This window comes from Heteronotia binoei, chromosome 1, assembly GCF_032191835.1.
Source record: "Heteronotia binoei isolate CCM8104 ecotype False Entrance Well chromosome 1, APGP_CSIRO_Hbin_v1, whole genome shotgun sequence".
Taxonomy (NCBI): Eukaryota; Metazoa; Chordata; class Lepidosauria; order Squamata; family Gekkonidae; genus Heteronotia; species Heteronotia binoei.
Genome location: NC_083223.1, coordinates 154735026 through 154801386, shown reverse-complemented (window position 1 = coordinate 154801386; position 66361 = coordinate 154735026). Strand labels below are relative to the sequence as shown.

Sequence of the window (66361 nt, the reverse complement as noted above, 5' to 3'; positions counted from 1 at the left end):
TAAGGCAAATCATTTACAGGCTTACACCAAACCCTATTATGTACGTATGCCGAGCAATGCATCGCTTCCGCCCAATAACGAATTGGCAGCTTTGCATCCTCGAGCATGCTGTGCATTAATGTTTGTAACACGGCGCCTGTTCGCTCGGATAGCCCATGTTCTTGGGGCGTTGCTGGGTTCGTCAGACGGTGGGCAATGCCCTTGTTCTCCAGCCAACGTTTCATCTGGTTAGATAAGAATTCCCCCCCTCTGTCGGTTTGTACAGCCAGGAGATTAACCCCTAATTGTCTCTCCACTGCTTTGACCCACTTGGTGAATGTCTTATACACCTCAGACTTATGCACCATGGTGAAAACCCACGCGTACCTCGTGTGGTCGTCGGTGGCCACCAAGCAGTATCTCCTCCCCGACAGACTCTTTGGCAATGGGCCAATAACGTCTAAATGGACTAGTTCCAGGGCTCGTGTGCTTTCCCTTGAGCTTTCTTTAGCAACAGCACACGCCTTGCTTTTGGTCTTCTTGCAGACCTGGCAATCCAAGTAACATTTGCAAGGATTTACTTTCAAACTAGGCACAAGCTCCAGGGTTTTCTTTAACGCCCTAAATCCGCAGTGCCCAAGTCTCCTATGGAGCAAATGTATACAATTATTGTGCACAGGCTCATTCGACACCTGAGCCACCTGGGCACAATCACTCTGGACCACATACAGTTTACCTTCCCTCTTTCCTGTCACAAGCAACTTTCCCCCACCTCCCAGGATTTTGCAGCAGGTTTTCTCAAATCTCACCTGGTATCCCTGGTCAAACAGTGTGCTAACACTCAACAGGTTAGACTGCAGTGAGGGTACATACAACACATTTTGCAACATACATTTCAGTGCAGGAAATTCCACATTGCCTGAGCAAACAGAATTGGCAGTGGTCCCATCAGCCAATCTCACATACTTATGCTCAGGACTGTCAATGTTTTTCAACAACTCCTTCTCGCAGCAGAGATGGCTCGTTGCCCCGGAGTCTAAAATCCAAGCAGACCCTGTGCTCTCTACTGCAGACGTGACCAGCCGGGTTGCTTCCTCACACGGGCTGGCGGTCCTCCGCTCTCGCCGCACACGCCCCCGCCTCTTCTCCCTCTCAGGGCAAGCTCGGAGCAGGTGCTGCGACGACCCGCATCCATAGCAGCGACGGACTGCAAACGCAGTCGGCTCCACTTCCTCCACCTTCGGACGCCTGCCAGCAGCAAAAGCTGGCTCATTCTTGGCTGTCTTCCCGGACACACCGATAACAGCACGCTGCCCGGCCGACACCCCCGGACAGCTCACGGCCGCAATTCTCTCTTGGAAGTCAAGCAGGTGGGCACAGACGTATTCCATGGTCAGGGTCGCTACGTCCACCGTCTCCAGAGAAGTTATCAGGGGAGTGTACTCAGGTGGCAACGACGACAGCAAAATGTACACTCTGTCGTCTGGAGCTACAGTCTTGCCTCTTGCCTCCAGCTCAACGAAACAGTCCGTTAGCCGTTTGATGTGATCTTTCACACACCCTCCAGCCGGCATAACGGTGCGGAACATCCTCCTTGTCAAGGCCATGAGGGAACCAGCAGTGGTGCTAACATGCACCGCACTCAACGCGTCCCAGGCAGCCTTGGGAGTGTCCTTCCCTCGCACATAAACCAGCTGGTCATCTCCTATAGATAGCACTATGTTGGCCAGTGCCTTATCCGATAACACAGTCTCGGCAGGAGATAAGTCAGCAGGGGGGTTACTCACGAACGGCCATTGCCCTTCACGCTTGAGGTAGTGTTGCATTCTCAGGCTCCACACCGCGTAGTTGGCTGAGGTGAGCTTCTCAACGGCTACTCCAAGCTGTTGCTGAGCCATCGTGCCGACTCCTCCTCACAGCTGGCTGCCGACGTCCCTCTGGCTCTCAAACAGAGAACGGTGGTGCTTCTGTGTCCTTCACCGGCGTTCCTCGCCTCCGGCTCTTTCCAAACTCACAGTCAGCTCAACTCTCAACTCTCTCCTCCGCGCAGCGGAAGCGTGCTGGGCCCATAACCCTCACGGAGCGGGAGTAGCAGAGTGAGGGAGATGACTTGCCCGACACAGGGCTTCAGGAAAGAAAATCAGGCAGACACGTGCAACTAGTGCCAAAAGGTGTATTAACATATATACACAACAAGTGCTCTCTTGTGCAGTCTATACAATATCACCTCCACGGACAAAGTGCTTCGCCTAACCACCATCTCACAGGGAGAGACCTGTGTGATGCACACACAGATCATATATAGTCCAAGCAGCCAATCCTGGCCGTGCTGACTCAGCAGATTGCATCACTTGGCTTCTGCCGGCTCAAGCCGGTCTGCTGATCAGGTCACTGTGACCTAGCCTGGCAGCTAGATCACCAGCTGTCATACTGTAGCTGTCAGACTGGGTTTATGTAGATTCTTGCTCCAACAGATATTTAGCTTAACTATTACTCATGAGTTACTATTTTTCTTGACACTTTTTTTTTTACAGCATGCAGCCATGGGGACTGCGATTTAAACTGGGAAACAAGCATAATAAAGGAGGACCATTTAACTGTTTCTTCCTGTGCTGTTTTCCCACAAAAATTTCTACTCTCAAACCACTGTTACTTATGTTTTCCTCAAAACATTTTAATTAAATTTTCAGATTACAAATTATGAAAGAACATAACATTTTGTTATTATTTTCCTTATATCAATAGCAGGATTTTCCTTATGTCAATAGCATGAAAAGAGTTTAGCAGGCTCTTAGTGCAAGGCCTACTGAAAGCTCCAGGAGGATTGGCTGCATCAGGGTATGCAAAGGAGTTCATGCTACAAAAAAAAGCCCTGACAACAGCAGTAGTGATAACACAATCTTCCTAACTTTGTGAAATTAATCTAACACCTTCAGTGCATTTTGGCTTTATTGTGTATATGGTATTTTGTTTCTTTTTGTTTTTCCCCTTTCCCCTTCCTTTTCTGGTAAATAGATCCAAGTGGGCTGCTGTGTTGGTCTGAAGCAGCTGAACAAAGCAGGAGTCAAGTTGCACCTTTAAGACCAACAAAGTTTTATTCAGAATGTAAGCTTTCGTGTGCTAAAAACACACTTCTTCAAACGATGGAATAAAGTACAGTGGGCACTGTATCTTATTCCCTCGTCTGAAGAAGTGTGCTTTTAGCACACAAAAGCTTACGTTCTGAATAAAACTTTGTTGGGCTTAAAGGTGCCACTTGACTCCTGATTTGTTCAACTTTTCTGGTAAGTTAGTTCACCCTGTGCATTCTATGCATTCTATAAGCTGAGCTCTTTTGAACTCTGTCAGTGTGTATTCTCTGTGTAGGGAATTTATTATGCAGCTTTTTATTTTTATCATATTGTCTTGTATCTACCTCTTGAACGTCGCCTGGCTGAATCTGATCCTAGGATAATGGTATAGATAAGTTTTTGTCTGGGGGAGAGGAGGATTTAAAGGGTTAGGTATTTTGTGAATATTTGACTGCACCTGTTGCATATTGTTTTAAAAAGTTTAATTTTAAAAAAGAGAATGGAAAGGAAACCATTGTCTTGATTGAATTCTAAACAAATACCACCAAATTTGCTGGTAAATTCTAATTTAACAATGTCATGCTGGAATTCCGCTTTGAAGTTCTTTTACTTACTGGATGTCATTCCAGCTAGAACAATTCCAGATAAAACTCTCTCCATTTCCATTCCATTTATTAGCTTCTATGACCAAAGGTCTTAAACTCAATCAGGATGTATCAATCGTCGAAATATGCATTGGTATACAATAGAACTAAGCATATTCACAGAGTTCAAATGTTACAGTCAAAATATTCAAATCTAAAAGTGAATAAAATGTTAAAACAGGAATTTCTAATAAAACCTATCGTACAGTTAAGTAAACCTAAAATTGTCATGTTAACCACATATATGCCAGATTCCATTACCATCAGATCAATCCAGATTTCTGTCATTTTGCAGATAAGATTAACGTTAAAACTTTTATAACAAAATAGGTGGTTTCAGGATTAGTATCTGCCAGCAAATAAGAGACCACCCGAAGTTCAGTTAGTAGTTGGTGTTTAATAAGAACAGGAGTTATCCAAATTGATCTAGGAATCGACCACTGATGACAATGTAATAGAAGATGGCTAAGTGTTTCTACAGTTCCAGACCCACAATCACATAAGCAATCTGAGTACGGGACTCTAGAGAAACGACACGTCAACTCAGCAGTGGGAAGAGTTAAGCCTAGCAAGAGTGAAAGCACACCTATATGACTAGGTGTTTTTAGGGATCTAGTATATGAAGGAAGTGACTCCGGAAGAGAAAAACCTAGGGCAAGAGTGGAACATACACATCTTGCTCAATTTAAAGTACTAGCCCGGTCAAGATTGATCACTTTCATCTCTATATATGTGTTTGTGTGTGTAACAGTATTATATTCAATCTGAGCAATAATGCCTTGTAGATTGATGACTGCCATTAGCAACTGAGTGTTCTCCTGCTGGTTTCCATTGTTTATTTATTCTTCTGCCATTTGTCCTAGGCAGATAGGAGGCTGTATTGGTATGAAATTATAGAAGCAATCCTAAAGTGGGTTCACTCCCATTTTATTCAGTAGAATTTGTTCTCTGAAAAGTATTGCTAAGATGAGAGTCTGCTAAATCTTATTGGAAAATGAACATGTACAGACCTGAGTGTCATAACGTTGTCTAAGTGAATAAAGAAAATTGGTGTCTCGTCCTTGGACTTGCAACATAGCTACCTTTCTGGATTTTTAAAAAATTGTTTTTGAATAATTAAATGTCACTGTAATTCCTGCTTTAGGAGAGGCTGATCAGCTATGAGTAACTTATTTTCACAGGCAGATAAATCACATGATATAACAATATTCCTAGGACTATTTGTGAGTCTGCGTGCCTTATTGTTCTCCCTGGCCAAGAAAAATGTCAGGCAGAAGGGTAGAATAGGGCCTAAATTAAATGGGAACTTGCCCAAGGCAATGGCAAACTACCCCGTAAAAAGTCTGCCGTGAAAACTGTTGTGATGTGACATCACCCCAGAGTTGGAAATGACTGGTGCTTGCACAGGGGACTACCTTTACCTTTTTACATTATGAAAGATGGGAAAACTTATAGGCCAACATTTATATATTAAATAGTTGTGCTGCTTCAGTTCATGAGGTCCCAAACCATGCTGAGCCTGTGAATGCTTCTGGAATTCTGAGAACAAGGAGTCGGTGCCACCCAGGGGTTGTTTTGTAGAAAAATAGGTGGTGGCACTCATTAGCATATGCTGCCACCCTCCAGCCAAAAGCAACCTGATGCAAGAAAGGAGAACCCTGGGCGAACGAGGCCTGCTTGGGCTGGCTAGAGATCCAGCCAGCCCAAGCAGGGCTCACTCACCTGGAGCTCTCCTGGGCTGCCCCCCCCCCCCGCAAGTTAAAAGGCCAGCAAGCCACCTGCCATCTCAAATCACATAAGTGGAGAAAGGATGATGCAGGCTTCTCCAAGGGTTAATGAGGGCTGCTGGGGGTGTGAAAAAGCCTCTGGTGGCTGGTGGGCTGCCCACTCTCCTAATCCAGGGATTGTTATGCAGCTGCACCTACTATTCAATAGACAAGGTAGGTGGCGGTGAAGAGGGGGAACCCTCAGAAAGATTCAGGAGCTGTGCTCCCGTGAGCTCCTGCTGAATGAGGCCTGGTGCCACCAAAAAATGGCTTGCAGGAGGCAACCACAAACCACATCATCCTGGATGACAATCTGATGCAGAAATAAATTCCAAGCTGACTTTACCCTGAAGAAATGTGAACATCCTACTGTCTCTATTTTCGAGAATTTCAGAATTTATTTTCGTATCTAGCTGCCCCATACTCATCTGAACCTTATGCATTTGTACTGGGAAGTCTGGCTAAATTCAATAGGTTTGCACCAATAGGACCAACTTTAGTCACATATTACTTTTAAACACAGGTTCGAACAGCAAGGCTAGCCGCAATCAGTTCAATGGATATTCCCACTATATAAATACGGTAATCTGTTTGATGCAAACAATATAATTTGTATACTGAGCTACGAAAACGCATTTTGGCGCTTAAAAGCGGATGATCACCAAATGAATTGGTTGTGTAAATAGTAAACAAAATACACGAAGTGGGAAGGGGGGGTGGCAAGCCACATGCGGTATACTAAATGCCCTAATCTCGTTCTGTCCGGTGCGATGCTGGGATGGTGCTACTGGTGAAACGCACTTCCCCAAGTCAGTAAACCCGCTCAGCATACCAAGCAACAACCTTCCGTAAACTCCATCTCTAAACTACAAGCCATGCGGCCACCCTCTCTGCATGGGCAGCTTGAACACAAACCGCCGTTGCCGCGCGCGCCGTAACCCTCCTAAGCTCCGCCCTCAGTCCTACAGAAGCGACGGATCCTGCCTCCCGCCTCATCCGCTCCGCCCGCTAGCGCGCGCGCCCCTTCTCCCAGCTGGCTGCCTGGAAGTGGCGTACGTGCAAAGCGGAGCCGGAGAGTGGCGGCGCAAGCTCCACCCCCTCCAGCCTCGGTTTAGGCTGCGGTCGCTGCAGCAGAAGCGAGAGGGGAGGGGGCGGGAGAGGCTCGCCGGGTTGCGGCGAAGAAGGGAGGCTTTTCCTCCTCTCCGCTGGGTCGAATGAGGGGGGGGGGGTCTCACCGGGAGGCTCGTCCCCCCTCCTTCAGCTGGCTGCTATGAGGTGGCCGCCGCAGAAGTGAGCCTTGGAAGGGCTGACAAGAGGGCGGCAGCGTGAGGGCTGAGCGGCTGTCCTCCGCCCACCAAGACGAGGGCGGGAAGCGGGCGAGGCCCCGGGGCCGCAGCACAGCTCTGACGGGAGCGGCCATGATACAGTGAAAGGCTTGCCTCCTCCGGTTGCCGAAGGGGGCCGCAGAGCGACAAGGGCGCCTGAGAAGGGGGACGCGACAATATGGCCAATGACAGCGGTGGGAGTGGCGGGGCAGGACAAGGTGGCGGCGGCACCAGCAACGATGGCGGGAGCGGCAGTGGCACGAGCAGCGCCAGCAGCGAGCGGGACCGGCAATACTGCGAGCTGTGCGGGAAGATGGAGAACCTGCTACGCTGTGGGCGCTGCCGCAGCTCTTTCTACTGTAGCAAAGAGCATCAGCGCCAGGACTGGAAGAAGCACAAGCTCATCTGCCGGGGAAGCGACAGCGGCGCAGCAGGGGGCGCTGCAGAGCACCGAAGCGGTGGAGACCATGCCCACAACCACCCGCGGTGCCAGAGTCACGGCTACGCCGCGGCGGCAGCTGCAGCAGCAGGAGGAGGCGGCGGCGAAGGCGAAGTGGACTGTAAGGAAGGCGCGGCCGCAGCAGCGAAGGTGACTGCGCCGCCTGCCAAGCCGCGGCCGGACACCAACTCGGAAGAGAGCGCGGCAGCAATAACGAATAACCACGTTGGCCAGGCAGCACCAGAGGGTCGCGGACAGGAAGAGGACGACAGGGAAGTGGCAGCGACCGGGGAAACGGGGTTGCTGTTGTACGGCGGCGGTCCCAGCGTGGCTGGAGGGACGTCCTTGCGACCCAACGGGCAGATGAAGTCGTTGGTGCCTCAGCGGCTGGCGCTGGAGTACATCGTGCCCTGCATGAACAAGCATGGCATCTGCGTGGTGGACGAGTTTCTGGGCAAGGAGCTGGGCGGGCAGATTGCGCAGGAAGTGCGCGCGTTACACCATACCGGCCGCTTCACGGACGGGCAGCTGGTCAGCCAGAAGAGCGACTCCTCCAGGGACATTCGTGGAGACAAGATCACCTGGGTAGAGGGGAAGGAGCCCGGCTGCAAGACCATCGGGAAGCTCATGAACAGTATGGACGATCTCATTCGCCACTGCAATGGCAAGCTGGGCAACTACAAAATCAACGGCAGGACGAAAGTGAGTGATGCCCCCCTCCCCCACAATATAGGTTCGCTAAACACACCACCTGCAGGGCTCTTTGTGTATCAGTTGGCAAGTCCACGCCCCCTTCGCGCTCTTTCCGATGCTGTAAAGGCTAGGTTTCTACAGTTCTCTGTTAGGGCAGCGCGGTGGAAGGGCAAGCATCTCTCTCAAATTGCTAGGCGAATGAGTTGACGAAGGATTCAAAAATATAGTCATGCCTTTAATGCATGCATGGAAAGGAAGTCCGATTGAACGTAATGGGCGTGTTTCTGGGCAAGGGTTTATATCCGAATGAACCCTCCAAGTCCTAGGCAGAGCATTCAATAGTTATCCCTCACAAACTGATGTAGAATCATACTGGACTGTACAACGTGCTTCGAAGTCCAGATGGATGGAATGTTGAGCAACAACATCCCAGTAGTTGTCACTTAATTAGACCAATCAAGAAAGTCAAGATGGGTGTGGTCAGGGAGGAAGTAACCCAAACTCAAGGAGGCTCCACTTATTCTCTTGTAAAAAACCCCACACCCTTACAGTTGGATTAGAGTTAAGTAGGCATTTAGGACTGTACTTGAAGGCCTTTCGAGGGGTCTCCAATCCTGACTATTATGCTTTGGCAGAACTGGTAGAGACAGCGTTTTTATGTAACTCTCATCTCTGGAAATATCAGAGGAAAAATACTAATATTATTTACCTGTTTTCTCAAAAATTCCAAGTTTTCTTGGATATCATACAGTTACACAGAAGCTAATACTCAAAAATTACGTATAGTAAATGTTGATTGAATTCATTTGATGATATGGTGGCATGTGAGTTTAAGCCATTGTTAAATGTATGGTTTAGTTGAGTGTTGCAGCTTTGCTTCTGCCACACCCAAAATTAGCAGTGCTCATCTTCCTGTTTTAGCAGTGAAAGGAACCTTGTGGAATACTGTTGAAGGTTATTTGTTTAATTTATTGTTGGGATAAATGTCAGCATTTAAGGGGGTTGTGCTGTACATTTAATCAAATCTCTCGATGCTAGAAATACTGCAGGACTATATTCATCATACAAACCACTCATCCCCCCCCAAAACATAAGAACTTCAAGAGTTCAACCCATGCCTGATTATTTTCCTAAACCATAGTAATAAATTTACACATAAAAATGGATCTTACTGGATTTCATACTAGAGAGATCTTGAGCTTATTTATTTATATCATACTTTTTATTTACTTGCTAAAATATTTGCATGACTTTTCTTTTTTCTCAATTTCTCTTACACGTAATTAAAACATGAAAGATTATATCAGATAAAATTCCCAGGTATCTCCTGCCACCTGGACTGCAGCTGCATACTTCTAAACATGGCAATCTTTTAGCTAAAGCAATGTCTGTTTTTAGTATCATGGTAAAAGCACTGGGTGCAAGAACTGCCAGTACTATGACTGTTTTGGGGGGATATGTTTTCTTTCTCATCTGAACAATAGGAGGACTAATTTGAATGATTATGAATAGCGTGACTTTCTCATTACTTATGTTTGTATTCTGAACAGTTTGTACAAAGGCCTCATTAAAAGAAATTCTGAAAAGTAAAAGGAGGCTGTGAAAGTTTACACCCCCTAAGTCCATGCAAAGTCTACTCTGTTTAGGATTCCACTATTAGGCTGTAGCAGCAAAAAAAAAGTCTGATGGAATTATTGCAGTAGGAAGTGTTTGCTATCTTGTATTTAAGAAGACTTCCAATTTATAGTTATGTAGTCTCACAATAAAGCTACGAACATTACATCATTGACAGGTGTCAGTAAATGTTATTGTACTACATCATAGGCATGAAACCCATGAAGATCTGTTTGAAATGACAAGGTGTAAGGTATGTGGGGGTTGGTGAACACCTAAAGCTCTTGAACAAAGTTTGAATCCAGTGTCACCTTTAAGACCAACAAAGTTTTATTCAAGCTATAAACATTTGTGTGCTTGCACAGAAAAGCTTGTACTTTGAATAAAATGTTGGTCTTAAAGGTGCCACTGGGCTCAAACTCAGACCAACATGACTACCCAGCTGAAAGTACCTAAAGATCTTGTGATGTAAGTGTCCAGAAAAATGCACCTACAAACATACCATGGCAAGGGTCCCTAACCCAATCCTCTTGCTGACCTCTGCCAGCTCATAGAAAAGTAAGGCTTCTTTAAGCATGACCATATTTTAGCTATGCCAATTCAGTTAGCTTTAATAACCTTTGCTACCTGCCATATTTTCAGTATCCATGATTTTATATTTATATGCTTTGCACTTTTCTGATATTAGTTAATATTCTGGCTGCTAAGTCATTTATCATGTTCTTATTCATGAGCATAACAGCATCATCTAATATGTCCAATAATGAACATTGTGGGTAATCTATTTTATTTCCTGTCATCCACATTTTTTCTTCTATAACTTTAAGCCAGAAGTTTTTACAACTGAGAATAGCCAGTACATTTGTCTGAAGTTATCTCCCATTAAACCACATTTCCAGCAAATATGTTGGTCAGCATTATAGATCAGTGGTTTCCAACCCTTTTGAGCACAAGGATCCCTCTTTAATGTCAAAAACTATTGTAGACTTCCATGTGATAGTCGAACTGTTAGTATCCATTGCTTGAAAAAAATAATGTCAAAAAGCTACTATGAATTCAGTACACTTCTAAATGAATTTGTGTTTTATTAATCGCAGCAGCATTTACATACATTTGAAAAATAGAAATGCATATATGCCTATTTGGTCTGCAGAAGTTTTTTTACTTATTTATCATACTGAATCATTTAATAAGATGGCTGGTGTTGCCCATCAGGCTAGACAGTACAGACTGACTTGTTGTAGTTTAGGTAAGCTACATGTTTCTGTAAGGTCAGAGTTACTGTTGTAGCTGCCTGGAATGACCTCTTTGCTAACACAGTTAGCATTTACTGATGGGAATTTGCTTAGGTACTTATTTTAGTCCTTTTAGTGATTGATGGGACAACTGATGAATTCTTAGTTATTTTAACCCTGCTTTTCAGTAGTAAGTTAGCTTCCAGAGGAGCTCACAAGTTGCTGGATCCAACACAAACAATAATTAGAGTGCAATACAAAGTGTTTCTTGTAGAGATAATTCTCAGTTGTGCTGGATCCAGGCGTGATTAAGGGATGGATGGCTCCTCCACCCCCATGGCCTTAGCACATGTGTTGGAGGAGGGGGGACCTCGCCTCCAGACTTTTTTTCTGTCAGATCTATGCATGTATACAATTTAAACCAACATAACAAGTTAGGTTAGAAATTTACAAAAATCTCAGTTTTTGTTTATATTCTGGACTGCCAGAGTGTCATACAGGGGGCCAAGATAAAAGCTTACAAAGTGTTGGGAGTGGATGGGAAAGTGGTTGCAGTCAATGACAGACCGTTGCTGTCCATTGCAATGACAGTTTTAGAGAGTTCCACCAGGTTGGGGCCAGGACTGAAAAGGCCCTGGCCTTGGTTGAGGATAGTCAGACTTCCTTAGGTTCAGTAATACCATACTGCATCATAATCTAGTAATACCATTGGTGGCTCATTTCATTTTAGTAGTATCTGGGTCTGCAGAATTATGATATTGATACTATAACCCCATTTTTAGAGTGTCGTTGTTCGAATTAGATTTTTTTACACTTAAGAAATTATAGCATTATCCTAGATGCTACTGTACCCTAAAGCTGACCATGATAGGCTGTTGGACTGCAAGGATTGTATGGACTCTAAATTCATTTTTGCTGGAGAGAGGTACACATGATGAAGTTAGAGTCCAGTAGCATCTTTAAAACCAAACAAGTTTTATTGAAGGTATGATGTTCGTTTTGGAAAGCACTTTTAGGTTTGTTGATAGTACAGAAGTTGTGGAATATTCTTGTCATCTTCCACAAATTTTCATGAATTTTTTTACGACTCCCCAACACTTCTCAATTTTTTGGTGGAAAAATGGGGGGTAGGCCTTGCCAGGGGGGCTACTAACTTTTTGTCAGCTTTTTCAGGCCTCCACAATTTTTTATAGAAGTATTTTGTGTGTAAAAGGCATTCTGTGTAAGTTTTGAAAGTCAGTGCTGAACATAAATCTGACATGAGTGACTACTCTCTTCACAGCTGTGGTAGTCTGTTTATAGGAGCCCCTACTTCCTAGTATTATGTGTTCATCTAGTTGTATCCCTTTGTTTCCCTCGGTATCACTTTTCTCTGTAACATTTGTTTTTTCCATCATGTTATTCATTGTTCTCTAGATTTCTGTTGTACAGTTTCATGGACTTTTGCAACCCATCATAAAACAGCAGGCCACTTATATGTATGTTTCATTTGCTCAGGTGTTTGTCCTTAGTTACTGCTTTTCCATTATCTTGATTATTCCACTAATCTCCAACCTTTTTGAGTACTTTATCTTCTCAGATCTGGAATCCTTCTCATTAAACTATTCTGTGATCACATCGGGTCAAAATGGAGAGCGTCTTCTCTGCTCTCGTTCCTCCTGACCTGGCCATTTTTTTGTTGTTTTGGGTTCTTGACTTGCTGTTCTCTGTAAGCTTCCAGAATGATGTTTCTGGTTCTCTTCCTCCCTCTGAAAGCACTTTTACTCTGTCTTGTTCTATATTCTCCTCTGGGTTGCCTCATTGCTGCTGTCTCCAAGAAATTCCCTGTATTCTTTATCTGCAGTTTTTTATTTACTGATACTCCAGTATTTTTGAAATGATTATGGGAATGAGAGAATCTTCCAAACCATTTTTTCCTCTTTTCCAACCCTTTCAAATCACTATGGTTGGGTTGATAGTACTGTTGTGTCTCTGGGGCCTGCAACCCTTAATCTTTTATAACCTGGAGTCAATTTCTTGCTGTACCAAAGACTGCTAAATCTGGTTTGTAGCATTTTCCAGTTCTGTCCTTTTCAACTTATGCTGGCATTAAAAACCATATATGTTCTCCAGCCATTTCTTACATATTGTATCCTTGCTGATTTTCTTTCCTTCTCCTTGCTGGTCTTTTTTCACTGGAACACATCTGCTGTCTTTGTAACTATGATCTCTTTGCTTAGCTCCTTATACAAGTGCATATACATATATGTCCCTACACCTTGTTGCTTGTTCTTCCCACTCAAGCACCTCTCCTGTCTTTCATGCCCCTGTGTTCTGTCATACTGGTTCTGTGCTTAGAAAGTCATCTTCTGATTGCCAGGTACAATTTCTTTTTCGCTATCTGCTTCTTCCTACAGACCTTCTTACCAAAAGTCCTTCATGGAACTACCTCTGCATTACCTTTCATTGCTTCTGTCCCCGTTTCTTTCCATTCTTGATCCACTACCATAATCTTACTGATTGAATGTAATTTATAAGTCATTTGAGTATATCTGCATACCAGGGCTTTTTTTGTAGCAGGAACTTCTTTGCATATTAGGCCACACCTCCCTGAAGTAGTCAATCCTCCAAGAGCTTACAGGAGGATTGGCTACATCAGGGCGGTATGGCCTAATATGCAAAGGAGTTCCTGCTACAAAAAAGCCCTGCTGCATACCATTAGCAATAAATAAGCAATAGTGGTAATGATTAAGTTAATAATAAATAATACTGTGAATAGTATTGGTGTTCAGTCCTAAATTGCAAGATCTGATCCATACAGATAAAAAAGTTTGAGAGATACAGGAGTTTTGCTAACCATTCAGGAAGTGATAGTTAAGAATGTACAGAGTATATCTGGTACAAAACTGATGGTTTGCAATAATTATAGCATATTAAATAACTTCAGTGTGCTTCCCTTGAGGACATTCCAAGAGTTCAACGCTGTGTTTAAAGTTATTTGGCAGGTAGGATGATGATTCCATTAAAATGCTTCACTCTGCATTAACTTTTAGTGGAGGGGGGATTTAATTAACAGGTGCATCTTAAATACAGTAAAGCATGTTAAAGTTCACTGTTTTCGGGAGAATGTGTATTGGTAGTACATTAAGAGCAGTTCTAAGATGGTCTACTCTGGATTCTACTAAGGTCTGTTCAATGGAGCTTACTCCCAGGAAAGTGCATTGTTAGTGTGTTAAAGGAATTCAGGCTTAAGTTAGTGCATCCTATATATATAAAAGCCTTATGTGCTGGTAGTTTCTGGCTCTTCCATTGGCTGCAGTGCATACCACAACAGCCATTGGCCTGTGAACCACCAGTCAACAGAACTTGCATGCCATTGGTTGAGCCCCCTCCCCTTCCCCACACACTGCTGGCCAGACATGAAAACACTGCCGAAATAGCTGTGTCACTTGAGGCAGACACTTCTTCTGGCACTTTTTCTCCAGGAGGCTTATTCCATGCCTACGACAATGCCTGATTCTCCTCAGGAATGGCTGGCTCTACTCATGAGTAGACTTGCCCTGCCACTCCTTGAGCCTTCCTGAGGTTGTCAAGCCATCCATCCACCCTATCCATCCATGGCCAGCCTTATCTCTTTGCCTTCACCCTCCCCTGCTCCTCTCTCCTCATGCCAGATGAGCTGCCTGACTCCCATGGATGATGACACCCTATTGCCATGTCATGATGGCCCAACTGCACCACACCCACAGCTGGTCAACATGTGCTTCTCCTCCCCTCAGCTGCTGGTGGCAGCGACCCATGGCCCCTCTGAATGTTCTCCCCTCCAAGCCTCCTTTTAATGTCACCAACAGCTGCAAGACCCCTCAGCCCACCACTCTCCTTTCAATGTCCCTTCCAGTTTCCCATTCACTACCATTGTTCCCCATCAACCTTGACAGTCATCCGGCCCCCTCTCAGTGCAGTGCAGGGTGGGCCCTTCCAAGACACTCCAGAAAGCAGCAGCAGTGCCCAAACAATAAGACCACCTCTGAAATTGGCACCTTCTTCCACTTCCTCTCCTTCTTCTTGGGAGCTGCTGCTGCCACTGCAGCTTTAGAAGTAGACTGCAGATTTATACCCACCCTTCTCTCTGAATCAGAGACTCAGAGTGGCTTACAATCTCCTATATCTTCTCCCCCCACAACAGGCACCCTCCAAAGGCTGCCAAGAGGGCACAGGAGCCACTGCCAAGGCCATCCCACACTCTTCCTGCCCACGGGAGCCTGGGGGAGAGCACCAGGGGTGCCGCCAACAGCTCCCCGACCTAGAGATGTAAAATTTCTGGAAATTTTGAAGCTCAGAAAAAACCCAAAATTTTCAGAAAAATAGTGGGGGAGGGGATGCTACATTAGCATTTATTTTCCAGATTGAAAGTCATTCTGTTACTTTAGGAACATGAAATATGACTCTGGACAATTTTACTTGGCATGAAATGATCACAGCATATTAAAAATATAGTGTATCCAAACAATTACTACACACAGAATTTACTTTTTAAATAATATTAATTTGTAAATGTAACAAATGGAGCAACAATCTCCTGAACAGTTTACTAGTTTATGTGGAACAGACAAAAAAAACCTCCACATAGCAATTTTTAAAAATCCAGAAGTAACATTCATATTTCCTCTCCACAGTATTAAATTAAAAAAAAACTAATTCTCATAAAAAGAATTGAAGAAGGGGGGTATAGAAGGGAGTGTAGGACTAAGTTTCAATGAATGGGCATGACCTAGGACTTGCTTGTCCTCAGTGCACAGAAATTAGAATAATCTGATACCATACATATTTTTTAGAAATGATTTGGAAAATATTTGAACACCTTGTCTTAAAATATTTTATTCATTATGTTAAAATAAAACTTTCCATAATCAAGTTCTTTCCCCCCCCCAATTTTTTGGAAAAAAACAAAAAAGACTTCAGGAAAAAAGGGAACCCCCCCCCCCCCCGAATTTTTCCATTTTTTCCTGAGTCTTCACATCTCTACGCAGACCCTTTGCGAGGTCAAGGCAGGGATATGGCAGCAGTGGCTCCAAGGTTGGTAAAGGAGGCCTGGAAGTGGCAGGGACTGGGTGCTGGGTCTGAGGCAGCTGAGGGTCACGAAGGTTCATGCCACATGAGGGGTGGGAGGAAAGCTGCATTGGGGGGATACCTGCTGCAGGGGGGTGGGAAGACACCAAGCAGGGGTACAGGAATGATGTTGGCAAGGATAAAGGGTCTTTCTAGAACTTGTTGTATTTGTTGTCACAATGGACCTTATTACTAGTAACCTTAATAAGCCCTCAAAAGTTATTAGACCACAAACAGGGCTTTTTTCTGCCTGAGCCCACAGGAATGGATCTCTGCCTGGGCTGGCCAGGGCTCTGGCTGGCCCGACCCACCATATGGCAGCCCAGCCACATGCTCCTAGGCCAGGCGGTGTGGCCTAATATGCACTGGAGCCTCCTGCTGGGCTTTTTCTACAAAAAAAAAAAGCACTGACCACAAATATTTTTAGTTATGCATCTAATCACTCATCTCACAGTTCAGCATTTGTGACTTGGAAAAAACAACAACTAATATCCTGTTTGACCACCTGGAGGCATTTGGATTCTTCATGCTACAGGCAAGCCTAGCTAACTATTGCTATTAATAATTTAAATTAAAATGTTTCCTTTAGTTGTACATAACATTGTTGCATCCAGACAGCCAGGATTCATGATACGTATGCTAACACCAGGACTGAGTTTATGTAAACTAGCGCAGATAAGTTGTACAGTATGTTCTTTTCCGCGGAGTCGTCTTTCCAGCATAAAAGGCACAGTAAATTATATCTACTATTAGTGTCTGGGTTTTGTTTCTTTGAATTGTTGTTTTTGAATATTTCAAATGCTAGCATCTCCTGATTTTCCTGGATACTCAGTATGTGCCCATTTGTTCAGTCTCTGGGGTTATTCCATACAATTCATATTGTTCATGCTGTGGAATTTTGAACTGGGAAGATAAAGCAGTTTAGAAATAGGCTAACTTTACTACGATAGGCATATAATGTGCTTTTAAGTGACGGAACTGTGTATTCAGACAGGCATGGCATTTGCAAAAGAGCAGTCAGTATACTCCTATTTTGTTTTAATATTTTGGGTAAATTCAATTGATTGTTAGTTTTCATTTCTTTTTGCAAGCTGCAGTCCTGTACACACTTGTAGATTTCTTTGAGGTTACACCAAAAGTATCCTTTGTAATAGTCTAATAAAATTAGATTGGTTTGATATTAACTACAGTTTTTTCTTTAATTTTCTTATCAGCCAACATATGTAAAATGATTGGATTTTTTTTAGTGGTTGTCCCAACACAAAGAGGTATCATTTGACTCTCTAAAGGAAGGGAGTGGCTGCAACTGCTGTAGTTCATCATGATACAAAGTCCTCAGTAAACAGTTTATTTTAAATCACTACAAGTTTTAAGATTTTAATTTTGAAAACTGAGTTGGCATATCCGGAATGAGACAGAATATTTAGGCAGAATATTGGGATTTGAGTTATATATTGATATCTTCCCACTTAAACACTGCAAAGTCAGTTGGATTTATCATTTTCGATACAGACTGCTCTATGTCAAGTTCTGTAATAGTCCATAAATAATTGGGTGGAATGCTGCAGTTTCTTTGCTTTTGAAAGTCATTTAATATTGCCATTGCAATGGGTGACAAATGGCTAGTACATTAGAAGTGAATTTGTGTCGAGATTATGTAATGTTTAATTTGAATTATTACATGTTTTCTTTAGTGTTCCAGTATATCTAATTTTTAAAAATTATAACATTTTTTTTCTGTATGTTTATCTCTTTCACTGGGACTCAGTGTGGATTACATAGTGTAAGTCAAATCAGTCTGCAGCATGGGGCATCCAGTAAACAGTGCAGTACTATTTGGATTGTAGAAATCTGGAACCGTCCAGAAATCTGAAACAGAACTGAAGCAAATCATAAGTATTAGCATTAATTAAATTATGCGGAATTGTAGTAGAATTCTACTTACAGCAATGGACAGTATGAACTATACATAGAAGTATAGACCACAGTCTGTAACTGTTTACTAAAGAATCTTTCTGAACCTTTTTGTTATAGTACAGCCCTATTATGCATGTAGAAAAGCACTTTTGAATAATTCAGTTTTTCATAGTTGATGGAAAGCTGGGAGAATGGGAGCCTTCCTGACCTCACCAGGCAGTCCATTTGATAAGGTAGGAGAATGTACATGTACTGGCAGTTAATGTTTTTGCATGTTGGCACCTTCAGAATGCTCTGCTCAGATAAGCAAATCAGTTGTGGAAGAGCATATAGGGGGAGAGGTGGTCCTGCAGATAGGAAGCACAGAGCCATGAAGAGCTTTATGTGTGATAGCCAACACCTTCAATGAGCCCAGTATCTGATAGACTGCTGATGAAGTGACTGCAGAATGGGAGTAATAGATATGCTACATCTAGTTCCCAGTAATAGCTGAGCCACAGCAGTCTGCACCAGCTAAAGTCTGCAATTTGATTTTGAGGGGAACTTAATGTAAAATACATTAAAGCAATCTAAACTTGATGTTACCGTGGCGTAGATCTAGATGCAGGTGACCATACTGGCCATGTCAAAGTTAGTGGGTTATCTTCTGGGCTAAACTCAGTTGGAAGAAAGCAGGTTGGATTTGATTTAAATCAAATTGTTTTAAATCACTAGTCAGTAAGACTTTATTTAAATCATAGTTTTCTACATAAAGACTCATTTTTGCTGGTATAACCTTAATATTCACAATTAGATTATTTCATTTTTAGGATAACTGTTCATATTAGTTTTACAGTTATATAAAATATTGAGGTGAATTATTTCCAGTTTAATAGATTAATCATTCATATTTGGACAACTTTTCTACTGTACTTTATTGGAAGGAGAAGAATAATCATTACCTTAATAATAATAATTTAAATCGTTTTATTCAACTAAAACAATAACATTATAGCATATGTTTGCTTAAACATCCATGTTTGTTAACTGATGTAGTTAAACAATATATATATTTAAAAACTTAAACTGTTAGCCCAGCTTACACATGAAAAACTTAAATACTGTCCTCTTTAGCTCACTCGTCATCTTCATCTTCATAATCTGGAATAGAAAAACAAGCTTTCCTGCTTTGTTGGGTCCCAAATGATTTCTCAATTTAGAATGAATGAGTCCAAAGGAAGAGATATTCTTTCTACGCCTGCAGAAGAAGCTACTGCTGTTAAAAGTGAAATCATTATTTGAATAGTCTCTAAATCCAAGTGCTTAAGTGACTTCCACCAGCTCACTGTTGTGACTTTCTTTTAAACATCTTCAGCAAACATATATTTCTTGAATGGTTCCTTAGCTCTGAAGTTTATTAAAGTTGGCATTACAGATGGATGATTGCTGGATACCCATGTCATAGTTAACTCCTCTTCCTCAGCACTTAAGTTTTGACCCTGGTACCGGATATTGACAATATTTGCCAGAAAATGAGCTGGAGACAGTGCTTGTCCCATTCGTTTTTTTCATGCTTGTAATTTAATTCTGTCAATGTGTAGTTCTGTTTTTAAGTGCTCACTTAGTCCCTTCCAAATTTCAACAGCATCAGCAATAAAACAGTTATATTTCTGTATTTTGTTTAAAGCTTCAGAAATGGGTTTCGGGATGCTCAGCATTTTTATTTATTTATTTATTTATTACTTTATATTTATATCCCGCCCTCTCCGCAAGCGGACTCAGGGCGGCTTACAATATCATAAAAACAATCAATTTCATAAAACATATAAAACCATAAAAAAGCATATGTTCAACATTTCTCATAAGTCCAGTGTTGAGGATTTTGGTGGTGACAGTGCCATCTATTTTATCTCTTTTTTGTTTACAATTGTCATCAGAATAGGCCAGTTCTTGATATACTGCTCAAAACAGTCCACCACAGAGTTCCATCTAACATCTTTTGGGAGCGTTAGCTTGGTTCCACCCATTCTTTTCAGAGCTGCTGCAGCAAAATGATTGTTACGGAAATATTTAAGCAATATCAACAACATTAGTCTTTATTTCTGGAACACTGAAGTCTTTGGCTAGGAGGTGCAGCAGATGAGCTGCATTGACTTGCTTCTCCAGCAGTAGTGTTGATTCTAGTATAACTCAGTGGCGCTTAACTGTGTAGGAAAGGGTCAACTGAACTCTGTCCGAACTGGGGAGTACAATGTGTTTAGGATCTCTGCCTTCTCTACCATCATTACCTTGGTCTTTCCAGGATTTAGTTTTGATTTGTTCACTAACCACAGCAGCCAGGGATCTATTCAGAATTTCTACTGTATCATTAGGAGATTTTATAATGATATATGGAGCTGGATATTGTTAGCATATTAATGACAGCCAATCCCAAAACTATGGATTATTTGTCGTAAGGGCTTTCTGTAGTAGTTGAAAAGGACAGGGGAAAGATTGCATCATGTGGAACATCATAGAATAGGTCCTACACTGATAACTGATCTCCAGTAGTGACACTTTGTCTTGTCCATAACACATTAGTTGAACCATGTGTCCTGGTACCTACTTCTGCCTCCAAACATCTCAACAAGATGGCATGGTCCACTATATCAAAGACAGCAGATAAATCCGGTAGGAACAGCAAAGAGGCATGATCTTAGTCTGTATTCAGACAGGGGATGTCAGTTAAAGCTAGCAGGGCCCTCTCTTGCTTGTAGCCAGACTGAAAAGGATCCAGAGCAGATAAATTATCCAAAAAGACCTGTGTCCACTACTGCTTTCTCAACCACTTTGCATAGAAAGGGCAAATTAGATAATGGCAGATAATTGATGGAGTGACAGACCACCTCTGTCACCATGTGATGAGGGTACTTTCTTCCCAGGCTTCTCCAGCCAGTTCATAGTCCAGTCAGAAAGCTGAAGCAGAAAGTATTTTCTTGCTCTCTTTTCTCTGATAGCCACCACCACCTCTGGTAAAATCAGTCTTGCTCTCTGTTTCAGTGTTGCCTGAGATGGATGCCGCAGAGGTATATTACTTTAGCATGCTGAGTAGCCAAGGCTGTAGAGACTTTCTTAAACAGCTTTATTTCTACAAGGCACAAACTCAGAATATTACAAGACAAGACTAGGTACACTAAACAAAATAAACAAGAGAATTGTTACTGACTGTACTAGGAATCCATGGCTTATCTGGTCTTTGTTGTTGCATGATGGTCCCCTTCCTAGGCACACATGCAAACATCTTAAACATCATTCCTTTCTGTCATCCTTCATTGCAAATGCACACTGGCATGCACTGCTCTCAACTACACCATGAACAGCCTGTATGTAAATGAACCAGTGAACCCCAAACAAAGACAGCTGTCTTTTCAGACCCCTCCCCCTTTGGACTCCAGGGGCCTTAGCCAGTCTGTGTGTCAGGTCCTGGGACAATCTCTGCCAGAACATGAACACTACAATCAAGAGGTGTTAACACATCAAATAGCTAGCATGTTTTCTCTTCTGGTTATAAATGGTGCTCTCTGACTAGAGAAGGGCAGCTTTCCCACACTTTCCTGCCAGTGTCCTCTTCTATCACCATAACCGTCACAACATCTGGTGCCCCTCTGCCTTTTATCCTCAATTAGATGCATCATTTTCCTGTAGGGATTTTTTAAAAGTCATAAACAGATGACCTGCTCTTTGAAAGGCTATGGGAAGGTGCCCTGGGTTAGTGATTGATTTATAATAGATCCTAAAAGCTTGTTCATATGATCTTCATATTCCACGCTCCCACCACAGCCTCAACAGAGCATGTATTTGAATTTCTCAGATCCCCCAGAGTTCTGAAATCCAGTAGGCAGGGCCTGTGCTAGGCTTTTTGGTGCCCTAGGCGAGACTTGTACTAGCGCCCCCTCTTCCCATTTTAAAAAACAGAAAAAATGTAAGAAAAATGGAGAACACCAAACATAAAACCTTTCACATTCAGTGCTGGATTAAACCCTATGGAGGCCCCTTGGCAGTCAAAATCTCGGGGGGCCCTTGAAAATTATCGCCTAATATCTCCTGCAGACACCTTCTCAAAAGCCTCTTTGACAGTGCTGTGGGGGAGAGGCAGAGAGATTCAAACCAGCCTGGGTAGGGGTGGGCCTAGAGATGATCTGGCACCCTAAGCAAGGCTAACTTATGGCGTACACATACACACACACTCTCACACTGATAACCAATTTTCAAAAACATGAATTGTGGGGGATATGAGAAGCACAAAACTCAAAATTGCTTCCTGACCTGGATAGCCCAGGCAAGCCTGATCTTGCCAGATCTTGGAAGCTGAGCTGAGCCAGCTCTGGTGAGTACTTGGATGGGAGACCCCCTTAAAGTAACAGAATTGGGAGGGCACAGGCAGGCTATATTCAGCTCCCTCTCTGAATATTCTCCAGACCCCCAGTAGAGGTCAATTCACTAGAGGTTGACCTGACTTCAAGGTGTGTACACACACACACACACAAGTCAAAGAAACCAACTTGAAATTGCTGTTTTTTAAAATAATTGTGAGAGGAAATAAGACAACAATCCTTCATTTTCTTTCTCAAACAGAAAACAATTTTAGCACACAAATCACTTTGAATAATCTGGCAGCTGAGAAAATTAAATTCATTGAGAAACATACATTATGTGTTGTCTTGGTTCTCTCCCTGGGACTGAATAATTTCACAAAATTTTGGCCATTTTGTTATATTCTTGTCTCCCCCAGTTAACGGTTATAATTTGAAATTTAATATGCTTCCATTTGTGACCTAATAATTTTACCAGCCCATTCTCCCTCTTCCCATACTGAAGAGCAACTAAAAATTCATCAGTGGTAACAAAATGCAGTAATATAAACAACAAATTTTATCTAGCAGAAGATCCAGCATAATTAAGAACCAGTAGTGTGTAACATTAGAGAATCACACTAAGATCTTAGACGCCAAGAGTCCAGTTTTCTACTCTGCCAGGGAAGCTTGCTGGGTGACTTTGGACCAGTCATATGCTCAGACTAAACTCCTTCACCAGGTTGTTGTGAGCATGAAAGCTTACCAAAGAACTGAGTGGCTTGGCTGTGACATTATGAAGCAATTAAAAATGTCAGCTGCATGAATGTTTGTTGCCTTTAGTTCAATTACTTCATCCCACCTCAGAGTAAAATGAAACCCACTAGTGAAATGACAAGGACCATTTCCCTAGCCATAAAAGCCACCTGTGAATGCTGACAGATGGTTGGCCACACACAGATAGGCACAATGAGACTCAAAGAATGCTGGGAATCCTACACTCTAGTACTACTGAAATGTGGAAAACAGGGCAACCTGCATTTTCTCAAGCCAACACAAAACCACAAATTAGCTTTCAGTTAAACATGTCCTCCAGAGATTGTATGGAGCAGAAACTTTAAGGAATGAGACAGAATGACAAAGATGCCAATTTAATCCATTACTTTGAACAAAACAAGCTACATTGAAATAGCTCATTGCACTTGCCTGAGAATGTCAGCAAGCAAGCAGAATACTGCTGAAAACACTAACTATGCTTAAATCATTATATATAATTTTTCCATATATACAATTTTAAACCAGTGTACACAAAGTCAGCATCACTTCACAATTTCTTCCCTCCAGAAAAATTACAATTACTTCCAAAATTTCCAATAGAGGGATTAGTAGTCTTCAGAAATCCTTCCTCCAATATATAAAGTTCATAACACAGTCCATGACATGTCCTAAAATTCTTTCAAGTGGAAGGACCAGGAAATCCTAACAGCCTTTATAAGACATCCCCTCTAGATCTCAAGATGTTTCAATACTGGTCTTCAGTTATCAGGCTTGTCAAAATGGAACACAATTTCAATAACTTCTTACACATACTCAAGGTTCATAAGCTTACAGCAGAATCAATAGGAGAACCTATTGACATGGTTATGAACTTTATATATTGGAGGAAGGATTTCTGAATACTACTAATCCCTCTATTGGAAATTTTGGAAGTAATTGTTTGTAATAAACTGTAACTTTTCTGTAGGGAAGAAATTGTGAAGTGATGCTGACTTTGTATACACTGGTTTATAATTGTAGACATGGAAAAATTATATATAGTGATTTAAGCATAGTTATTGTTTTCAGCGGTATTTTACTTGCTTGTCTTCACGCTGAAACCCCTTCTATGGCATTGAGAATGTCAGCAGGTACAAAAGGGAGAAACAAGAAATAAGCTGCTAGTTTTTTTGGGGGGGGGGGAGTTTTAGATCACACACAAAAAAGGAAGACGACTTTGTGAAATGATAGAAAGCAAGCAGAATTGCAGAAGGCGATTAAAAGAGATTGCTGGGTGACTTTGGACCAGTCATATGCTCAGACTAAACTCCATGAAAGTCACCATGAAAAAAATTGATGTTGTTTTGAATCAAGGACATGAGTGAAACTGGAGAATGGGTGGCAGGATCAAACAGTTAAGAATGAGAAAATGAACAGAGATAGAAAGATATGGTGGGGAGAAAACAGCAAAGTAGAGGAAGGAGGAGAAAGCATCAGACATGTTGAGTCCTTACCAGAGTCCCTAGCTGGAACTAGTCATAATCCTTGGCTGGGTTAGCAGCTCCTACTGGTTTCTGTTTCCGGAGAGGAAACATATGAAATCCAGGAGGAGAGAACTCAAACAAGGATGGAGAGAGCTGCCTTCTTCAAAGGAGGAGAGGATTTAGGCTCCATGGCCAGCAGTCAAGACAGAAAAATGAAAACTCAAGTCCCCAAATCAAAATTTTTGATTGCCAAAAAAAGAAATCCCACAGTGAAAATCAAAGAGAACAGAAAGCTGTAAGAAACTCTGGGTGGGGGAAGGATGAAAAAACCGAAGACCTCCTTCCCAAGTAATTATTTTAAAGGGTAAGGCACCAATCCAAATTTGACAGAAACTTTCCCTAGTAGCAGTGGGAGGGAATATCAATATAAGGGCGGGGGGGGGGGGGGAAGGAAAGGGGAAGAAAAAAGGGGGGAGAGTTCCCAGTAGACCTTCCCCAAGAGCTTAATTCCCCAACAGGGGTAGCCTTTAAAGTTCCGCCAAGAAAGAGAGGGGCCAAGTGGAACGGAGAGGAGGGGCGCCCATTGCAAAGGAACAGGGTGGGGTATGTGTTAAAAGAGCTGAGCAGGAAGCACTGAAGGGACAGAAGCAGCCAGGGGAGGAGCAGGGTGGGATGCATGACTGCCGAAGGGAAAGAAAGACCAATGGAAAGTGGGGAAAAGAGGAATGCAGCGAGCACTTTGGTGCTCATGTAGGTCTTGGGACAAATGCAGCTGCCCAGCTTCCTCCTTGTCCTCTCTGTTACTCTCCCTGCCGGATGCTGGCCTGGGATCAGATGAGCACAAGATACAGGAGAGCAGACTCGGCAGAGAGAGGCAGGCAGGCTAGGTGAGTCAGGTGACGCCAGCAGCAGCCACACGGCCAGGAGGCTCATGTTGTGTCTGCATAGACTTGGGCAAGTGCGGGCTGAGTGAGGGTGGGCAGTACATGTGTCAGTGTGGCCACCACTTGCCAGCACCTTCTCTGACAGCGCAGCGGACGAGGGGAAAGCAGCCAGATCTGCCTCCAGGGATCTGCTGCAGCAAACTGCTGGCAGACTGCATTTGCAGTCACGTAGGTGGTGGCCAATCTGGCGCCCTGGGAGGCTGCCTGGGGCCCCCAAACGCACCGGGGCCCTGAGGCAAGTGCCTACTCCACCTATTGGTTAATCTGGCTCTGTTTGGGTGCAGGGAGGGAGGCGTGGGGAGGCAGCGGCAGGGAGTTAACGGAAGGCAGCGGAAAGTGTCTTCAGGTGCTGGGAGGGAGGAGGCGCGGGGTGGCGGCAGTGGAAGGCGGTGGCTACCGTGGGAAGCGTCTTCGAGTGTGGGGAGGGAGGCAGCAGTGGCTGCAGGAAGGCAACGGCTGTGGGGAGAGGGGGCACCTCATGGCGCTCCTAGACCAAGTGATGCCCGAGGCGGCCGCCTGCTTGGCCTACTCCCACGAGCTGGCCCTGCCAGTAGGATCCATGAGTCTCCATGAGCACGTTAACAGGCGCTCTATCCTGTGGGATGTCAGGGCTGCTTTCGCCTTTGCCTTGAATAGATAATGGTCAGACCATGGTTTAGAGCAGGGGTGTCAAACATGCAGCCTGGGGGCCGAATCAGACCCCCGGAGGGCTCCTATCAAGCCCCCCAGCAACTGGCTGTCATCTGCTTACTTCTCCTTCTCTCTTGATTCCTTCTGCATCACAGCTTGATTTGCCAGGCTTGCTCAATTGCAGAGGAGCTACAGAGTAAAACCTTTATTTTCTCCATTGGCTGAGGTGCCTCTCTTGGGGAGGAAGGGGGGGGGGAAGAGCTTGCTATGTCAGGCTCTCTCAGTCGCACCGCAGAGCTAGTGAACCAAGCCTCTCTTCCTTCTATTGGCTGAGGCTCTTCCCCCTCCTGGTTCCCTGGGGAAGGAAGGAAAAAGCCAGAGCTTCCTTTGCCCAGTTCCTTGAATTCCATGGGAGAGATACAAAGAAAGCACCTTTAAGACCAATGAGTGCTAATGTTTTAAGCATGTTTTATTTTTTAATTGTGTTTGTGTCCTTTATAAAGTTTATATCTCTGCTACCTAATTTTATATAGGAACACACACGGCCTGGCCTGACATGGCCCGGCCCGAGAAGTTCTCATTTATGTCAGATCTGGCTGTCATAACAAATGAGTTTGACACCCCTGCTTTAGAGTTTCTTCAATCACAAAACCAGACCTTTCCTCAAAGGCTCTGAGGAAAAGATTAGGACTTCCTTGTCTAGTTGGATCTGTTAGCTGTTAAAACATCACCAAAAAGTAAAATTAGAGAAGTGGCTTTTGATAATGTCTAATTTTGTTTCATGTTATCATGCATTTCTTTAACTGAAATTAAAATTCTTGTTAAAGGAGCTGCCATTTAGCATTTCCACAGTTAGGGGAAAAACTGGCAAGCTAACATCTTTTCAGCATAATACTGTTTCATATAGCAGTTTAAATTTTTATTGTTTGAATATAAAAAGGGTAGGAAATTCAGGGTTACAGAAGCAAAAGATAAGGAAGGGCGTACAAGATAGGAAACCATAGAAAAAACCCTAAAGAGAAATAGAAGCAGTATATATACCTGTTACATCTGTACATCAAGACAAAATGCCAAATTCTTTCTACCTGCAAGCCTTAAAATGTTACCCATTATAACCATTAAATTCTTCAGTCTTCTTTTATTATATACTTTTAACTAATCTGTAGCTTATACTATAAATCTAAACTATTCATCTTCAATACATATAAGTGAGAAAGTCAGAAAAACTATTCATGAAACAGTTAGCTGGTTAAATTTAGCAATATTAGAATTAAAAGCTAACTAATTGGTTTAATAGTGTTAACAATTAACATAAGCATAAAAAGCAAATATAGTTCCTTTATCTTCAATACTAATTTACTTGTTCTAGCAGAGAGAGAAAAGCAAAAACCACAGTACTTTGTCTATTTCATTATAAATAGTTTCTCGTCAGAAATATCAGGAGTAGATCCTTAAAACTGCAAAATATATCTGTTGCCTGTCTTATTACAAATTTACCCGTTAACTTTTTGTCTACTTTAAACATTTAAAATTCTGTAAAGATTTTGGAGACTGTAGGTCCTGTTTTCATATTACTCTAAAAATCAGAAATTAATATACAATAACTAACTCATCTCCCACACTTGTTTATTTTTAGGTAAATAAAAAAAATCATACAATCTCCTTGACCCACTCTTAATTACATGATTCTATTTAACTTCCATAAATGAGTACTGTGTGCAGTTCTGGTCGCCGCACCTCAAAAAGGATATTATAGCATTGGAGAAAGTCCAGAAAAGGGCAACTAGAATGATTAAAGGGCTGGAACACTTTCCCTATGAAGAAAGGTTGAAACGCTTGGGACTCTTTAGCTTGGAGAAACGTCGACTGTGGAGTGACATGATAGAGGTTTACAAGATAATGCATGGGATGGAGAAAGTAGAGAAAGAAGTACTTTTCTCCCTTTCTCACAATACAAGAACTCGTGGGCATTCGATGAAATTGCTGAGCAGACAGGTTAAAACGGATAAAAGGAAGTACTTCTTCACCCAAAGGGTGATTAACATGTGGAATTCACTGCCACAGGAGGTGGTGGCGGCCACAAGTATAGCCACCATCAAGAAGGGTTTAGATAAAAATATGGAGCACAGGTCCATCAGTGGCTATTAGCCACAGTGTATGTGTGTATATAAAATTTTTTGCCACTGTGTGACACAGAGTGTTGGACTTGATGGGCCGTTGGCCTGATCTAACATGGCTTCTCTTATGTTCTTAGTATAGGAGACTGAAGAGAGGTGTCCAAATTCTGAAAGCCTCACTTGCCATTTCAAAATCACTTCTCAATCCCTTTTATTAATTCAATGTTAACCAGTTAAATGTAGACAAAAAAAGGAAGCAAATTAAAAACAGTTTATAATCTCTTCTTGAAGGCTTTCCAAAATTTTATTAACTTGCTGAAATCTTTGCGGAGAAGGGAGGGGGGAATCTCCCTCCTCTTCCCCTTTCTATTAGAACAGTTCCAATTGTTGTTTATGCATAGTTACCAGGTTTGTTTCAGGTTTCTGGTTAATTCCAGATTTCTGCAATGCAGCATGTTACATGAAACAGTTTAATATACTGTTTCATATAACATGCTGAATTGAAGAAATCTGGAATCAACCAGAAACCTGAAACAAACCTGGTAACTATGCATAAAGTTTAAACACGACACTTTAAATTATGCAGAAATTACATAGTAGGAGCATCTTACAGTAAGAAGAGCCAGTAGTATAGTCACAAGTCCCTTTACCTTTTTGGATCATTTCATTATATTACATATCTATCACGTGCAAAAAAAAGCCCTCTTAACTCAGCTTTGTATAATTAGCAAAAAGTCAAGTGAATTGGAACCTTCCTGACTTTAAGCAGACTGTTCATAAAGTTGGGAACTACAACAAGGAATTTGCATGTACGGGCAGTTGTTTGCAGGGTGGCACCTGTAGGAGGCCGTGTTCAGATGAGCAAAGCTGTCATAGCAGAGCACAGGGAGAGAGGCTGTTCTGCAGATATGCCTTCAGTTGCTTCAGCAGTACCTTTATTCAAAGTACTTTGTGCAGATTGGAGACAGTATGTGTTGTGTCAGTAGTGCTAGGGCAATAGGCAGAGTTTCACCCATTTTCATCAGTAAATGCTATCTATATCTCCCTAGAACAGAGTTTGAATCCATGGGCATCTTTAAGACTTATAAAGCTTTATTCAAGGTATAAGCTTTTGTGTGCAACGGACTTCTGGCTTGTGATGTAATTGCTTTATAGAACTTGTAGATACAGGTACAGGTTGAGTTGTTATATGTCTTTACTTGTCTATTTATTATTTATTGTTCTTGCCCACATTATGCCTCTTTGTGGAAGCAAATTTTCTAAATTCTGATTGATGGGGGGAGGGGGCATTTCAGGCGTGTGCTCCTATTCAGAAGGTAATCTTTCAAAAATGTGTTTCTGAAAATGGGGTCTAGAAACCCTCAGTGATTCACACTTAGTCCAGGTGGTCTGCAAGACCTTTGTAAAGACACAGAGCAAACACCTCCAGATAATGTGAAAACAGCCCTCTCAGTTTTCCATGAACAGGGGCAGAGACTCTCCACCTCAACAGAAAAGGATGGAATTGGTTGTCTCCTCTTTTGAAGATCAGGAGACGCCTATCTTCCAGATTACCAAAGAGCAGTAGGCAGAAATGCACTGATTAGTTGCTGGGCTGCAGTAACTGAGTCCTAGAAGCTCCTAAAGAGCCCCGTGGCGCAGAGTGGTAAAGCTGCAGTACTGCAGTTGGAGCCCTCTGCTCACAACCTGAGTTCGATCCCAGTGAAAGCTGGTTCAGGTAGCCAGCTCAAGGTTGACTCAGCCTTCCATCCTTCCAAGCTTGCTGGGGGGAAAGTGTAGATGACTGGGGAAGGTAATGGCAAACCACCCCGTAAAAAGTCTGCCATGAAAACGTTGTGAAAGCAACGTCACCCCAGAGTCAAAAACAACTGATACTTGCACAGGGGGACTACCTTTACTTTTTTAGAAGCTCCTAATAGACTGAGTGGCTCAGATGAATCATCCTTGCTTTGCCAGGTCTATAAACTAGAACAATAGAACTGGTTTTCACTCTCCCCCCCCCCCCCCCGACAGTATTCAGTTTAATCCCAGAAGTTCTGGGAAGTGGGGGGGGAGAGGTTGTGCGAGACACTGTTTTCTGTTTGTATGAGCAGCCCTGAAAGTTTTTCTAGGTCTCTTCTCTATTAAATTAATATGGCTTTGAGCTAAAGTGATTAACTAGAACCATCTTGCTATCTCTCAAGGGCTGAGATTGTGTAAGGGCCTTTTGAGTTGTGCCTCTGAGACTTTAACCTTGTAGACCAGAGGTGGCCAACAGTAGCTCTCCAGATGTTTTTTGTCTACAACTTCCATCAGCCCCAGCCAGCATGGCCATGCTGGCTGGGGCTGATGGGAGTTGTAGGCAAAAAACATTTGGAGAGCTATTGTTGGCCAGTCCTGTTGTAGACCACGTAAAGACAATATAAACATTTTTACTTGCATTTAAAGTGAGGACCATATCGTCCAATATATTGTTTAGATAACAGAGGCCTCTATGATGCAAGTATGGTGTGATGCTTACTTTGAAAGGGGCTGTCTAGCATGTGGTGTACTCTGAGGAAGAAGAGGAGAGAGCATGTAGGAATCTGAAGCTTTTAAATTGAAATAGGTTGTCCCTGGCTTGTTAAATTTGAGAACCACTACCTTAAAAAACAACTACAGGATAGGAAATAGTAATTCTATGAATGATAAGAACAGTATTTAATAAAACATCCAGAGGTGTATCAATTAATTGGGAGTTAACAAAAATTATACCCTTGCATTAGTTTAAATGATATCCAAATAAACAAGCACTCAGAAGGAATTCTTTGATTTGATAAAGTGTTAATTGTTGTTTTAGCTTCTTTTCCATCTTGTTCTTTGCTTCTAGATTTTCATCTGCTTTTTGGCTGTAAGTGTTCTTCACCTAAGAGAGTACTAACTTTCATTTAAAGACTGCCTTTTTATATCCCAGTATTACAAACTTGTTAGAAAATAGCTTACTGTTTAAGTAATCTCATGTAGAAATTTTTAAAAATTACATCAGGATAAAATAACTTTTGCAGAATGTACACTCTTGCTTTAAAAATCTTATGTTATTGGCTGTTTCTGGGCTTGGTTTGTACTTTGTCCAGTTTTTAAAAATCCTTGATGCTTCTCAGGAGGTTTATGGTCCAAATATCTGAAAAGTCTGACTTTTCTGCCATTTGACTAGGCTTCTGCTAATTGGATTTATTGTGGACTCACAAGACTTCCTCTTTTTGGAGGAGTAAATCAGGGAGAGCATGGAGGAGTGTGAGTATCTTAATTCTCTACTATTGGACAGAATCCAGAACATTGTGTTCTTGATTTTTCAGTTCAACTCATTAAGCTCTCATGACCTGTAGCGAGTACTTGCACTATTTTTAAAGTTGTCAAATACTTGGGCTCTCTCTTGGGTGAGAGAAGCCATCCTGCCTGTTACCAATAATTGGTTTTGAGTAAGATGTTGTAAAACAGAATTTCATATGTAAATTTCTATCTATGGATTTTTATGGGGAAGGGTCCTTTGTTTTCTGTCTGTTGGCCTTGGTAACCCCAAATGGGGTAGTCAGTAATATGTGTTCACAGAAATTACTTGATTCATGCTATTATGGCTATCTAATTGGAAAAATAAAATAATTTAAAATTTCTTCTGTAATATTTGGAGATCCTTGGTGTTCCATAGAATACATTATACACAATAATACATTTATTATTGTTTTTGTATTTATATGTATATGTGTGTGTACCTGGAAGCCATGGCAGCCTTTAATGACTGACCCCTACTGCGGGCCTGGAGGATATTCAGGGAGGTGGTTGAATAAAGCCTGCTTTCCCTCCCTACTTCTGGTATTCCAAGGAAGTCTCCTGTGCAGGTACTTAAGAACATAAGAGAAGCCATGTTGGATCAGGCCAATGGCCCATCCAGTCCAATGCTCTGTGTCACAAAGTGGCCAAAAAAACCCCAGGTGCCTTCAGGAGGTCCATCAGTGGAGCCAGGACACTAGAAACCCTCCCGCTGTCCCTTCCCTCCCAGCACCAAGAATAAGAACATCACTACCCCAGACAGAGAGTTCCAACAATTAGAGTTCCAGAGAGTTCCAACAACAATTAGCTGTGGCTAATAGCCACTAATAGCTACTTGCCAGAGTCAACTCTGTTTAGCTTCCAAGATTTGATGAGATCAGGCTTGCCTGGGCTATCCAGGTTAGGGCAATGGAAACACTTTTATATTTGACTGTCTCGTTGATTATTTAGCTGTTTTATGTGAAAGTTTAGCACACATATGTAATGGTTTGTAAAATATTACCATAGCTTTGCAAGCAACTTGGAAAACACCACCATATCTAGGGGTGCCTATTGTTAGTAGTCATAATAGTAAAATATTTTCAACTCAAAATTCCACTTTCATAGTTTTATAAGCTTAACAATACAAGATTATGGCTTACTAGTTTTTCAGCTTTCTCTTTTTTAACAGTTTGTGTGAAACCATGAAATAGTTAAATATCAATTTAAGAGTACAAATATTTCTCCTTTAGACACTCATGAGCAGCTCCCTCACTTTGCAGGTATTCAGTTTAAGGTATTGCATAGACTTCCTATCCTTTCCCTGTGATATTTGTTATTTTAAAAATGTTGAAACTCCACATCTTTGTTATGAGGAACAACTGACAATTTCTTATAAAATAAGTGTTGTGTTGAGGTGCAATATATAATTATACCCACATATAATGGGTGACTAGTTATATAGTCATTTTGCTGTTTTCTATGGAATAGTAATGCTCACTTCCTTAGGCATTTGTATTTTTGTGTTAAAGGTTTCCAGCTAAAGTCAGATATTTTATGTATTGCTTCTGTATTCCTGACAAAGGGAGTACTTTTTGCATAACACTGTATACATTTTGTGGCCCTTGACAGTTTTGTTTTTCTATTTTTGATATTACGGAAGCATCCTTTATGCTAGGAACAGGGTTGTTTTTTTTAATGTACCAACTCCTAGCACTGTAAGGCAAAATAAAAGTGCTTTTGAAATTCTGTGATGTGTTTCAAGGGCACATCAAGAAAAAGACTGGCAAGACAGGTTAACCTGCGAGTTCTGTTAAATAAACCAAGTTAAATTTGGCCTTCCTGCTGCTTACTAGAATCTGTAAATGCTTTTAGCCAACTACTACATGTCTAATTAATTAGAAAACAGGATACTTAACTTTTACATCTAATTTTATTTCCAACCTAGAAATGTCTCTAAATCCTGATCTTGGTAAAGGTTTACACTGATCTCATGCGAGAGCCAGAGACCTTGCTTCAGTTATTTATGCTTGGCCACAATAACCTTGTTATGTTAATGCAAAGCGCTTGAGAACTGGTACAAGGATTTAACTGAGACAAAAAGTACCCTGCTAAAGCCACGGCTTTAGACGCACCAGAATTTCCTAGACAAGACAAACAATCCCTTTTCAAAGACCAGTCAACACCACTTCCTAGTGCAGGAATAGACAACCTACAGCATGTGTGCCAGCAGTGGAATACCAGACCATTTTGCGTGGCAGCCAGGACTGCATCTCTCCCCACACAACCAAAGGTCTAGCACGGGTGGGGAACGGTGGCTCTCCAGATGTTTCTTGCCTACAACTCCCATCAGCCCCAGCCAGCATGGCCAATGACTGGAACTGATGGGAGTTGTAGGCAAAAAACATCTGGCGAGCCACTGTTCCCCACCCCTGGTCTAGCAGCACTGCTGATGGTCAGATTTAATGTTTGTTTAAGCAACATAGTGTTATGCTTGCTCAGAATCTGACCGGAAAAGGCTTTGCAGTTCTGTATGTAGAAGGAAATCTGCTTATTTTGACATAAAGGGGGTGTGGTACCAGATGTGAATTTTAAAGGAAGTAAAATACTGTGGAATACTTTTGTATATGTAGTGTATACATAATCAGGTACATTCAGAAATCGCAATTTTCTAAGCCAGTGTTTCCCATTTGCAGAGTTGTGACCCGGTACCAGACCACGGAAGCCTCACTACTAGGTCACAAGAAAAGCCAAAGCTAGCCCCACCTCCAGCAAAGCTAACCCCGTCTCTGTGTTGTGCAGAGAGGAGCCGGGCTGCCTCTCCTTCCTTCTCCCTGTCAAGCATGGTAAAATTCCAATGGTAATTAATGGTTTTAGGGCCCTCCATAAAGCTGGTCTGTGAAACATCATGGAGGACCGAAGTACTTTGGCTCTGTTATTCTTCCCCCCTCCCCTTCTTGCTTTATTGCTTGTGAAGTTGAGTAGTGAGAAACGAAACTAGTAAGAGAAAGAATAATCAACACCTTCCCATACATTCCTGCCTGGGAGTGTGAGACATCTGGAGAAAGCAAGGACAAGACACTGATAACATTGTGAGAATGTAGACATTTATGATAGTTTATGTGTTAGAGAGTATCCCTCGCCCCCTCCTTTGGGAATCCTTTGAAGTATGCCTTAAAAGAATTGTATCAATGCATTTCTAGTATCACTTTCAAGGACCTGTGCCAGGAGAGCATATCGGTCTATCAATAAACGTAGTTTTGTATCCACTTGACTTGTTCTTGAAACCGCATGCTTGACACTCCCCTTCTCCCACTGTTTGAGAGAAAAGCTGGCATCCACTGGCACTTTAGACGCATGAAGGTATGAGCTTCAAGGTATGAGCTTTCATGTGCCTTGCAGTATGCTCTTTTGGGGAGATTTCCCCATGAGGCCTGGGCAGCAAAGAAGGGTGTGTGTGTTTTTTTCAGCTGGGAGGGGTGGGGAGTGGGCATTCCAATAGCTATTTTTTTTTTTTAACAAACGACCCGTGGGCAGAATTGTTGCTGGCTGGGGTCATCTGATGGTGAGGAAGGCTTTCTTTCTTTGCCCCCTCTCTTCTTTCTTTCCCTGCAAGTGATGCTCTGTCCGTATTCTTGGTGCTGGAAGGCAGGGAAGCAACAGTGGGAGAGCTTCTAGTGCCCTGGCCCCACTGGTGGACATTCTGGTGCTTCTGGGGCATTGTATGGGGGGATTTTGGACTGGATAGTCGACTGGCTTGATCCAACATGGCTCCTCTTATGTTTATGTTCTTTCCTTCCATTTCCTTTCCTTCCATTTCCTTTCCTTCCATTTCCCTTCCTTCCATTTCCCTTCCTTCCATTTCCTTCCTTCCTTCCTTCCTTCCTTCCTTTTTTCCTTCCTTCCTTCCTTCCTTCCTTCCTTCCTTCCTTCCTTCCTTCCTTCCTTCCTTCCTTCCTTCCTTCCTTCCTTCCTTCCTTATTTTACTGGATGAAACTTTTCTGTTCTGCCAATGAAATGTTGGCACCCCCAGTTGTAGCCAGGTGGCCTTCTATGAGATTTCTGTGTGAGTGAGAGTAAGAGGAGTGGGGCAGAAAAAGATTATTGGAGATTACTGCAGTATATTTGAATAGCACTGGAAGAGATAGTACTATGAATTTGGCACCATTTTACTGGTCCTGCTTTTAACAGCTGTCTGACACCAAAATTAAACTCCTGTAGATATTAAAAAGAATGAAAGTAGTTCACTGGCTAAGTATCTGCACAGCAGGTTGCTTTTAAAGGCATGGGAAACACAGCCAGTAAAAAGCTGCAGGCCCCTCATAAATATCCATTTGGGATAACTGCAGAAAAGTTTGCATGAACTTCATATAACTGGAAATTAATTCATTAATTGCAGTACAATTCTTTGCTACCTTTCACAGCAGTTTTTCAGTGTTTCAACCAAAGAAAAGTATGAAAAATAGCTGTCGAAAGATTTTTTTGAAACCAAGCAAGCTTGATTGTAGCTTGAGTCAGAGTTCCAGTAGTAGCAGCTGAAGGAAGGGCCTACTAAATGTGTCAACATATTTTGAGGTAGAGCAGCTGCCAGGGCCCAGCGTGGGTGGTACACAGTGCTGGCATTCCTGTTGGCAATGGCAACAGCATCCCAACTGCATACACTGGCCAGTGCTGTTGAGGAAGGGATGTGTAGGTGGTACAGGTAGTTGAACATGGGCATTAGGAGTTCTTGCAAGCTGGAGAAGAATACACAGATGCATGCAGGTGTGGGGGTGAAAAGAGAGGACTGCCCACTTTCAACCCCCATTTTGTCTCAGCATGAGTTTCAGAGAAATTTTTCTGAAAATGAATTTATTTCTGAAGTAGAGGCAGGTTTGGGGGAGTGCCCTGGAAGTGACATCACAGGAAAAGGTGGAGTTTTGGTTCAATGTGCCCTGGAAGTGACATCACTTGGTCCTTGACACCACAGGAAATGGCATAATTCCTGTCTCCCAGCTCCACCCCCAAAGTCTCCTGGCTCCGCCGTCAAATTTTAGTGGGCCATGAAGGAGAAGTGTAAAAATAACTGGGCCACGGGGAAGAAAAGTTTGGGAAACCCTGTTCTAAGTAATTCAGAATTATGGATAAGGGAGAAGATTTTGAGTTAACAGGTTTAGTAGGATTCTTTCTCTAAAATTGTTTCCTGCATTTTGTAAGCGAAGTATTTCTGACATACATTTGTAATGTATATCCACAAAAGTTTCTTCAGTACTGCAAATAGTAATAGTTTTAATATTTCTGTAAACTAAATAATACTGCTATTTCTCAGTGTCTTGCCTGTGTCTTTTTTATATTAACAGGTTTCATATGTCAGAGAAATGTTCTGGGTATTATCTTCTCTTCTGTAACAGGCTAAAGCATGGGTGTTAAACATGCAGCCTGGGGAAGTCAGGCCCCCAAGCAACTGGCTGTCATCTGCTTCCTTCTCCCTCTATCTTGCTTCCTTCTGCATCACAGCTCGCTTTGCCAGGTTTGTTCAATTGCACAGGAGCTACAGAGCAAAGCCTTTATTTTCTCCATTGGCTGAGGCTCCTTCCTTGGGAAGGAGTGGGGGAGGAACAGCTTGATTTGCTAGGCTCTCTGAATCGCACAGCGGAGCTAATGAATCAAGCCTCTCTCCCTTCTGTTGGTTGAGGCTCCTCCCCCTCCTGGTGCTCTGGGGAAGGAAGGAAAGAGCCAGAGCTTCCTTTGCCCAGCTCCCTGAATCCCATGGGAGAGATACAAAGAAAGCATCTTTAAGACCAACAAGTGCTAATGTTTTAAGCATGTTTTATCTTAAGTTTTTAAAACATCCTTAATTGTGTTTTTCTGTGTGCTTTATAAAGTTTGTATCTCTGCTACCTGACATTACATTTTATGACACTCATGGCCCAGCCTGACAAGGTCTCATTTTTGTCAGATTTGGCCCTCAACAAATGAGTTTGACACCCCTGGGCTAAAGCATCCCATTTAGGATGTTGTTATCCTTGAAACTATTAAAACATGGATGGTTATTTGCAAAAAATTTTAAGTTCCCCAACTCATAGGTTTTTAAAATTAAAAATGTCTTTCAAAGCAAACTATTTTTGTCTTCATAAAGCAGTTCTGTTGGAAAGATCAGTTCAAGTTGTGGCCTAGTACAACATTTCTCAAATAGTCAGTAGGTAGGACCCTTGTGGGCGGGTGCTCCACAAGTCCTTTTTAACAGTTGATGAGTTCCTTGGTCCCATTTGGCTAATGTGAACTAGAGCCTTTTACGTTTTCTATAAATGGTGTCATTGAGAAGTGAAAGGGACAGAATCAGCTTCCCCCTGTTTTGAAGAACACGTAGAACTTTTCCTGCACACAGTCATTTAATTTGGAGATCACCATGAACACTAGCCAGAAAACATGGCTGATTGCAGGAATCTAGTAGGCTCGACCCTAGAAACTCCATTAGTTGTGTGTGTCACCAAGGTGGTACAGACCTAGTAGAGTCACTCTAATTTTTTGAGGTATAAAATTGATTTTATTTTTCAGTACAAAGGCGTTCATCAAAGAGGCTCTAAATTGACAATAATAGCCTGTGGTTATGGATTGAATATTGGATGTTCAAGTTTTATATGACACTGGTCTTTTTCTATTTATTTATTTATTTATTTATTTTATTTTATTCGATTTATATCCCGCCCTACCCCACCGAGGTGGGCTCAGGGCGGCTTACAACATAAAAAGCTAACAAAAATCAGTTTAAAATACATTAATAATTATACAATAAAATACATAAAAACACATAAAACTCACTTCAATATGTACTATGCTACCTTTCCTCCTATGAGCCTCTCTGAATTTTTTTCCAGACTTCTTCCCACTTCTGTTCATCTGACATTTCTAACTAGAAATTACCAACCAATAAAATTTCTTACTGTTCCTGGCATGAAGTCTCTCCCAATCTACGAGTGAGATTGATTACAACTTCTGTCAGGGGCTTTTAAATTGTGACCCAATAGACCATGTACAGATAAGACAGATATTTCACTTAAAGTTACTTATTGCTTCTCATTTTATTGTTTTGAGGACACTGGAGGACTTACCGGTATGTAATTTTTGCACGGCAAAATGTGTCATGTTAATACTCTTGGTATTCTTCAGTTCTTTTAGAGTTCTAGACTTGTACAACCCTAGTGCATTGTTTATTGAATGTCCCATTTTGCTGATTGTACTGATTCACTATGTGTAATCTGGCCTGAGTCCTGGTGAGAAAGAAGTAAATAAAATAAAATTGAACAGTACATTAAATAGATCCACAAAACATTGGCCTACCCCATAAGAAATCTATCCTATATGAGAATAAATCTCATTCCTATTCTACCTAAATTGACTTTAAAAAAAGATTTAAGTTTCAAAACTCTTTACCCAAAGCTTTGCCAAAAAAGAGGAAAGCTCAATTCACTGGATTTTAGATCTGAGAGATTCATAGTTAGAGTGTACCCTGCTTATATAGAAGCTCTTACATAGCTAACATGTGCTGATTCATGCTTTCTAGAGGCATGATACCTCCCAGTAGCCCAAGGAATAATGTTTTTTTAAACTCTATTCCATTCATTCTTGGATTTATTCTGGGCACAAAGCCATTCATAAATTACCTTTCAAAGATGAACACTGAAAAAATAAGTCATGTCTTCAAATTTACATATGAACACAAAAGCAAACTCTCAGGCCTACAGTGTCAAAACACCCTGAACAATGGTTAAAAGTTAAAATCTACAGTTATATTAATGGAAGAAAAATGGGATAGCAATACTCTTTGAACTGTTGCAATGCTTGATCTCTTTTTCTAATAAATGTCAGTACATCTTTGTAAGTTGGCAGTTATTCTATTGTGTGGTATATTCATCAGTTACTATTATACTAGTTTCCTTTGGATTAGTGCATAATGTATTCTGTGCTTCCTTACAATCAATCACCTGCCTCTTCTCAACTCCTTTTCACAAAGCCATCTTATGGTTGAAGCTCCTTCCAGCAGCTTCCTTTTTAGAGTGTGGGGAATGCTCGTTTGTCTGCTTTTAAGCTGCTTCCTTCTTTTTTGTGATTATTCTTGTATGAGTGTGTGTGCATGCGTGTTTGGAAGTCATGGTTGACTTCTGGCAATCCCTAGTGGGGCTTGAACATTTCAGAGATGTGGCTTGCTACTGCCTGCCTCTATGTCCTGGCCCTGGTATTCCTTGGAGTCTCCCATCCAAGTACTTGCTAGGGTTGGCCCTTCTTAGCTTCTGAAATCTGTTGAGATCAGGCTTGCCTGTGCTATCCAGGTGAGGGCAAACTGTTTCCTTATTAACAGCTTTTTATAGTTTGATTAAAGGATATAGGTGGATGTGTAAACACTTTATTTTTCTAAGCCTGTTTTAAATGTAGCAAGATGCTTGTGTGGTATGGTGGTTAGTGTGTCAGACTAGGAAATGGAAGATCCAGGTTCAAGTTCCTTCTCTGCCATAAAGGGTAGCTGAGTGACCTTGGACCAGTCACACACTCTCAGTCTAACCTACCTCACAGGTTTCCTGTAAGAGTAAAATGATGGAGAGGAGAACAACATAAGCTACTTTGGGTTTCCATTGAGGAGATAGGTGGAGTATAAATGAAGTAAATAAACAATGTTAGTGAGTATTTGGGAGGTACAATAGGTCCCATCTTGATGCTTGTGTAGAACACCCTATTGACTACAGGGTACATGAAGAATATCAACATCTCAGGATGCCTTAGGCCAGCATCTGAATGTTCTGGAAGGTTAAGTGTTCTCTCACTATTTTTTGAATGTAGTGGTTTCTAATGTGAGACTTATGTCCATTTATTCTATTAATCCTCCTGGACCAAACTGAAACCTAGGTTTCCTGTCTCATTATTAATGCTGGCATCTACATACCTACTAGTAATCTGCATATCTCTCCTAATCCAATCAAGCCTGCTATTGTCATTCACCTGCAATTGCCATTTGGCATCTGAAATCACCCTTATACAGTTTATAGTATGTATGACCCAGCCCAACAAAATGACATTTTTGTCCGATCCTGCCCTCATAACAAACATCTCTGCACTAAGGGTGACTCTCAAGCCTTCTTATTTATGTTGTTTATAGTCCACCTCTCTCACAGGGTCTCAAGGAGGATTTCACATAGTGAGTGTACAGTCAATAAAATGGACATTCACTAACCAGTGCATTAGGAAACCAGTGGATCAGAAGGAACTTTGAATAACAGCCTAAGTATTAATATGACCCTTCAAGCAGAACAGATTTTACATAATGGAGTCCTCCTTACAATAAGCTACACACAGCAGTATAGATTGCAGTCGTAATAATGTATCCAGATAAGTTTGTGAACCATCTTGTCCAGAGTGACCCTATTACCTGCTCAGAAAGGCCCTCTTGAATAGTTCACTTTTGCATGGTTTGTGGAAGGCCAAGAGAGTAGGAGCTTTCCTGACCTGTGCAGGTGTTGAGGTGGGAAAACAGCTATAATAGTCTGCAAGCTGCTGATTTTTAACTTCAAAAATTGGAAGTAAAGGATTGTCAACAACTGATAAAAAGCTAAAGGGGAATAATGTGAGACTTCATTACACATCTGTTTTTTCCTTTAAGTTTTCACTTTATGCTGTATCTGTTCCTTCCATTAAAATATATTGGTTTCAACATGTAAGGAAAGTCGTTCTGATAACTCTGCTGTTATTTTCCTGCAACAGTAAAACTTCGTTGAATATGTACAGAACCTGATATTTTCATTTCAAGTTAACTGGTTTTTTGCTGAGTCATAATTACTATGATAACCAGTTTTGCAGGATAAAATTTCATAACAATCTTCTCTATCCCTGTGTTAAATTATCCATTGCTGCCCTATATTTTCTCATTTAAGCTATATATTCTTAAAGCTGACCAATTTCTTTCCTCTTTGTTGATCATATAAATATAATGATAAATATAATAATAAAGTACTTTGCTCATTTTGCCTGCACTGTGTTCCTTACAGTACAGGACAAGCAAATGTATACATTATTTTATGATCTGGATATATTTTAAGTTGATAGAGAATGGGCATATTTGTTACTAGAAAGATGCAAATCATTCCAAGAACCATTCATGTTTCATAAGGTATTCAGCTGCTTTTTCATCTAATCCAGCTTTCCCAAATCTTTTGCTTGCTGCCCATTGATTTTAGTTTTATTTTTAAATTCCATCCTATTTCAAAAGTCCAGGATTGGTTGTTAAACACAGACTTCTTTTGGAATTCTGTTTTTGCCCTTTCTTATAATCAAGTTCAGGACACAGGTTAAAAGAAATTATTAAAAGATCTCTTTGATAGCAGTACCTGTGGTTCAGCTTCACTTATTTGTGAATTCTGGTAGCCTTTGGTAATGCTTTTGCATGTTCTAACAATGGAAACTGCCAAATATATGTTCAGTAATATATGAATAGTTTGTGCTGCTTGAAACTCTCACGCTTGTTTCTAGGGTTGAAACTAAATCTTCAGATTGAACATTTTCTCTACTTTATAGTGTCGTCTGTTCGCAGTTGGAGTTGCATAACAACATAAGACTTGTTGGATCAGGCTAGTAGTTTGTCTAGTCCAGCATCCTTTTTCTATACAGTGATCAACCAGTTGCCCAGGAATGCCAGTAAACAAGACATATATGCCCAGGTCTCCCCCAGTGTTGCCCTGTAGTAGTGCTACTGCCTCTGGATGTAGAAGTTCCCTTTAGTCATCATGGCTAAACTGCAAAAATGGTGAAAATCCAAGGGGAAAAAAGAGTCAAAAAGATTTTGTTTTGTGTGGTTGCATGATTTAGGTTTGTTTTATTTTTCTCTTAGGATAAACCAGGTCTTATGTAGAAAACTAGAATACACTGATAGGATTTTTTTTCTAGCTAGTGATATAATACATAATTTCTAGGCAGTTGCTCATCAAAAAATTTTTTAAAAAAATTATTTGTTAATTTTGTAAAGAAACTGGCAAAAAAGAGAACAACACCTGTAATGGAATCCAGAAGAAGAGCTTCAGGTTGTTAATTGATAACAGCTTTGTTCTAACAGAATAAAAACCATAGATTCCCCAGTAAGATTCCCCATAGATTGTTCTGACAGTGGAATCTGATATTCTCTTCCTACAAAAAGTTCCCTAGGCACCTTGCTGTCACAGGATCTCTTGGGACCTGCAGTACTACCAGAGGGGGAATTTCTCCCCATCTTTTTCAGTTTCTCCTCACTGAAAGAGCAGGAGACTTGGCATGGGAAAGAACCCCCCCCATAGCTGTTCTGGGCCTCACCGCCCACCTTTACTATAGTGTAGCAGTGACAGCAACTGTGCCTGAGAGCTGCTCTGAGCCTGAAGTGGCTCTCAAGAGTGCTCCACCACAGCAGCTGTGTCCAGAGCAGCAACTGGCATCCTCTACTACCATGGCTGGGCCCAGTGCAGCTCTCAGAGTGCTCCACCACAGGGCCCAGAGCAGCTCCCAGAGTGCTCTGCTGCTGCAGCCAAGCCTGTAGCTTTTCCTGGTGTCTGCTGGTACCACAGCCAACCAAGGAGCCACTTGCAGTATCTGCTACTGATGGGCAAAGAGTTGGTCCTGGCATCCTTCATCACCTTCCCTGCAGTGGTAGCCACCCTCAGCTCCAATGTTAGGTTTGTTGTTGCAGACAACGTTATTGTATTTGGGGACATTATAAACCCCCCAATTTATTTTTGTTAAGATTTGGGATTAAGTTTGCAGAAGAATCTCTTTAACCTCCATGTGGCCCTGATGCACAAATTGAACTATCTGCAGATAGGGTCCATGGCTAATAGTGTATAGATTATTTTCAAACTGAACAACAGGAAATTCAGATGCTTTAGAAACTTTCAGTAACTTGTGTGGTACAGAATAATTTAATAATAAGTAAGTAGTTTTGTTACCTTAATGCTACAGAATCCACAAATAAAGGACTTCATTAAGGAATTCTGCATTTCCTTCTGATAAGTGTCTTTTGAACAAAATAGAATATTGGATTGAACCACTTATGCTGCTTCTGTGTCATCTGTGCAGGTGCCCATTTAGGTCCTCAATTGTGCAGAACATTGCCTTAGAACCTTCTAGAACTAAATCCCCCAAACTGAGAAAAACAGCTCTTCTCAAGAAATGTGCACATTTTATTTATTAGATTCAGGTATATTTTAATTCAGTTCAGGCTTTTTACACATCTGGGTCCCCCCCTTAGTCACTAAAAGGGATAAAAGAAAGCCCTTATCTCCTGGTAGAGAAAAGCTGTATGGGACTCCACTTGCAGGGATAGAAGGGAAAGTTGCTTTTCTATTCATAGGCTGATTTCTTTGTTTAAATTACAGGCAATGGTGGCTTGCTATCCAGGCAATGGAACAGGATATGTGCGCCATGTTGATAATCCAAATGGAGATGGAAGATGTGTCACATGTATATATTACCTTAATAAAGACTGGGATGCCAAGGTAAATCTGTTTCAGAGATCTTTGCATGCTTGAATAATTAAAAATTGATTTTTAAATTATTTTGGATAGCTGGTTTACTTTTACTTTTAACCGGAATTCATTAAGAATACTGTATAAAGGGAATTCTGTTTTTCATACGTCTCCCTCTTGAAAACACCTGATAGACTCATGCTGAGCAGAGATGCAGCCACATAACTCCACATGATGCATTCTCTAGCAGCCTAGGGAGAGTGCTTTTACATCAGTGTACCTGTGGAATCACACAAAGTGGTTGTAAGCCAGTTCAGTGCAATAGTAAGTAGGCTGGGTTAATAATACAGTTCTGAGACATATTTTTACTCTTGGTTGCTGTCATCAAAATATTCATGACAGTGATAAACATAATTTTATGTGGAGAATGAAGACAGTTTGGACCTGCTTTTTGGTCACTGATTTTTAGTAGCAAAGAATTGTGACTATATTAAAAGGGAGTAGCACTGGAATTGATTAGACAGTCTCGATAGATGTGCAGATATGCTTGTCTGGTAATAGATCTAAATTTATCTTCTGTTCACCCTAGGAAAGAGATGTGTGAACAGTTACTGACAGCAGCAATGCAACTTACATTACTTATCCAGAACTGGCTGCTTGCTAGAGTAATAGATATTCAACAGCTTTCACCCCCACAAAAGTTAGTGTTGTGTAGCAGTTAGAGCTTAACTAGGCTTTTGATTCTCTTTTTAAAAATAATGTATGGTACTACAAAGGTTAAAATGGCTTATATTCTCCTCTCCTTCATTTTATCCTCACAACAACCATACGAGGCAGGCTAGGAAGAAGAAGATATTGAATTTGTATCCCGCCCTCCACTCCAAAGAGTCTCAGAGTGGCTCACAATCTCCTTTACCTTCCTCCCCCACAACAGACACCCTGTGAGGTGGGTGGGGCTGAGAGGGCTCTCACAGCAGCTGCCCTTTCAAGGACAACCTCTGCCAGAGCTGTGGCTGACCCAAGGCCATGCCAGCAGATGCAAGTGGAAGAGTGGGGAATCAAACCCGGTTCTCCCAAATAAGAGTCTGCACACTTAACTGCTATACCAAACTGGCTCTGTATAGGCTGAGACTATATAAAATTAGAGTTGGAAGGGACCTCCAGGGTCATCTAATCCAACCTCCATGAGTTAGTGCTCAAGCAAACTTCCATGGCAGAGTGGGGATTCAAACCTGAGTCTCCAAGATCATAAGCCTACACTAACCATTACACCAGTTTATTTTTATATGAACATACAGAGGAAAACATATACTTCTACATAGCTAACATAATTTACTTAAGTTTCATAATTACATATTTAACCATTAAAATGTCTGAATTCTTTTAAAGGTAAGTGGTGGTATTCTTCGAATATTTCCAGAAGGCAAAGCCCAGTTTGCTGACATTGAACCTAAATTCGATAGATTGCTATTTTTCTGGTCTGACCGCCGCAACCCTCATGAAGTACAGCCTGCATTTGCTACAAGGTAAGATGAATAAGTCAGTAGGTTTAGATTAGAAAACGTGTAGGAGGAAATTGGCAAAATATGTTAACTGCATAGTTTTCAGTATGTTTGGGAAGGCTACTCCATAAAAAGGTGAGTAAATAGTCTCTAATTACCTAATTATTTAGAATGTGTTGTTGGTTCTTGTCAATATTAAGAGTCTGACTTGGGTGGATTAGTGGTATACTGAGTTACAATTAGTCATGGTACAGTAGAAGCCACATCTTGTCATTTAAGAGCTGTAGCACGTTAAGGAAAAAAGTGTTGACTATGTTGCCTTATGACGTGGTGTTCCTCTCTTTCCACCTCCCCAAGTTAGAAAAAATTTAGAATGTTGAAGGTGTAGGGATTTATCAATAAGGCCTGTCATGAATATGGGCATTTTAAATGCATATATTCGGCAATATTTTAGAAGTATTGAAAAAGAGGATGAAATTTCTTGTATTCCCAGACTCTGGCATTGGTCATGGTACACTTTCTAAGGCCGAAAAGTTGAAAAGGCATACATTATATGTAGCATGAGGCATGTATTTGACACCCCTGCTATTCTATAGGATAAGGGTGGCCAAAATGCATCTTGGGAGCTGTGGCTCTTTCACACATATTGTGTGGCTCTTGAAGCCCCACCACCCTGTTGGCCAGCCTGGAGAAGGCATTTTTCTCTTTAAATCACATTTCCAAACCACGTCAGCTAGCAGTTAGAGAATGCATTTAAAGTTGCTTTCTTTCTACCTCTCCCTCCCCGAGCTATTTGCCTTCCTTCCTCCCTCCTGACTTTCATGTCTTGCAGCTCTCAAACATCATGTCTTGTGGCTCTTAAACATCTGCCATTTATTCTATGTGGCTCTTACATTAAGCAAGTTTGGCCGCCGCTGCTATAGGAAAACATAGAAATTAGGCTTTTAAGAGTTGTCTGTATCTAAAATGTTAAATGTGAAAGCAGCATGAACTCTAATGGTATTCTAAATATTTTCATTTAGTATTCTCATTTTATAGTACTACTATCCTTTTGTTCTGGACTAAATATTTTGTTTTTACTGGAAACAGGATTAAGGTCTTTTGTTTGTGGTTTCATTGTTCCTCTTATCACTATAAGTTTAAACTAAAATTTAGGTTGCAGCCATGTTTACCTTGGATGACCAAAAGTAAAGAATACTATATAAGAACCCTGATGAACTGGTTGGTTGGTTCTCGCCTTATCTTTTCCCATTTTTGGTTTTATCTTGTTATGTCCTGCAATAGGGTGTGGTATACTAAGAATGATAGGCAGAGAGGGAAGCAGATAGCCAGTATACACTGACGTTAGCCTACTGCTGCTTACCCACAGGACACAATGATGATAAGAACATATAAAACATTACATCCACTCATACCAGGAAAAACCACAAGGGGCAGAAAGGGACTCAAATCTATAACCATGGTCCCTTTTACTCATATGTGCTCACAAGGAGGAGATGTGGCCACTTCAGCCGTAATACCCCCATGCTTAAGCATCTTACTTGATTGGTGCAACCTCTCAGAGTGCTCCAAACATATCTGGCATGAGAGCACATGTTTTGGTGGGAGGAGGGGAATCTCAAGAGCACCAGCCTTTTACCAAGCATGACAGATGTGGATACTAGGACAGCCACAAGCAAATGTACAACTGCACAGTTGCAGAAAGCATTCCTGTCAAACCCCTATCCCCAGGTGCCACCCAAGGGTGAATGGCGCCCTAGGCAAACTCCCCCCCCCGCAGCACCCCCCTCAGCAGGGTTGCCTCTCCCCCTCCCGCAGCCGCGTCTCCTCCTCCTGCCCTTCCGTTCCTGGTCAAGTTCAGTGCTGGGAACTGCCGCTTGAGTGCTGCACTCCCCGGTGGGCCATCTAAAGCCGCCGCCACACACCTGATAAAGACTGCAAATACAAAAGACTCACTCAAAGTCAGCGCTGCGGGGCCGGCTGGCCACAGCAAGAAGGAAAGGGCATGCGCTGCTGCTCCCTCCTCCCACTTCCTTCCCATCCAGGAAGTGGGAGGCGGCGTGTGCCCTTTCCTTCTCGCTGCGGCCGGCCGGCCCCACAGTGCTGACTTTGAGTGAGTCGCATTTGCAGTCTTTATCAGGTGTGTGGCAGTGGGGGGGGGGCGGCTTTAGATGGCCCGCCGGGGAGTGTGGCGCTCGAGCGCCGGTTCCCCAGCACTGAACTTGACCAGGGATGGAAGGGCGGGAGGAGGCAAACTTGGCGTTTGCCGAGGGAGGGGGTAGCCCAATTCGGCGCCCCTACCTCCCAGCACCCTAGACAACCACCTAGTTTGCCTAGTTGCAGGGCCGGCCCTGCCTATTCCCCCCACCCTGACCTCTGTGGGGAAAGGCATCTGTGTGGGAAACTGGAGTCATGGGTTCAGTTCACTCTGGGAGAGATAGAATCATTGAATCATACCTTCAGGGTCATCTAGTCCAGCCCCCTGCACAATACAGGAAACTCACAAAGATAATAGTAAGAAGGCAAAATTTACCTTTCAGCAGCAGGCCAACCAGAAGTAAAAGAAAAAAGAAAAGACTGGACCTTAAGCAAGTGGGATCAGTCCTTTTAAGTACATCCAATTGGGCACACAGAAACAAAATACAGCATAAGGCAGAAGGTATCTCCTCAGCAGCTATGACATCAACACCTGCTTAAAGATGGAGAGAGGGCTGAAGAGAAGGGTGTAGCATAGTGGATATACACAGATGGGTGGTCCCTAATCCATGGGCACCATGACAACTACCGGTGGCTTTCATAGCAGTCACTGTGCATCCAGATGAGGCTTTTTTGAACAGGGCTTCTGAGTGGCCATTGGACAAATGTTTAGCTGCAGGAATTTATAAAGATCTTGCCTTGGCAGCAGCTGTCAACACAGCACAAAGATCTTCCCTATGTGGCTGAAGGTACACTATGTTGTATGCAAGAAAATTTTAAAACAATTTGTTCATTTAGAAAGACATTCTCTTAAATAGAGCTTTTGCCTGAACTGTTAAGGAATTACTATTAGTTATGCACAACTGCACTCCTTGACACTTTTGGTTGGCTTTGCCTCTTGCACGATCCATTTTGTGGTTGTGCCCACTTCCCCATGTCACCATTCTAAAGGCACTTGCTTCCAAGCTCAAAAATGTTGGGGACCCCTGCTTTAGTTGCTTGATATGAGCCCAACCTGGAGAGGGTCCAAGATGCAAACACAATCATTTATAGACTAGTCATGCTGATGGGAAGCCCATACACCAGTCATTTCGTCAGCAAGCCCTCAAGCAACATTTCTCTGCTGAAGGCAGGGTTCATTTCTGCAACCTATTCCTGTTCATCCTAGAAACACTCGTGCAAGTATTGAATCCCTCGCTCCCCGTCCAATGCATGTTACATGTTGCAGACTGCTGATGTTAGTGATGAGTGGGTTGGGGGGAACTGTTCCATATCAAAACTCGTGCAGCATACACCACTATGATACAATGCTCATGTTTACTAAACAGGATCAGGCATGTTGTTCTGAAAGCAAGGGAGAGAAATGGTGTTGTAGAACTGTGTATTGTAGAACTGCACTGATGATCTGCAGTATACAGCTGTCCCTATAAGTGCATGACCATGATCGTGACAACTGTGCTGGTCAAATAGCTAGCAGCATGCAATAGTTCTAGAGTCAGTCAGGCTGGAACAGATGAGTTAGCAACCCCAGAGCAGACTGGCTAGATGCACAATGGTCTCTGCAACTGTTGATCATACTATAGGCACAGCAAATGACTGACATTTCATCCTGGCTTCTGCTTCTGTTAGAGGGCTGGCTGCACAGTTTCCTAGTAATGCAGTCAGTAGAAACACTTGGCCAGTAATGATCCACAGTAGAAACGAACAGCATGTGGGGTCTGCAACATGATGCACTTCTACTTCCTCTACTTCTGTCCCTTGGGGGTTCCAACGAGGTGGTTACACCCATTGGAGAATATAGCATAGCTATATATAGCTGATACTTACTCATCCCTTAGAGAAAACTTTAAGAACATAAGAAGAGCTCTGCTGTTTCAGATGAGCCAGCCATCTAGTCCAGCATCCTGTTGCACAGAGTAGCTAACCACGTCCTCTGGAGGGCCAGCAATAGGGCATAGAGACTGAGACTTCCTCTGATGTTGCCTCCTGGCACTGGGATTCAGAGACTGACTTTCTCTGAACAAAGACCTCAGTCACCATAGTTAGTAGTCAGTGATAGACCTATCCTCCATAAAGGTGGGAAGGTACCAGTTGAATATTAAGAAAAACTGTATTACAGTAAGAGTTGTTCAGCTGTGGAATTAACTACCTAAGAAGGACAGTCTTTAAGCAAACACTTATCTGGGATGCTCTAGACCAGGGGTGTCAAACATGTGGCCCTGGGGGCTGAATTAGGCCCTCAGAGGGCTCCTATCAGGCCCCCAAGCAATTAGCTGTCATCTTCTCCCCCTCTCTTGCTTCCTTCTGTATAACAGCTTGCGCTGCAAGGCTTGCTCAGTCACACAGGAACTACAGAGCAAAGCCTGTTTTCTCCATTGGCTGAGGCTCCTCCCTTGGGAAGGAAGAGGGGAGGGAAAATTTGCTTTGCCAATTGCACAGCAGAGCTACTGAGCCAAGCCTCTCTTCCTTCTATTGGTTCAGGCCCCTCCCTCTTCAGGTCTCCTGCAGAGGGAAGAAAAGAGCCAGAGCTTCCTTTGCCCAGTTCCCTGGATCCCATCGGAGAGATACAAAGAAAGCACCTTTAAGACCACAGAGTGCTAATGTTTTAAGCATGTTTTATCTTAAGGGTTTTTTAAAAAAATCTTTAACTGTGTTTGTCTGTGTCCTTTATAAAGTATAAATATCTGCTACCTAATCTTAAATAGGTATACATATGGCCCAGCCCATTTATGTCAGATCCAGCCCTCATGAGTTCAACACCCCTGCTCTAGACTGATTCTGCATTGAGCAGGGAGTTGGATTAGATGGCCTGTATGGCCCCTTCCAACTCAGATTCTGTGATTCACAATTCTGCCCTCATTTCAAGTTCTAGGTCTATCATACTCCTATCAGTATTATCCTGAGCGTGCACACAGTTGTCCCTTTGGACTGACTTGTTCTGAACCAAAGGCTCCTCAGTTCCTGTTGGCTTTCCCTCTGGGATTAGTTTAAAACCCGCTGTCACTTTTTTATATATTAACAATCAGCAGCCTGGCTTTCTTTTGGTTCACCTGAAACCCATCTGTTTGGTACAGGTTCAGCTTGTCCAGGAAAGTACTCCAGCGTCTAACAAATCTAAATCCTTCCTCCTGAGTTCACTTTCTCATCCACACATTGAGACCCCTGATCTATGGCTGTCTAGCTGATCCTGCATGTGGAACCTCTAGCAATTCTGGGAATGCTACCTTTGGGCTCCCAATTTTAACTTTCTGCCTAAACCGAAATTTTCTTCCAGGGCCACACAATTACATTTCCCAATGTCATCAGTGCCAACACGCACCACAACTGTTGACTCATCTCCTGAAGTATTTTTCAGTCTATTTAGACAGGATGTGATGCCTACAAACTTTGCACCTGGCAGGCAAGTCAACATGTGGTCAGAAGGCCTGTCATAGACCCCTCTGGAGAGCCAGTTTGGTGTAGTGGTTAAGTGTGTGGACTCTTATCTGGGAGAACCGGATTTGATTCCCCAGTCCTCCACTTGCACCTGCTAGCATGGCCTTGGGTCAGCCATAGCTCTGGCAGAGGTTGTCCTTGAAAGGGCAGCTGCTGTGAGAGCCCTCTCCAGCCCCATCCACCTCACAGGGTGTCTGTTGTGGGGGAGGAAGGTAAAGGAGATTGTGAGCAGCTCTGAGACTCTTTGGAGTGGAGGGCAGAATATTTTATTTATTTATTTATTTATTTGGGATTTATATCCCGCCCTTCCCACGGATGGCTCAGGGCGGCTTCCAACAATTAATCAAACTTAAAAATAAACAATTTCAAATGTAAAACAATTAAATAATTTAAGCAGTTAAAACATTAAAACAGAGTAATTCAGTTTCCTATGAACAGATGGCTGGCCAGTTTCCTCAGGTTGTTATCCTAGCTAAATGTAGGCTAGGTATAGGCTAGCCGGAAGAGGGTCGTCTTATAGGCCCTGCGGAACTGCGCTAAGTCCCGCAGGGCCCTCACCTCTTCCGGCAGCTGATTCCACCATACGGGGGCCATAACGGAGAAAGCCCTTTCCCTGGTGGCTTTCAGGCGGGCTTCTTTTGGCCCGGGGATAGTGAGGAGATTTTGTGTTCCTGACCTCAGTGCTCTCTGGGGAACATGTGGGGAGAGACGGTCCTTCAGGTAGGCAGGTCCCAGGCCATATAGGGCTTTAAAGGTAATAACCAGCACCTTGTACCGGACTCGGTATATCACTGGAAGCCAGTGCAGAGTCCGAAGACCCGGCTGAATGTGTTCCCACTTTGGGAGACCCAATAACAGCCGGGCCGCGGCATTCTGCACCAGCTGCAGTTTCCGGGTCCGAGACAAGGGCAGCCCCATGTAGAGGGCGTTGCAGTAGTCCAACCTTGAGGTGACCGTAGCATGGATCACTGTTGCTAGGTCGTCGCGCTCCAGAAAGGGGGCCAGCTGCCTTGCCCGTCTAAGATGAAAAAATGCGGACTTGGCAGCGGCTGCTATCTGAGCCTCCATCTTTAAAGAAGGCTCCAATAGCACCCCCAAGCTCCTGACCCTGTCCGCCGCCATAAGCGGCGCACCATCAAAAGCCGGCAGGGGGATCCCCCTCCCCGGGCCGCGGCGGCCCAAGCAAAGGACCTCTGTCTTCGTAGGATTTAACTTCAGCCCACTCAGTCTGAGCCACTCAGCCACGGCCCGTAGTGCCTGGTCAAGGTTTTCCGGGGCGCAGACAGGCCGGCCATCCATCAGCAGATAGAGCTGGGTGTCATCAGCATACTGGTGACACCCCAACCCATACCTTCGGGCAATCTGGGCAAGGGGCCGCATGTAGATGTTAAATAACATCGGGGAGAGAACCGCCCCTTGGGGCACACCACAATCAAGTGGGCGCCTCCGAGACAGCTCCCCCCCAATTGCGACCCTTTGTCCCCGACCTTCCAGGAAAGAGGAAAGCCACTGTAAGGCCAACCCCTGAATCCCTGCGTCGGCAGGGATTCAATATCCAATATCACCATCTTCTTCTCTCTCAATATTCCTAATAATCAAATAACCCACTACCAAATGCCCACCTCCCCCAACTTCAGAGGGGATATTCTAGGAACGGTCTGTCACCCAAGGAAGGGGTCTCTTCTAAGAGATCACATCCCTCCTTTTCTGACTGACATCCTCTGACCTCAGGATTCTCAGTCTCCACAAGAGCAGAAGAGCTGTTAATACAGGAGTGGGACTGTTCTGGTAGCTTCTTGAATGTCTTGACCCCTAACCTCTCTCTGTTTCTCCAGGTGTAAAATCTTAGCCTTAGGGGAATGAACCTGCTCCTTGAGAGCCAAGATCTTCATAGGTCAAGTACACACCCATAATTTTCACCCAGTGAGTAGATAATCATAAATGTCACACCCTCTGCAAAACACTGGCTAGCCCCCACTCCCCTACTGATTTAGTTGTTTAAAGGTATTTTAGAGTGAACAGGGCAATTATTTAAAGGTGTATGGATTTCCATAGCAGGAAGGATACAGCAGCTCAAAATGGTATAGTTTTGGGAGATTTTGTGAACAATCATTAGTATGCAAAATAATTATCTCCCTTTTGTAATTGGATATACTGTACAAACTGCTACTTAGGTTATCCTGTCATAATATTTTGTTAAATGGAGCTAGGAAAAGGATCTGTAGAACTGTTGAAATGCTACCTTTTTAATGTGCTACTTACTGTTTCATATCGCTGCTGCTTTTTCTCCTTTTATAGGTACGCAATAACAGTGTGGTATTTTGATGCAGATGAAAGAGCACGCGCTAAAGTAAAATACTTAACAGGTAACATTTCTTTTTTGCTCATGGGTACCATTCTTGTTCAGAAAAAAATAGCTATATGTTAACAAGATGAAGTTTAAGATTATGATATCTGTTTAGATTCAGCAGTGTTGTGGTTCATAAATAAAGTTGAATATAACATGTAGGTAAATGGTAAAATGGGGGGAAATCATAATTTTACTTTTTCCTCCTCTCACCCCTGTAGAGTCTAATCTGGTAACAAAAAACAATTTTTAAAGCTCATAATAAAAATAAATTCAAGCTCTCAAATTATATAGTAGAAAGTGATAAAGCCTATCTCATTCCTGCTTAATTAAGAGCAATCCTAAGCAGGTATACATCTTACCCACTGCCTAGCAGTTGAGCAGTACTGTTGGAACCAATCAGCTTTTTGTTGCGCTTTTGTTTTGCAGTGTTAACTACTTGCATTTCACAGAGCACCCTAATTTTTAATCTTTTGTCATAGTGTAACTCTAAATGGAAATTAATTTACAATGAAAATATGAAACTCAAAATTTTGTAAGTGCAGGGAACTTATTTAATGTTTATGCCTTTCTGTTCTCCCCAGTTGGGACCCAGAGTAGCATACAACATCATTTTTCCTCCTCACATTTTATCCTCACAACAATTCATTTTCAGAGTAGGCTAGGCTGAAAGCATACAACTGGCCCATAGTCACCTAGCAAGCTTCCATGGGAATTAAAACATGGGTTTTCCAGATCTTAATAAGTACCTGAGACTGGAATATATGTATACTATAACAGCTAATCTGTAAATGTAACTGACAAAAAAATGCCTTCATGAAATCTTGCAGCAGCTAATTTAGGTATGAAATGTGTATATTTTACTTAACCCAAAGCTATGCATCTAAAAGGCTTTGCATTCTTGGTAGTATTGTGGTTCTAGAACACATCAGCATTATCTTCCCACAGGCAGGGGGCCCATGAAACTCATGGGGAGGGGGATCCCATCTCCCCCACCCCACCCCCAATGTGGAGCTTTGGAGCTCAACAGTGCTGAGCCCAGAGCAGTTCCCAGCATCCACCACAGTAGATCCTGAAGCAGCTCTTGAATGGCCTGTTGTGGCTCCCAGGCTCCACCACACAGGTTGAGGGGTTTAAACCTCCGTGTGTAATTTTTTTTTTAATTGAAAAATGTTGAAAAATCTGTTTAGCTTCCGTGTGGCCCTGATCTGTGGATTTAGCTGTGTGTGCAGACGGGAATAATGCGTGGCTATTAGAACATGATGTTTAATTCCCCCACACACACTTTTTATGTGTATATATCTGTTTTGTTTTTTTCTTCCCACAGGTGAAAAAGGTGTGAGGGTTGAACTTAATAAACCTTCTGATTCAAACGGAAAAGATATTTTATAAAGTGTTTGATCTAGCAATTCCCTGTGCTACGTCCTGTCTCTTCGCCACCCTTCCCCAAACAGACTTTGGCGCTATCTATTAACTTTTGAATGTGAATAATGGGGAAAAGGAAAATCAACGCCAAATTGACTATTTGAATAAGCAAATATTGGGGTTCAGTTTTGCATCAAATGGATTTCTAACCGCTGAAATATTGTACTACGTGATTGTGACTCCAGTCCTACAACTGCTTATGTGAAGATAAGCAATGAGAAAAAAACAGCTTATACATGAAGTGCCCTACATACAATTTTTCCATTCTTTATATGTTGCCGGATCAGTCATCCAGCTCAATGCTGGTCATATCCCCCCTTTAAAAATACGGTCAGTTTAAATTTTAGATATTTTTTGTATAACCAGGTACAGCTGATTTAAAATTTAGCAAAACAAAAATTATTCTCCAAAATAGCATTTATCTATTTTTGTAAATCTGCTGTTCACACTGTTCTGCTCTTATATAAAACCTAATTTAAAAAAGAGTTGCCAGTAACTGATGATCACTTTGTCTTTACACCTAAAGTCAGAAACAGAGCACTTTAATTACCAGCTAAGAACCCGATTGTTTTATTTTCTTATCTTACACTAATTTGAATTTTTTAAAAGAATGCTGCTGTATTGTGTTGACTTTCTTCTATGAAACTTTTTTAACTGAAACAGATGCCTATCTTAGTTGTCAGTTACTTTCTAAGATTTGTGGTTTTATACATTGAATCCAGAATATGTCTTGTTTGGGTTTTCTAAGTGACGGGGCACTAAGTGAACTTGACACTATCCATACTGTCCTTGGCACAGGGCACTGTGGGTGCATCCAGTAGGAACTTCACCTCTGGGAGCCATTTGATATGAATGGGCGTAACTGAAGAACATAGCTGTGCTCTAATGCAGCTCCTGCTTCTTTCAGTTTGGCTAGTGTAGATGAACTGCCAATTGTATTGTGCCCATAAGTATCATTAGACCCATCTAATGTAAGGGTTTAAAAGCTTTTAGATGTACCAAGACCCTTTTTACTGCCTTGATGGGAGAATTCTGTGCTTGAATAATTTTAAAAAACATCCCCTCTGCCACTGTCTGTAGGGTAATTGAACTTATCACTGATGTTGTTTCCTCTCAGTTACATAGTATCAAGTATGAATGCATTAAGACTGCAGTGCATCACTACAGTTTTAATAAGTAAACACTTTCAAACTGCTGAGTCATTTTCTCCCTAAAATACACTGACCTCTGAGCAATACTAAAGATGTTAATGAGGGAAAAATTACCTCTTGTTTAAGTTGAGGAAGCAATAGAGAATAAAGTTCACTCAACCAGACATGTTTGAAATGTTTATTTTGAAGTGGTGGGTGTATGCTCCAATGTAACCCCCCAAAGGGATCCTTCCACATATTACCAGCCTTGCAGATATGGTTTTTCCCACTTAAATTTTCCATTGCCTGTCCTTTGATCCCTCACTTAAAACAATGTGAGTGTACAGAAATATTTCTGTATATACAACTTTATGACAATTTTAGTCTCTGTATAGTTTGTACTCTTATTAGAGACCTTTTCTATGGAAAGCTGAGTAATTTTTATTAAAAAAGACTTACTATTCATGTAAAACATGAAAAAGATTGTGTTATAGTGACAACTGACAGGAAGGGGAAATTCAGTATTGTGATAGAATTTTAGGGGAACTTTTGGCAAATGTTTGGGGGGGGGGGTTTCCCAAACAATTAGTTGTCAAAAAAATTAACTGTTTGGTTCTTCTCTTCATCCCACTAAATCGGAAGAAAACATATCTACTGTAAGTGCCTCTGCAAACCTGACCAAGGAGTGCAAATCTTTACTGTGGCCTGCAGTGCAATGCACTGCCTTAGGCCTAAAAAACACCATTTCTAACTTCTTATAACAGCTTTTTTATGTTGAGTAGAAGTTTGGTTCTGTGTTAGAAATGCACAACGTAAGCCTTCACCTTTTTATTTTCAGTCACTATATTAAAATTACCAGTGTCTTAAATTTGTGCTTGTCGGGGAGATTTAAAGTGTGCTTAAGTCTCTCAGTTTACTTACAAAAGGTCATCAAATTGGGTCTTCTAACATCCGTTTAGAAACTGTTCATGTCAGTAAAATCTTCAGCCTTGGGCATCTCCAAGCAGGAAGCTGTTTCAGACTATTTTTAAACTATCTTATGGCCTGTATATGTGTTTAGTCCTGGTTAAAGATAAAGCTTCATGATGCTATTTTTATTTTGTGACATTAGCCAGCTGCAAAACACAATACTTTTATCTAGCAGGCAAAGAAATTCAGGATTCATTTGCAGATTTCCTATAAAGTCATGTAATTTCTGAAAAGCAGTGTTCATTTCTGAAAGTGCTTGTAAAGCTAATCTAATTAAAAGGATGTATAAAGGTTCTTGAAACAATGTGGTGATTTGTAATTATATAACTTTTTAAAAACCCACTCCACAGCAACTAATTAGTAATCTGATAAGTGGTGTGTGTGTGTCTGTTTTTAGTAGTTGGTGACATTGCAGCTGCAGTCAAGAGTCTCCTATTGGTTTCATTTATAAACCGTTTTTAATTATCTAGATGTGATTGTTTTTACAGGAGAAGAGGCTGGGGATGGGGCAAAGGACCAACTATAGCCTAACTCACTACTACCAATGTAAACATTCTCCGATCATGTGGAAAGACTGTCTCAATTTTTAATAAGTATTACTTTATTTTTACCCCCTTTGCCAACTAGTGGGGACCCAAAGTAGCTTGTGTTACTCTCCTTTTCTGCATTGTATCCTCACAACAACCCCTGACAGATAGGCTAAATGAGGGATTGTGACCAGCCCAGAATCATCTAGCAAGCTCCACGGGAGAGTGGGATTTTGAACCTGGGTCTCCCAAGATCCTAGTGTAACATTCTAGCCACTACAACTACACTGGCTCAGCCTCATATAAGGAAGACTGTTCTTTACATTGTTCAAAAAATGCTGAAGCTTAATCTGGTTTTTAAGAAAATACAGATTAAAGGAAAATACGCATGAATACATTTCGTATGTTGCTGAATGTAATACGGGTATGCAAAAGAGACATATCTTAGTGCTCACAGTAATTATATATGAAAGACAGAAACAGCAGATAAAAATGATTTTAATTCCATATTGAGAAGGGTATGCTTATTATAGTTAGATATTGGGAGTATTATTGTATTTAAAGGTTAGAGAATATTGGAACCGTATGCTCATTACTTAATAAATAGGCAAACATGCTCTTCCCTATATGGAATTGAAATGGGTAGGGGGGGGAATGCTAAGGAAAGAGGCCCCTGCCTCTTCACCTGATAATTGGCACCTTTACCTTTCAAATTGTAAAAGTCCATTATTTTCTATGGAGAAAGGCCTCTAGACCAGGGAAGCCAGTTCTACCCCGATATGGAAAAAGGCCATTTAAAATTTAAAGGACAAACAATTGTTATGGAAGTCACCCTGGTTCTCTTGTTTAGCTGAGGTTCCAATATAGGTAGCAAGGTGATAAGTTTAAAGATTTATATGTCAGGCAGATAGGTGATCAGAGAGAACAAGTCTGCAAATGATCATCCCCGCCAAGGGTGGTGGGCACATTACATAAGCAGTTACACCTTTACAAAAGAAAACCAGGAAGATAATCTGCAAGATCAAAGGAACATGTAGTACTGCATCCCATATTCAAAGAACTGGCAGACCTCCATCTTTCTGAGTTAGTCTTGAGGTTTTTCTTCAGATGTCCTGAACCTTCTGCTAAACTCTTTGGCTGACCTGGGTTACTATTATGCCTCTAAAATGGTTCAGGTTGTGCTAAGAACAGCTCCTTGAAACTCATACTACACTCTGCTGTGAGATGCTGAAATAAAGGATAATAGGCCTGACCTCCAGAAGCCGCCTAGTATTTCCTGTTCCTGTGGTGCTGCCAAGTGGGTGGGGGTTATCAAGAAGACTGCCCACTATTTTCACACTGTTGAGTCAGGCTCTGCCATCAGCAATACCAGCAGCAGGACTTTTATATGGCAGGAAGGTTTGTAATTCACCAGAGCTGCTAGGTAGTCTGCAGCTGCTTCCTGGCCCTTTATTATGGATGGTCTATCACCTGTTAATTTCAGTGATTTGCAGCCATTATCTGTGCGGGTAGGCCTGGCCTCTCCTTTTTAGGGGCCGAGTCTTCCTATTGAAATTGGCCTTTTAAAAATAATTTAAAGAGCGGACATGCTGACTTTCAACTGTATAGCTCTTTCTCTCCTGTGACCTACAGGTCTTAAATATAAGTCAATCCCAGGTCTTCTTGAGTACAAGTCAATCTACAGGTCTTGAGTACAAGTCAACCCCAGCTAAGAATAAAAGGAAAAATTCAATCTAGAAAGGACAGGCTACAACCATATTAGATTTCTTACCACAAACTGCCTGAACTCTCATGTCCTGAACAAGAAATTTAGCTGAGAAAAGAATATTTGGTGGCCTAGAATCCATTAAAAATCTAGTAACTAAAATATTTAGGGGAAACCTGTTTCACTGGAACATGTGGTTTTATCCATTTCTCTCTAGCCTTATACCATAGACATTCAAATAGAACATGTTTCACAGTTTCTATAGTCCCTAAACCACAACCACAGTAGCTACCTGGATATGGTATACTAATATATGGCATTCAGAGATCACAGACAGTGCATTTAATCTTGCAAACATAATTGCTGGCCTGTATCTTGGAACTGTAAGGTTAAACAAGCAATTTGGGATTCTAAAATGCTAAAATAATAGGTGGTAGACCTGGTGCCTAGAGGCTGCCTATTTCCTTTCCTGCATAGTCAAGAAGCCTGCCCACTATCTTCTCCATTGTCAGTTCTTCCAGCACTGGTGGCAGCACTGGTCCCTTTTAAAGGGCATGAAAGGCCTATAGCACCCTGGTGCCACCAGATAACTTTCAGGTTTTTTCCAGGCTCTTTCCATACATTTCAGCACCTTTGGGTTGGGTGCCTATGCCTTACCTTCTAAAATTTGAAAAGCCATTATTTTTAGTGGAGGTAAACCTGAGTTTCAGCCACTGCAGTTTCATTTGTATGACTCCTGATTCTAATATCAGGAGGGATAACAGTAAACGCAGGTCATAGCATAAAGACAAGTGGCAGTGTAAGATATTGCCATCTCAACCCAATACCCTTAATACTAGGTTGATAATCTCCAGCTGCATAACCCTAATGGAAAAAACCCCAGAGTAAATAAGTAACAGTAACCATGATGAGGATGGGTTGTATAATTTGGCAGATATTTAGCTTGATTAAACTGGAAGCATGCGAGATAGCTAATTCTTCATAAACTGTGTTACTACCTGTTTGTGCCATGCATGAGTATATACAGGCCTCCAATGGGTATGCTAAAGGTTTTTACTTGTTACTTGATTAGGGAATTACGTGAAAAGAATAATGAATTCATTTGTTATTCCAACTAGGTGTATGAAGAGAAATACATCATTTCAGGCTGCTGCAGCTCCATGTAGTCCTTTAAAATTCTAGATAAAATTATCTTCCTATTGTACAAGGAATAGAAAGACACACAGGTGAGCATAGCCTATAGCCGCGTTATGAAATAGATGATTAACTGATGTTGTATATCCTCTTAACATTTCTCAGGTAAAAATTAGGAAATTTGTGATCTTATATTACCATCCATTATAGCCTGCTTCACCTGTAGTGGGGAAAAGTGAAATACTGAGGTGGTAGAATGGATTACAAGTGGGGAAGTCAAATGTTAGGGGATCAGGCATGTGGTAAGGCATTCTTCAAGGGGAAAAAAACCCAGCTTCCACAGCAAGCAAAGTACATGGGTAGAAACTAAACTGTCCTTTCTTTTTAAAAATTTATGTTTCTAAACTTCAAGTTCCAGATCAATGTAAGAGAACACTGCAAGCCAGAACCCACCAGCTGCTTTTAGTGCTGTAGTGCACTGTTTAGCTGCTGCATGTCTGGTAATGTATGGCTGTGAGAGTTGGACCATAAGGAAGACTGAGTGCAGAAGAAGAGATGCTTTCAAGCTGTGGTGCTGGAGAAGAATCTTGAGAGTCCCTTGGACTGCAAGAAGATCAAATTAGTCCTAAGGGAAATCAACCCTGACTGTTCCCTGGAAGGTCAGATGCTGAAGCTGAAGCTCAAATACTTTGGCCACCAAATGAGAAGGGAGCACTCACTGGAGAAGATCCTGATGCTGGGAAAGAGAAGGCAAAAGAAAGGGACGGCAAAAGATGAGATAGCTGGACAGCATTACTGATGTAACTAACACAAATTTGAGCAGACTTCAGAGGATGGTGGAAGACAGGAGGGCCTGGCATGACTTTGTCCATGGGGTCACAAAGAGTCGGAATCGACTGTGCGACTGAACAAAAAGCCTGTGCCACCTCATTCTACCTGTGAGCCAGACCTATTGCAGCTCAGAGATGGCTATTTTTTTGCTTGTTCTATTCATATGTTGTAAGCCTCCTTGAGCTCCACAAGGAAGAAAGGCAACAAATACATATTTTAACTAAATAAATATACCCGGTAAAGATCCTGCACTGGCTTCTGACAATAACCATTTCCTGATTATCTTTGTGGTCCCAGTGCTTATGTTTATGATGGACTAATTGCAACTGAAACATAGCAGCTCTTGCTATCTGGATAGATTAGTAAGATGGTGGTTGGAAGAGACACAAGTATGCACATGCTGATAAGTATCCCCTTCCCAAAGGTAAAATGGGGACAGTGATGTACCAGAAGTAAAGGTAAGAAAGTACAAAGGATGGAGGGGTATGCGCATTCTCTGGACCAGCCCTGAAATCATCTCAACCTAAACATGATTAATCATTTTCACTCGTGACTCAGTAAAATCAGCACACATCTCTTGTACTGTATGTTCAGCATTCAGAATGGCTTTGCTAAATCTAATGTGACAACAGGCCAAGTGTGACAAAGGGTCCCCCTGGTGTCCAATAATATAGGTGCAAATTCCTAAAACTATCCTGTTTTGACAAACCTTTAACTTCTTCCCTTTATTATTTCACTAACAGTTGAGTGTAGCCTCATTTTATCTCAGTCTCTCTCCCCCCCCCCTCTTCCCTGTGATTATCAAGCATTTTGTACTTCATCCCCCAGTTTAAAGGCATCTGCCTCTTGTGCTGACCTTCCAATGGCTGTCCAGACATAGCCTGTGCCTTGGCACCATTTCACCAGTCATTACCCAACTCCCAATTCATGTCACATGAACAGCACTGTTCTCTTCCCTTTGAGAGCTGAGAAACAAAAGTTTCTCAGGTGCTGCAGATGCCCCTCATGTTTCAGTAATTAAGGGAGGGGATGAGCAATTCCCAAATTCTCTGTGCTTTTCAGCTGTTCAGTTATTGTGGCAAAATTTTATGTTGGTCTAAAAATCCTCCAGGAGTTGTTTGAGGAGCCCTGTGGCACAGAGTGGAAAGCTGCAGTACTGCAGTCCAAGCTCTGCTCACAACCTGAGTTTGATCATGGTAGAAGCTGGGTTCAGGTAGCTGGCTCAAGGTTGACTCAGCCTTCCATCCTTCCGAGATCGGTAAAATGAGTACTCAGCTTGCTGGGGGTAAAGTGTAGAAGACTGGGGAAGGCAATGGCAAACCACCTCGTAAAAAGTTGGCCGTGAAAATGTAATGCGATGTCACCCCAGAGTCGGAAATGACTGGTGCTTGCACAGGAGATTACCTTTTTAAAAATCAGTTTCCTCTAGGGCAGGATTGTCAAACTCATTTGTTAGGAGGGCCGGATCTGACACAAATGGGACTTTGTGGGGCCGGGCCATGAGTGTCATAAAATATGTCAGGTAGTGGAGATATAAACTTTAAAATGGACACGGACAAACCCAATTAAAGATATTTCTTAACACTTAAAATACAAACATGCTTAAAATTCTTCCAGTGGTTTAAATTGGAAAGGTGGGGGACTAGTGGAATTTGGCAATGCAATTTTTAAAATAAAACATCAAGAAAAAGCACAAGGCTCTGACTGTGGAAACAATGAAATGGCATTGTAAACTTCTCCCCACCAGTCTACTCAGATTAGCAAAGCCTCAGTATAATATTCCCCTTTGGCTGTGGGTTCCCACATTTGAGTACTCACTAGGTTAGGTCCATTCAGAAGAGATAAGCTGACTGAAAGCATCAACCCTTGTTTGCAAGGACACAATTCCAGGAAGCATGAGTTTCAGATAGCTATAGGAAAGCTGAAAATGTAACCATCTCCACTCGATTTGAAACTACTGCAGAGTACAGAAAAAGCTGCAAGGAAAATGTGGAATGGATCTTAAAATCCACCCCACGTTTTCCTTGTAGCTGCCAGCAAAGAAAGGCAGGAAGAACCTGGGACTCAGCCTGCAAGCTTCAAAGGGTGCTTCAAAGAGCCTGTGAAGCTCCCAGGCTGAAACTGAAAGAGTCTCAGCCTGGAAGCTTCAAAGAGCCTGGGAGCTTCAAAGGGTAGGGACAAGAAGGGGAGGAGGGGGGAGAAAAGAGCCCTGTAGGCCTGATCAAAGCCTTGGGTGGGCCAGATCTGGCCTGCGGGCCAGGTGTTTGACACCCCTGCTCTAGGGAATAAATAATGCTGATTTCCACATTCCAGAAGTTCAGGTACTGTAGTATGGCTAATACCTGAGTTCCCATGGAATAACACTACTTCCTTGGTAACTAATTTTTTGATGCCAAAACTTGTACCTGTGCCAACCCAGTCTGTAATATTGCAACAGTGGTTTCATTAGACTGTTTGCTGGGGTTTTTTTGCTTTTAAACATTAAAACCTATAGTTTAATTATTTTTAAAATTTCTCCCTTACCATTCCATCTGATTTGAACTTTGGGGCAGCTTACAAAATATATAACACAAAAAAACACTACTAACGCAACAAAACTGCAATTAAAGTATAGTTGAAATAGCAAATCATACAAAGGACCTAGGAATCTATCAGTTTTAATATACGTTTATGAATAGATTGGTCTTTGAACTGATAATTGAGTGTTTCCTCATTCTCTTTAGTATCAGAACAAAATATTTGGAAATCTAAAAGGGGTTTGGTGGAACTTGTCACATCAATAGCTTCTTTTTTACAGCTTTATTTTTAGAAATGTCAAGAGATTTTAAGTCCAATAATCCATGCAGTGTACCTAAGCTTCTATTTTCACTTGGAATGCTTTCACCAGTCTCAGCCTTTTCCCAGGTAACAGGGTAATACAAGGGTTTAGATTACATTCTAGAAGAGTAAAGGAATAAACTATATTTTATGGTATGCTGTGCACCCTTCCAGATTTTGCTTCCACTAATAGAGGAAGAACTGCTTTATAAAAGTTGTACCTTAAACTTCATTTTCTGCAAATGGATTTTAGAAGATGGATTTGCTGAGACTTGACTTGGTGAATTTGTCAGTGTGGTCTCTTCTCATGTTAATAGATAGGGATGGGCACAAACTGGGAAAATGCGGTTTGGTTCATGGTTTGCAGCGTGCACAGTTTGCAAACCACAGACTATCACAATTTTTTTTATGTTAGATGAACTGGTTCAGTTTGCATAGTTTATGACATAGAACACCCCACCTGGTGTGCTAGAAACTGCAAACTTGCAGATCTCTGTCTGATTCTCCTCTACTTGCTGTCCAAGTTTGGTGCAGATTAGATTTACAGGCTCTGAGTTGCAGCTCCCAAAGAAAGTGCTTTCAGGGGAAATGACGGGCAGGTTCAGGAGTGTAATTTTCACCCAGTGAGTAGATAATCATAAATGTCACACCCTCTGCAAAACACTGGCTAGCCCCCACTCCCCTACTGATTTAGTTGTTTAAAGGTATTTTAGAGTGAACAGGGCAATTATTTAAAGGTGTATGGATTTCCATAGCAGGAAGGATACAGCAGCTCAAAATGGTATAGTTTTGGGAGATTTTGTGAACAATCATTAGTATGCAAAATAATTATCTCCCTTTTGTAATTGGATATACTGTACAAACTGCTACTTAGGTTATCCTGTCATAATATTTTGTTAAATGGAGCTAGGAAAAGGATCTGTAGAACTGTTGAAATGCTACCTTTTTAATGTGCTACTTACTGTTTCATATCGCTGCTGCTTTTTCTCCTTTTATAGGTACGCAATAACAGTGTGGTATTTTGATGCAGATGAAAGAGCACGCGCTAAAGTAAAATACTTAACAGGTAACATTTCTTTTTTGCTCATGGGTACCATTCTTGTTCAGAAAAAAATAGCTATATGTTAACAAGATGAAGTTTAAGATTATGATATCTGTTTAGATTCAGCAGTGTTGTGGTTCATAAATAAAGTTGAATATAACATGTAGGTAAATGGTAAAATGGGGGGAAATCATAATTTTACTTTTTCCTCCTCTCACCCCTGTAGAGTCTAATCTGGTAACAAAAAACAATTTTTAAAGCTCATAATAAAAATAAATTCAAGCTCTCAAATTATATAGTAGAAAGTGATAAAGCCTATCTCATTCCTGCTTAATTAAGAGCAATCCTAAGCAGGTATACATCTTACCCACTGCCTAGCAGTTGAGCAGTACTGTTGGAACCAATCAGCTTTTTGTTGCGCTTTTGTTTTGCAGTGTTAACTACTTGCATTTCACAGAGCACCCTAATTTTTAATCTTTTGTCATAGTGTAACTCTAAATGGAAATTAATTTACAATGAAAATATGAAACTCAAAATTTTGTAAGTGCAGGGAACTTATTTAATGTTTATGCCTTTCTGTTCTCCCCAGTTGGGACCCAGAGTAGCATACAACATCATTTTTCCAGATGCTGCACAAGTAGAAACACCAAGCTCACAACAGATCTTTGGCTGACATTCCTCTACTTGCCATCTGAGCTTGGTGAGTATTGGATTTACAGGGTCTAAATTATGCCCCCCCCCCCACCAAAAGGCGCCCTCATCCTCCACTGAAAGCAATGGAAAAAGCAGCAAAAAAAGCAAGGGCAATAGAAGGCCAGCAGAACAGAATCAAAGTCCCAGAGAATCTCTGCAGTAGAGATTGAAGGGGGGCATTTTTGCAAGCCAAGCAGAACCAGTGCCAGTGTGGCAATTCAAACCAACAGGACTAAGGTCAAGCCAGGAAAGTGATTTTGGGGGGAAATGTCAGGCACAGGTTCAAAAGTGTACAGAATGGACCCCCTGCACGCTACATACATCAAACACACAGGGAACTTCACCCTACCACCCACTCCTCTACAATCTCTCCAAGTTGGGGCAGATTACATTTCTGGTGTCCCAGTTACAGACACCCTCCCCCCAAAAAAGAAAGGTCTCCCCAGTGCTGTGTCTGGAAAAGACAGCTGTGGTTACAGAAGTCTATGGAACAGCTCAGGAACAAGCCAGTGACACCAAAACCACAGTGAAACTTCACCTGAGCTGACACATACCCCACCAGAAACAAGGCAAGCATCCTCCCTATACTTTCAGGGAGGGCCCAGACTCCAAAGGCAGGCTCTGAAGGACAGAAATGCAGGAATGACATACGTCCAACAAGGACTCCTCAAAGGTACTCCACAGTAGCTTGGCAGGTACCCCAGCCTCACCAGAGCAGTGGAAATCAAAGTTTTCCATTTTAAGTGATGACAACTACATAAAGGCAGACATGACAAAATACTTCCAACAGCCCCCCCCCCCCCAAAGTAATCTCATAACAGCTTGGCAGGCACACCAGCCCTGCCAGACCAGTGTGAATCAGGGCTTTCTATTTAAA

General features: G+C 42.0%; 1 protein-coding gene across 1 annotated transcript; it reads left to right on the top strand.

Annotated features, from left to right (window-relative positions):
• The first annotated feature begins 6579 nt into the window (after positions 1-6579).
• On the top strand, positions 6580-57039 carry EGLN1 (egl-9 family hypoxia inducible factor 1). Its single transcript, XM_060242907.1, has 5 exons — positions 6580-7926; positions 43642-43761; positions 45121-45257; positions 53163-53230; positions 54539-57039. Exons 1-5 carry the CDS (start codon positions 6964-6966, stop codon positions 54601-54603), a joined length of 1353 nt encoding a protein of 450 aa, XP_060098890.1. The 5' UTR covers positions 6580-6963; the 3' UTR covers positions 54604-57039.
• The last annotated feature ends 9322 nt before the right edge of the window (positions 57040-66361 follow it).

What these genes read in the sequence shown, in the direction of transcription:
- EGLN1 (XM_060242907.1), top strand. Translation starts at nt 6,964, where the DNA reads ATGGCCAATGACAGCGGTGGGAGTGGCGGGGCAGGACAAGGTGGCGGC. An exon ending in AAATCAACGGCAGGACGAAA is followed by an intron (nt 7,927 to 43,641) that starts GTGAGTGATGCC and finishes TTTAAATTACAG; the next exon opens with GCAATGGTGGCTTGCTATCC. An exon ending in TAAAGTAAAATACTTAACAG is followed by an intron (nt 53,231 to 54,538) that starts GTAACATTTCTT and finishes TTCTTCCCACAG; the next exon opens with GTGAAAAAGGTGTGAGGGTT.